Here is a 72,089-nt window from a genome sequence, read left to right as displayed (position 1 = left end):
CCTTTATCAAGCTCACGTCAATGTGGGCAAAGTGCAGTAACTTTATATTTCTGTAGGTATTTTTCTATTTGAACTTCAGATATACAGGCATAAGGAACACGTGCATGGACACAGTACATAGTTACACAGCACATAACCTTTTAAAGACTTGGCAGAGGGGGCATTTTCTAACACGCTTGGGACATTGGATAGTTACCAATGGTTGCCAATTCTGACCTGTTTCTCATCCAGGCAGTAAAGCTATAAACCTCTTGGTAACTGGAAATTTTTTATTAACTTGGTAACAATTTTAAATACAGTAATTGAAGAAAGTACAAAGTGTACTTATATTGGCAAACAACATGCAAAATCGCATTTCCATTACAGTTTCCACATTTAAGTCAATATCCTCAGTACTTCTGTGATTTTCAGGTGTACTCTTGGTTTTAACTGCATTCCAGTGATGTTGTGCACCAATAGAATGTCACAAGCATAAAAACATATTTAAACCTTTTAGAATTTGTCATCTAAAGTGATCTAACATAGAAACTTTTTTTGTCTTTGTGAAATATATTTCTGTTACTGTTTACTCTCCCAACACTACCATAAGGCAGAGTAAAGATTTTGCCCCATATAATGGGCAATGTTTAGAACATTATCACCACATCTGTCATAGTGACTGGGACAGAGATAGGAGGAAATGGAAAGGGGAAATGTGGAACAAATGTTCCACCATCAGATTGGATGGAATAAAATCAGTACCAGTGGTTCCAGCAGGAGCTACTGGAAGTTCTCGCTTGTACTTTATGTTACTTGTTCATAACCTCAAAAAATATGATTTTCTTCTAAGAATAACCATGTTCTTCAATTTCTTAAATGTATAATGCCAGATTTAGAGATAAAGATAGTAAATATTTTCCTCTTTAAAATACTGATTTATTTTATTCTCATATGCTGCAATCTCAAATTGGGTTTTTTTCTCAGTCTCAATCAATCTCAAAAAAAATCTCAAAATACTCAGCCTTGCCTACACATTAATATAATCTTTTTTTTGGGTACTCCATTTGTTCAAAAGTTATTACATATTTAATATAACAATAAAGACTCAAATAAAAATGTAACCCCCCCCCATATTTCCAATAATTTGTACTAGCAGTAATGCATTGATTACAGATTACCATTAAACTAGCATTAACAGAAGATGCACTGATATGAGGTATAGAATTCTGTGAAATTAGGAGGAAGGGCTTTACAAAAAAATACACAATTTTGGAGTACATTAAAATATGTACATTAATAGATTATCAAAACTAAACTTTAGAATGACAAATATGTAATGAATCTTTTAGCTTCCACAGAAGATCTTGACTGAAATATTTCTGATCTACTGCTAAATCTAGGTAATAAGTAAAAACTATGGATATTATTGCCATATAATCAGATGGAAAAGTTATTATCAATGTGTCAGCAAGGAACTAATATTAAAATGTAGATCCAAAAGAAAGTACTATTTTAGAGGAAAAGCTTGGAAAACTAATGGGATTTCTTACACTCACAGGAACACACTTATAACAGCACTCTAAAAAAGACCTGCAGTAAAGAGATTTGTATAAAGGACTTGTAATAATCCAATTTTGTGTTTCTGAAGTAAAATAACTTTGATTGAAATATCCATTGCTTTTAGGAAACATTTCAAAGGACTGAAGTGCAATATTAATATTACACATCCTTCCAAGCAAGAAGCATATTTGTTTAAATTTTCCTGCCCAAAATTTCTAACTTTGCAGAAGCTATAAAGGATGAAAGGAAAAAACAAGCAATAGATAAGCAAAATATGCAAGTTTCCTAAAATTTTCTTAGGGTGATTTTGGACATTCGTAGGCCTACAATAACGGAACACAGCAGAGCCAGAAGGCATTTCCCAACTACACGGAGCCAATAAAGGCAGCAGGTAGAATAAAGGGATAAAATTCATTGACCAGTCTGGCTCTCAGTATGCAATCAGTCTATATCATAGAATATCTATACATCTATATCATGGAATAGTTTGGTTCAGAAGGAATCTTTAAGAACTGTGCAGCCCAGCCCCCATGGGACATCTTTAACGAGATAACGTTGCTCAGAAGCCCATCCAACCTGACCTTGAATGTTTCCATGGATGGGGCAATATGATTTTAGGTGGTGTATTTCAGAGACTAGGACAATTATGGAAGAAGAGGATAGTTCCGTAATTTGGACCATCTGTTGTTTTCTGCATAGGATACCACTTTGGAGATCCTCCACTTTTTTGACTACTTTGGATATTCATGGCATTCACACTACCACTTGAGAATAGTTCTCTAGTCATAAGTCCTAAGGGCCACTTTAACTACCAGGGAGAAATTTTCAGATGTTCTTTCAGATTCCTTCAAACAACAGTGTGGCAATTAATAAAGTCACCATACTCAAATTCTGAAGGAAACTCTCCTGCATTATCCTTCTCCATTTAGAAGTTACCTAAGGATGTCAATAGCCTATATGAGCATGACAGCTTGATAGAACAATCATTAATTCTCTTAATTGCAACCTCTGTTCCTAAAACAAGGCAATGAAAAAAGAATTATTTCAATTTACATGAAAACTCAAGATTTTGAATTATTTTACTGTCACTTGGGAAAAAAAACAATGAAAGGCTGGCACAAATGTAAAATTTTGCAAATTACCAAATTTTGTATTGTAAAATAATTATCAGATTTACTTTTGGAGTTACGCTATACTATTTATTATGGATGAAGGATGCAATTCAGGGAAATGAAACTCTCTTAAATTGCTTGAATTCTATTTTAAAGCAAAATCTGAAAGTATCTTTTTGAGTTATGTGGGCATGCGGAGGGACCATGTGATAGAAACGTTTCACCATGTGACAGAAAGGTTTCAGCAGCGCACAAAGTAATTTCTAGTAAAATATTAGTGAAAGAATATGATAAAAGAAATAGGGCCAGAACATTTCCACAACAACAACAACCAAAAAGGAAATAATACTGCATACTTTGAAATTGTACAAGAAACCACAGTCATTTCCTAACAAAACATATTTTGAAGTCTAGAGAGGAAAGATTACCAAGCTCTTTCCTTGCCTAAAATTTACTCTTCAGTCATGCAAGACACTGAGCAGTTTTTTTCTTATCTATAAAAACACTTAAGCTGGAGCTTAACCTAAAGCATGTGAGAAATACTACAGAAATCAATAAGAAATAACGGTTTAAGTGCTTGAAGTAAGCAACTATTAATGTGAATTGCTAAATACAGCCATGGCACTCAGTTTTTTGAAGAAAAAATATTTCTATGTTATAACTGAAAAAGTCTTTCTAAAGCAGTATTGTGAAGTTATAAAAATAATGGCTACAGATCAAAATAAATGAATACTTGTTTGTTGGTTGTCAGAGGGCTTTGCTCTCCGTTGGAAGTGCTGTCTGGTGGGCCCATGGACAGATTCTGAATCCTGTCATTAAAGAGAACTTGTATGAGTCCTGAGACCCTGAAATGTGCCCATGAAGTCATTAACCTTTCATCATGTCTGTAACAGGAACGATGAGTCAGGTTTACTTTTGAAATTAGTAAAGACAATAAAAGTCTAATAGCTGAGTTCAAAGATTCAGAAGCGTTATTTCTCCTGATCTTAATTTACAGCAGCTTCTGAAAATGAGATCTGAAAGGTAGCTTCTCATTTCCTCACTCATGCTATGATCATCCTGGAGCTTGATGGTTGTTTACAATGCATTTACCCATCTACATACCATATAGGAAAAATTATGTAATATAGTGGTAATAATTAGCTTTGACTGCAGGCAAACTCCTGACTAAAGGGCTGTATTCATGGTAATAAATAAATGAGGGGAGCCGTGACCTTTTTATAACTTACTGGGGAAATTTTAGCTTTCACAAACAGTTATAGCTATTAAGGAAATATTCTCCTACACTCACTTTTTTCTTCTTATTGTGGGAGCTAGTGCTACTATTTAATTTCATACAGAGCAGCATATTGCTAGGCACATCAAAGAGGACAACACATATTCAGATGAGTATGATTAGTGCCATTATCTTAACGACCTGCTTGCAAGATTCATAGAGTTAAAATCAAAGGAATAATAGAAAAGTCAGCAATTGCGTGTTTGGGGTTGGTTTAATTTTTTCATGAATAAATGGGATTTTTGCTTGAAAACACTGAGAAATTAATGAATATATCTGTAGGTAAATATTTATTTTACTTTGAGATTATAAAATTGGAACTTCCTAAAAATCAAATTATTCTATTTGCTGCATCTGGGCCATTCTTAATAAGAATTCCTACAGTTCATTTAAACTTAAAGGCCAAATACAGTAATATTATGGACTTCTTTTTTTAAACAAAAAGTTTACTTAGGTAGATAAAAACATGTGACTTGCCATCCTGGGTCAGAATAAGGTCCCCCTGTTATAGTATATGAATTGGAAACACTTAGTACTCCAGAGGGAGTTTTAAAAATCCTGCAGCAAGCTCATAAAAGTAATCTGCCTCATACCCTAAATCTCTTCCTAATTAATAACAGAATCAAGACTGCTTTTATCTCAAAGTGTAAAGTTTAACACTCATTATATCACATGCTAATTAGCTAATTAGGCTGGCACTGGACTGGACTGCTCTACTTAAAAAGTTTGATTCCTTTCTTAATTTTTCTGAATTCTTGATCTTTGTAACATCTAGTGGCAATGGGTTTCACAGTATTCATATGGTGAAAAAATATTTAATTTTAACCCTATTGAATGATCTCTTATGTATTAGAATAGAGGCAATGAATTTACATTATACCTCCTCTACACTTTTGATATTTTATTCACTGCTTTTATGTGTTTCAGTCTTACAAATCCATCTGTCAACATCTTTGCTACAGGAAATTCTAGGTCTGAAACTGCAACATCTTTTTCTGTGGCATTAGTTGTTATGAATGGATATGAGAGCTTGAATATTTAGCAGTATAGTCCTTGTACATATGTCTCTTCATTCTGTTTTTATAGTATTAAGAACCCTTTGTAATTAATTTCCACAGTGAGAGTCAAGGGTTTCTTACACAAGGAAACTTCCAACTGCTGTTGCTTTCAGTCCAAGAAACAAGAATATGGAAAAGCTATATAACAGAAGCAGAAAGAAAAATAAAGCTACCAGAGCATTTAACTGTGGACTGCATTTATGCAGATAATCAAAACTGATGTGGAAATTCCAAGGCTGAAGATAACTCATACCCTGTTTCACGCACTACTTAGTGGCTCACATAAACAGGCATCTTCAACTGCAATAATGTTGTCAGTTCAGAAACAATTAATAATATTGGCATCCTTTTTCTTGGTCACAACCTGACAGATTAAGGTGGATATAAACCAGAAATGTTCACAATGAGGTTAAAGGATGTTCACAGCTGTGATGAATCCTTGGTCTGCCATTGCTGACTCAAAGGCTGCTTTCTTTCTAGAGAATATCAGCTTCCAGGGCAATAAACCCAGGCTTTCCTGAGTTCAATATTCTTTAATGATTTTTTTCAAATAATGATTTGAAATTTAAAATAAAAATGGAATGTATTGAATTAATACCATAATTACAACATGCTATTTACTGTGGGGAGGAGTATTAGGAAAAAAATGAAAGCTGAACCCTTTGGATCACTTCAGATGAGAATATATATAGTTGAATAAATGCATTATTATACATGTGATTTCATGCAAAAAGAATATAATTTTTTTTAAAAATCCACTGTAGAAAAAAGTGACATTTTCTCTAAACATTTCAACTCAAAGAATGTTTTATAGATTTTACATATGAGCCAAAACTGGAAAGCTCTTGCCAAAAGCTTTCTGGTCTCTTTACTGGCACTGTAATTGCAGTTCCAAGCCTAGAATTCAGAGTGGCTACATGTCACTGAATTTTTGATGTGCTGATTTCAGACTGGCCCTATTTTGAGAAGGATGTCTTTTGTGCAACTTTAGAGATAAAACATATGCAGATAAGCCCTTTTGGAAGATGTATTCAGTGGCGGAGTGATCAGTCAACATTCATTTTGTGGCTGGTTACGGTACTAATTTCTGCATTAAGACCAAATTCTTGTTTAAATTCAGTGTTTCAGGCAGCATTCATACACTGACTCACTGAATGTTAAATGAAAGACTAATCTGAAAGCAAATGATAAATCTTCATAAATTCACTCTTATTCTGCATTCTCATCCTACATTTCCTACCAAATCCTTCTTGGGGTTTAATGGCTTTCTGTTTGTTTAGAAACATTTCTATACAGAATGTTGCAATTTCCTGTTGAATGGAGAAGGTCTTTAGATCTTCATTTTTGGTGATACTGGTAGCTACCATTCCCACCATGTATCACTAAGTGAGAATATTGTTGGGGTCTCCTCCCCCTGCCATGTAGCCCTGGGAGAGGGGCCCTGGGGGGGAGGCACTGGGTTTCCCTGCCCCTGGTCAGCCTCGTTCCCCATTGGTTGTTTTGTGTTCCCCTGCGTGGGCAAGGACCCTCGGTCCCGGACTGTAAGAGTTCCTCAGCAGATCCTGGCCATGGGGCTGGAGAAATAAACATCACTCTGAAACATCTACCAAGAATCTGTCCATATATATTTCTTTTCCATGGGCCTCATTGTTTGATGCATTGTGTTACAGAATCCCCGCTGTAACAGAATATGACTTTGGATTGAGAATGTCAGGGAAAAATAAAATAACTTTCAGTTTATATCCTAACATACACTACCAGTTCATAATTCCAGCTATTTTGGTGGAGTAAAATCATCTTTCTTTTACTTCCTGAGGCTGAATATCCCCAAAACAACTACTTAAACCTCTCTCTGAAAGATGATGTGCACAGCCCTATTTATGAATCATGTTTATTATCTCTGCTAATGGGTTTGAGGGTGCCTTGGATTCTCTTACATCATTGCTTTAAATCCCGTCCATTCTCTTTTTAGACTCAGCAGTGATAAACAGCTAGAGGCAATAATTGGATATTCAGTCCTTTCATATGCCCTTCCTAACCTTCACATTCCATGGACATTCTGCATGCACTGCAAGTTGCAGCCAAGTGGATGCAGTCAAACTAGCAGGCAGGAGACATGTAACTTCTGAGCACCACCCTGACAAACAAGGGCTGTTCCTTCTCTCAGCGGAGAGAAGCCTCATGCAGTCTCTTCTATTTACTGTTCTTTGTTCCGTTAAAGGTCATTTCTTTTTACACATGATTTGTTATTCCCGTCTGCATCGAGTGTGTTTCCTTTAGAAATGACCTATTTATAATCATAATAATGCATTCCACTTACATATTATTGTCCAATAATGGGATGCTTTGGGGTTTAACAGCACTGCTTCTTTCAATTCCCGTCCAACAACTATTGAGGTATGTCATTATATTAAACTATAACATATACTCCTCTTTAATACCCTGTTGTTTGACCAGCTTTCGATAAACTGTATGCATTACCTGATTGCTTATATATTCAAGGATAATCTCATGAAGTCTATGCTGTCTCACAGTGGAGTGCACTATCTGCCAGGAAATATAAACCATGGAAAATTATTGACTTGATAACATCCTGATTCCCAGACGTTGTGATTTTAAATATTTAGATTTACTTCTAAACAGCAACAATGCAGCTTGAAAAGAATCCTGGGAATTTCAGCAACTGATAAGGTGTCAGGGAAATTGGTCTTCAATTTTTTTTCTGAAGAGGTGGGAAAGTGTTATGGATCCAAAAATCTCTCTGTACATGCTAGTCTGGTATCTAAAATACTGACTATTATATGAGGTATTTCAGTAAAATAGAATATTGTGGTGGTTTCTTTTTCTTTTTCCTTCCTAAACCACTTTTTTTAATTTTAATATTTTCAGACAGGGGTAGAAATGAAGCCATTGCTCTTGGTGGGGAAAGGAGGGAAAGAGAAGCTATTTAGAGGACACTGAAGGGGTACTGAGAGATGCTAAGGCTTCTAGGACTTTTTTTCCGAACACATGATGATTTAAACACAAGAGAGTACCAAGATCGGTCACTTGGAATGAGCTGTCATTCTGTTTGTACCATCAGTTCTGAACAAGCATGTAAAAAACCCCAAAGGTAAATATTTCCCCCTTTTCATCTATTTTTTAAGAGGAATCAACATATTATACAAGATTTTTATTTGTGTCTTATTGAGCTAACTGTATTGTAAATTTCCGAAACGGTGTACAAATTAAAAAGAAATTTGTTTGTTCATCATCTTATTGGCATATTTTCTCACTAGATTTATTTCTATCATTAATGAAATGGTTTTACCTACTGGAGACTTTTTTTATATCCGGTTGTGTATTTACAAGTGGCTGAAAAAACCCAAACAAACACTCAAATAAACAAAAATAAAAGCGCTTTTGAGACAGAAAGATTTTAGGAAGAGCCCACAGGAAGAAAAGAACCATTAAGAGATAGTTTACAAAAGCACCATTTGGAATCTAACAAGGATACTTGAGCAAAAAAATAGATACAGAATGTTTTTAAATAGTGAAGGACATGGACCCTTCAAACACATTTTGAGGAGACACTGAAGTGTTGTCTGTCCATGCTTCACATAGTATAACAAGCGGATTATGTACTACTAATTTCAGAATACTCTATTCTTCTGCCCCTTAAGGGTGAATAGGCTACTAAAGCAGAAAGGACTTTAGTTTATAAAGTGTCAAGTATTTCCCTGTTCTTGAACATAAAATCCACAAACAAGATCTTTGAGGCAAGCATAAAGCTCTCCCATTCGTGCATCTTGTACAGCTTGTTGGTTCATGATATTTTCTGAAAATTACCCGTTTTAAATGTGCTTATAAACACTTTTACACTATGGTGGTTTTCTTCAGAGTTGGGGTATCCTCTGCTTTACGAAATACACAGTTATGAGTGTTGGCTTGCTATCTTCTCAATTCCCAACATCTAAAACCTTCACAGTCTCAACCATTACTTCCTTTTCATAAAAAATATAATCTACTCCATGTGCATGTTCTCTTGCACATATTTCAAAGACCAGTCTCTTTTACTAGGATATAGAACCAGTGTTTTGCAAAATCTGCTTCCCATTTTTATTTCCTTTACATGTATGGATGAAGAGGCCCTATATGGCCTTTTACTTCTCTTCTATGGCCCAGAAAAATGAGAACTGTTTATATTCTTGCTTCTTGATCTCCTCACAGTGAGGCTGTAGAAAGACCAGGACCTAGAACCACACTCCTCTACTCCCCAGAAGTTTTCACGAATGAAGAATGAGCACAGATCTGTCATCTTTATATTCAGCCTGTTTTCCTCTTCCTGCCTCCTCTGGAATATGTTGTCAAATCATTTGTTTCCATTTTGGGACCTGGAAAAAGACTTTCCTTGTTGGAGCTGCAATCCAAACCTTCAGCTTTCTGAATTTCTGAGGAACACGTTACCTTAACACTTGCCTTTCTCCAGGTTGTATCCTGGCTCTTGGACTATTCAGCATCCTTCTCTCCTTTACATTCATGTGCTTGTGAGGTGCAAACTTTGTAGTCAGAAGTCTCCACTTTCAATCTCTGCTTTTCTCTCTCTGTGACTACCCACCCTTGTTACAGCGGGGATACTGCAACACGCGTGTCAAACAACGAGGCCTGTGGAAAAGAAATATCTATGGACCGATTCTTGATAGATGTTTCAGAGATGTTTATTTCTCCAGCTGCATGGCCGGGGCTCTGCCGAGGAACTGAGGCAATCACGGGACCCGAGGGTCCTTGCCCGCGCAGGGGAACACAAAACAACCAATGGGGAACGAGGCTGACCAGGGGCAGGGAAACCCCGTGTCTCCCCCCAGGGCCCCTCTCCCAGGGCTACATGGCGGGGGGGAAGGGACCCTGACATTTCACCCGTTTATTTTTAACAAAAAGAGATTTAAAACTTAACATTGAAAACTGGATAAACATGAGATAACAAGGACAGTTTCAAAACAAAACAAGACACCCTCCTGAGTCTTTAAATGTCCAAACAGATTCTCTGGAACATCTTAAGGCTGACAGAAGGGAGACGGGACTCTCCGGGCATGCTTTGTGGGGAAACTGAGGCAGGAGAGGGTTTCTTCTATTTGTACTTGTTGGAACTCTAAACAACAATAGTTAATTTCTTCCCTACCCCTCTTCATCCCCCACTTGGCATTGGAAAGGGATTTTTGGGGAAACAATTGGCAAAGGCATGGTTTTGTGAGGGAAACCATGGGGTGTAAAACGGATTGGGAATACACTGGGGGTAATAGGATATAGGGTAAAAGGGAAAGGTGGGATTAGGAAAGGGAGACTGTAGGGGGGGGCTTATAATGGAGATATTGTCTAAAATGACTACGATTTTTAGCATATATACTGCCTTTTACAGAAACACCATCAGGCCCAGTGACCTCTGCTGCTTGTAACCCTTTTCTACCTTGCACAATTTTGAACTCCACCACCTCTCCATCTCCCAAGCTTGGGATGCATTTTTCAGGGTTATTCTTTTTGATAGCAGTTCTATGAATGAATATATCTTCCCGGTTGTCACACCTTGTTATAAAACCATAATTTTGTTTAACATTATACCATTTTACTATTCCTGAAACCTTAGCTATGGTGATTTTTTCCTTTTTCTGAATGGCTGCTGTTTTCTGTCTCACTGTTTTTGCTTTCTCTTTCGTTTTCACTTGCTTCTGTGTTGGAACTGCCAGGGCTGCTGGGGCCATCGGGGCTGCTCGTGCCTGCGCGCTCTTCCCGGGGTCGCATTCGGGGCCGCGCGGGCCGTGCTGGGCCACGCCGCTCAGCTCCCTGCACGCCGCCGCCTCTGCTCTCAGCTGCGCTGCCGCTGCCTGGGGCCGCACCCACATCTTGGCTGGGCCCCCGAGTGGCAGCCCCCCCGTGCCCTGCTCCAGTGTGTGTTTTGGCTAGGCACGGCTCTGCTCCACCGCCGCCAGCCGCTGCCCATGCGCCGCCCCTCTAAGTCGGGTGTTCACGGGGCTCGCTCCACCATGCGCTGAGCGGGGCCAGGAGGGCACCGCCAGTTTGCGCTGCTCCTGCTGTGCCTCGCTCTGCTGCCAACACTGCAGCTCGCGCCTCTCCACCCGCGTGCAGGAACTGCCTCGCTGCTGCTTACAGAGCACTCAGTCCATGTGCCTGGGTCGCACGGTCCCTAAAGCAGTTTTAACTTCACAAGGACACAGCTGACATTGCTCAACAGTCTCAGTAATTAAATAATATTCACGATAATATTCTTCCATTGGCATATATTTTGACTCAAAAATTAACGGTGTCCAAACAGTCTTCCAAAAGTCTTTGGTAAGAGTCACATCCCAAGAAACATAGAAAAAGTTCTTAAACAACCATGCCAGGAAGTGTTTCAGTTCCTTTTGAGCTTGAATTAAGCTAAAATTTACGAATCGTTGTTCAAGAAACTTTTCAAGTTTAAGATAAATGTCCATATGCAGCTTGGAGAGCCAAGAGTCTTTCCATGGTTCCTCCATAATTTAGAGAGAATATCCAAACCAAGGCTAGAAGAGAGAGATTTAGAGTGGTTTTTACTCATAAATTTTCTGTCCTTAGGGATCGGTGTCTTGCCAGCATTTCTCTACTATTTGTTACAGTGTGGATACTGCAACACGTGTATCAAACAATGAGGCCCATGGAAAAGAAATATCTATGGACGGATTCTTGGTAGATGTTTCAGAGATGTTTATTTCTCCAGCCGCATGGCCGGGGCTCTGCCGAGGAACTGCGGCAATCACGGGATCCGAGGGTCCTTGCCCGCGCAGGGGAACACAAAACAACCAACGGGGAACGAGGCTGACCAGGGGCAGGGAAACGCCGTGTCTCCCCCCAGGGCCCCTCTCCCAGGGCTACATGGCAGGCGGAGGGCCCCAACACACCCTATTTAGAGAAGGCAAACTTTTAGAATTTTAAAACCTATGACTGAAGCCTATTTTGAAAATAAAAGTAAAGTAAATAAAGTACATATCTTTCTCCAGAATGAGCTAACATGGTATTTATATAGAATCAGCAATGGAACACCTGGTGCTTTTCAGAAGATATTTCTCACATTGCCAAAAGAAGAAGGAAGGAAGTTCATTCCCAAAGGGAATTGATGCTTAGTGGTGTCGGGAAGAAAAGAAAGTGTTTGAAAACATTAATGGCATTATTATTTTAATTTTTGTGAATTGAGGTTTCTGAACACTAGTGACCTATCAATGTGGCTATGTCTCTTACAATGAGTTAAAAGTAAACCTCTAGAAGCATCGCACCAGAAGTTAGAAGTCACCTAGTGCATGCTTCAGAGGTAATTACAGTCCATGATATATTTATAGATTTTTATGGGACATTTGGATAAAAATTATGAGCAAAAGGCAATGAAGGATGAAAGAAATATTTTGCTATCACTAAGACGTCATTAGCACGTATGAGGAAGCAAGACACATTGTCCCACATGCTCCTCCTAAATACCAAGGAGCTCATAGAACCACTCTGCTTCCCTCTACACTTGTGATAAAATGTTTTGCATTTTCAAAGTCAAAAACAAAGAAGAAATATCTTTATAAAATCACTGAAGTGCCCTAAGGAAGATTTATTTGGTCAATGTGGCTTTGTTGAGACAGACATGACAGCACACACTTGTTGTAATCCAAAGTCGTAGAAGTTTTTATTTTCTCTACTGCTATTCTTATACCACTTCACAGTTGCTGTGGCCTATTAAGATTGGCTGCTTAGCAAACAATGACAAGGCTGTCTAACAAACAATGACCATTCAGACTATAAAACAATCAGCTATACAAGCAAAGGTATAGTTGCTCCATATTATCCAAAAGTTCTTCCTTGTACACTCTCAATGTCCCATTAACAAGAACATCCACTCCTTGTGTCCAGAACATCTTCTCTCATTGATTATCTTCTTGGCCTTCTCTGTGGGTTTCACTGAAGCTACAAAATTTCCACTGTAAAATTCTCACGGGTAAATTCTGACCGATTTCTGGTCTGTTTCTGTGAGGCCCCCAGACCAGCCGTCAGCCTCATCAGGTCTCCATAAGCCTTGAGTAACATGAAGAGAAATCAATGAAAAGTATATATAATGCAAAACCAAACTAAAAATGCTGCTACTTCCTACAAATCTCTCTACAACTATTATTCTGCTTTGGCTTAGGAAATATACAGATAAGTTATCTGATTTTCTCCCAGAACACATTGATATCTCTTAAAGCTGTCTTCTCAAAGATGCAAAAAAACTTTCCAGCCAGTCACTCTCCAAAAACTCTTACTAAAAGCTATGAATACAGTTGCACTATTAGTCAGCCTTGTCTTCCAGAAAAGAAGCGAATGCCAAACAAGTCCACTTACTTACATACTTGAAGGGAAAAGGGGCGAAGAAGAAGTAAAAATATGCTTTCCTTAACTAAGGAGAAAAGACCTGAGATCTAATTGGTCACAAGTTTCTGGATGTATTTATATGCCTAATAATGAACTTCAGTCAATAATGTTTGGCTCTAGAATGAAGGACAGAAAAAATTTCAGCCAATAAGGATTTCTTTGTGACAAAAAATTCGTATTTGAGATAAAAGAGTCATACATACTTCTTTCATTTTATTGGTGTTTGTCTTGTTTTCATTTTCTTTATCCTCTGGCTTACCTTGTCTGCAAAATGTCAGCAACTTCAAAAAATTTAATTAAGGATAGCTGCACTTCCCAAGAAACTGACGTACCAGCCTAGGATATATATAAGACTTGGAACCCTTTACCCTGTGCTTCCTAGACAGTGGGAATTTTAGGAAGCTAATTTTTTACTCCTTTCCTCACTACCTTCAAGGTTTATTGATATTTCAAGCTCTTAGAAATAAAAGTAGCATTCTACTCATTGTTCTACTTAATAGCTGAAAAAGAAGTTCCCATACTGGCAGTCAGTCCAGAGGACATTTCTTTTGCTCCCTGAGGCAAGGAGCTCCTGCTTATTCCATTGACAATGTAGGAAGGAATTTCTTGTAGAACAATTTGGAAGACCCATTTGTTTTGCAAGGAAAAACAACTCGATGGTCTCAAAGGTCTTTTCCAACCTAGCTTATTCTGTGATTATTCTGTGAAAACCTTGCTACTTCTATCCCTTCTAAAAGTTTTTAAGCATACTACATGTAGAATGACATAGTCATTGCACTGTGCAGGTACAAGATACAGTTCTACATGTTAGGTACGATTTGACACAAACAATGATGAGGACTTCATGCTCAACCTTCCCCACAGGTGTTAGCCAAATTACTTCCAGTTATGTAAGTACACTCAAAGTTGATGGGAATACTTCAAAAAATCAAGAAAGTGAGGAAAGGTACTTGAACTGCCAAAAAAATTTGTAAGACTACACAAATAAACCAGAGCTGTAAACCTACGTCTTTTGTTGGCTTTTAGCACATTCATTATTTAACAGGACTTTGAAACGAATGCTTCTATTGCTGTCGAAACAATTAAATAGTTTTGAAACTTTTTCAGCTTCCTTATACAATCAAGGCTTCTCAGCTGCCTGTCTGAGGCCCATTAGCTATTTTAGGAGCCTAATTCACTTAGAGTATTCTATGTATTAGCAGAATGATGCATATTTCATTTGTAATTAATTCTGAGCTGGCAAAATAGTAAGAAAAAGTCTCTCATAAAAAAAGTAAGAATTGCAAGATCTTAAAGAAGGACATAAGGATGCTTTGCAAGATTTTTAACTTCTAAGCTAAAAATGCAGTTATGATTTTGTCCTATTTTTACACTCAAATGACACTGAAAGATTTGTATTAATAAAAAGTGAGAGATTACACTGACAGACATAATATCTCAGAGCAGTTATTTAAGAATTAACCATTTATTAAACAATACATTCCCTTTCAATGCTACATACGTACATAATTAATTTATACAGTGATTTACCTGAAAAGAATAATCTTTGAAGATAAGTATTTTTTAATTGATGGTACTTTTAAAGGGATGCAATGTTTTAAAATAAATTACATTAAATGCTTTTGTGTTTACTCTGCATTAAACCCTATTTTATGTATTGTCATCTTCCCAGCATGGTCTCATCATGGTTGAAGAGGGCTGCTAATGCTATTTATATTATGCTGCACTGTCCTCTAATTGACCTTGTTTGTGCAATGGAATGGCTGCTTTTCTCAAGCTGCCAGCTCTTTATTGCTGCATTTTGACCATGCACTAGTGGCTCTTTGTGCTGCTTTTGAGTTCAAGAATCAATACTGCATTCCCCACAGCCAATAAAGGAAGCTGACAGCATGAATTAACTGAGTGTAGCCAGTTGCATGGAGGGCCATTGTCTTTAAGGAAAATCCGGACGACTACAAGCCTCCATTGCTTAGTGGAGATTTTAATGCAAAGCGCGAAGTTGCTGTAATTTAATTTTGGCCTGCTGCTCTGACACACTCCCCTTTGCTACTGCTTCATGGAGTCCAAGCTATTAATGGCTGCAGACCAAAACACATAGGGAGACAAAGGCATATAGTCACAGTCACACAGTAGCAGCAGTTATTTCTGATTTAACAGCAATATTTCATTTGCATTTAGTGGAATTGACAGAACCTCTTTTTTTTCCTTCTCAGACTTTTCCCTGTTGAATTCATACATGTAAAATAAGGCAAATGAAAGCAAAATATCCCAACAACAGAACCACAAAGTGGTGGCATGTCTTGAACTGATGCCTAAAAGAAGTTTGCACATGGGGCAAAACTGCAAATGTATGCAATGTCCAGGGCTCTCTCCCCTCTAGTCTTACTGCATCATCTAGTAAGGGATGCTGCTCAGCTACAATTGCTGCAGTAGAGTGTTGCAAAGATGTAGCCACAAAAAAGGCATGTTAAGTAAATGTAAAGTTAACAGTAGGACTTCTGCTGCTAAGAGCATAAATGAAATCACTTTTTATTTAAAAAAGAGTAATGGCTTTTATTCAAGATGCTTTGATATTGAAAACTGTACTTCCTTATGACAGATAGTATTGTCGATTCAAATGGATTCAAGCTCAGTTATTCAAAAGGACAATGTGTTATATACAAACCATTTAACTCAAGCTTTTAACTTGTTTTCTCTGTTGACAGTAGTATGAGAGATTGTCTGAGAGGTAATCTTTCTAAAGCAATGCCTGAAAAGTTTTATCCACTTAACGACTTCTATAAAAAATCCAAAGCTTTTGATTCCTACTGCCTGTTTACCTGCCATATAAATGTTTCAGGAATTTACCTGAGATAAAAAGTCGAAGCTAAGCTTAATTCAAAGACTATTTCTACTAGACCATGGGTCATGGAAAAAAACCACAATGCCTTTATCTCTTTTGCCATTGGCCATCTTGGCCATCAAAGAATTAATCACCTATTCTTCTTCTATAGTCAATGTGCAGTAGGAAGCATTTCAGAAGGATGAATCACCCCACCCCAAAGTAGCAGTTTGAGACAGCTTATGGACCATGATTAGGAGATTTTTTTTTTTCTACTCTGACAATAATGGGAAGCTGGGCAATTAGCTAAGTTAACTTTTAGAATGGCAAAATGCAGTGAGTTAAACCCCAGACTAGCTTTTTTAAATTATACCATGTGATAAAAGGAATGGAGCAAATAATAGTCAAGAGGTTGACTAGGTATTTCTTTATAGTTACTGACATTGCTGCAAAAGTATATGAACAGAACTACACACAAATAATGTAGGAGTGCATAAGAGGTGTTGGGGCTTAAAAAAAGGCATATTTCCTGTCAAAATGCAAAACCCCAGGGGACTTATTCCATTAGCAAAGCCAAAATATGGGAACTTATCCCTGAAAAGAAGAAAGTTATTCTCTTCATCCTGGAGATGGGAGCTAAGAGTTAATCTTATGATTTAGTAGATATATGTGAATGCTCAGAGTAATTTTCCCTGAACCCTCATATTTAAGGGTCTTTTACTAACTTAACTCTTCCATGACCTTCATGTCTTGCAGTCATGTGCCACGTAACTTACCTTTCAAGAGATCCTTCTTGATAGACCACATTTTGCACATATTCACAGACTAAGGCATAAATAATCGTAAAATTTTTCCTAATGTGGAAAGTTTAAAAATTACCAATTGTGGACTCAATTTTTCCACAGTATAAACATCTTATATAACCTATTACAAAGAAGAAAAACTAAAACAAAACCTAACCAAAAAAAAAAAAAAAAAAAAAGGTAAAAGTAATTTGGAGTGACCCCCAAGTGATCTTTATCCCTTGTACTGCAAAATGATGAAATTGAAAATCAATAGATCTATGAGAGAAAGGAACGATAGATATAAGGATTAGTTAAGCACCTCTAAGGGAAAGTACCAAGGTGGCAATAAATATAATCTAGGCAGACTAGCTGACTCATGGGGAGGAACTCAATTCTGCATGTAACGTGGGCTTGACCCTGCTCCAGCCAGCAATAATTAAAATGATCTGACTCACACCAGAAGGAGCAGATCTGGACCCTGAATGAGTTTTTAAGTACTTCAGTTGCTCACTGAGGAAGCTTGTTGAACTAATAGCCAAGTTCAGCACTAAGGTACCCAAATACATCTCCCCTGGGCTAAAAACAGAACTACTTGTGTGTATTATTGGAAGGCAGAACGTGGCACCAGCTGTTGAAAAATATCATCAGTCACAAATGATCAAAAGTTAGCTCTCTTCACAGAAGATTATTTTTCCAGGCTAACTTATTAATAAACTTGAAAATATATTTTAGACCTTGTAAAAATGTTGACAGCTAGGAAGTTTGGAATCGTTAGCAAGACCCAGTTTCCAGGTAGAAAACAAGGGCAGAGCACACCTAGCTTTCCTTTGAAAATAATATATTATTAGGATTAAAACCAGCAAATGATATGAAACTAAGGTAAACGGAATTTGCATTCTTCAGTTCAAAAGAAGTGTTGCTTTGATACGACTGTGGTATATTTACAGCACATACGCGTGCTCCTGGGAATAAATTTAAATTTATAAAATTACAAATTTTATTAAAATTGTACTTCTCTATTCTTTTTGGTTTACTGTGTGCTTTTTCTCACAGTCAGGTATTCAGTAGTGAAGCTATTTCAAATGCACTTTATATATAAAAATACTGTTGAGATTTCGAAGGGAAAAATGAACATGGAATTTAGCAAAACAGCAGTTTTATAAATGCCAGTAGTCATCACTAAATTCTGTACCTTTGTAACAGGACACAGTCATTTCTCTTTTGGCCACTAATGAGAATTAAATCAATGATTGTGTTTGCATGCATCACAGAATATACAGTAACTCAAGCGATGTTCATTTTTAAATCACAAGCAAATTAAAACCTATGTTTTGCAGATGTGTTTATTTGTTACTTCTTGAAACCTTTGAAGCTAATATTAGCTAATGAGGCTAAAAAGGTATTGCTTCTGCTATTATTTTAACCTTTTTACCCATCTTATAAATATTGATTTTGCTTGACTATGCTAGATACAGTGCAAATAGGCAGAAACAGGTCCCACCTCACATGCTGTGCCATTTCAGTGAGTATAAATAATACTTAATAGAAAGCTGGAAAATAATATTGGTACATAATTACTACACCATCACAAAATTTTTAAATTGCCAAGAGTGCCAAGAGTCCTTGTCTATCCCTCAAAACAACATAATTTGTCTAGTTTTGGAGAGTCAATGCAGCTCAGTTTTGTGAAACCTGAAGGGAGTGTGGTGAGCTGGTGGTACACCTGAAGGGGGCCCTTCCCTCAGTAAGAGACTGTCTAGAAAAAATATTTTAGAATTTTTTGATTAAGCTTTTAGGTGTCTATCTTCAGAGCCTAGCAACTGAACTTTGTTATCTGAGTTAGTTCTGATAACTGCATTCATATTTTAATTATTATATAAAAAAATAAATACTACTACTACTACTAATGGAAATGCTGAAATCTCCTCCCAAGCAAAAGCTAAGGCCTTATCCCTATCAATAAGTAGATAAAAGTGATTTCTTATTTAATGAATTCTCTGTCAAGATAGTGATGCCTTAGGATGGGAAGAACATGTTATGCGTATCAAATGGTCTATTTTCTTAAAATAATTTATAGGCTGTATAAAAAGGTTACTCACTTCACTTGCTACCAAAATGGATATGCAAGGTAGCCATATGGTGTGAGTAATACTTTTAGAACAGTTTTTAGGAAGGGAAAAGAAGAATATCTTATCACATAAAAGCCATGGCGAATTTAGGAAGAGAGAATATGATCAACTCATTTAGAATTTGGAGAGCATATTAGGGTTAACACCTCTAATGATAACTGCCACTTGAGCTTTCATAATCAAATGCTTCAATTTTAGGTCTCATCTGAAAGGCAGATCACATAGAGAATAGTCTGAAACTCTTTAATTGCCTTGTATAACAATACACATTTTTAAGTAAGTGAATGCATTACAGCTTTGACTTTTGTTCTGATCATTTTTGTGTTACAAATAGAAGCACACCCATCGTTCTTCTCATCGGTTAGAAATTTTAATGTTAGTGCATAGGATATTCATTCTGCATAATTCCTTTTACTCATAATAGGAAATGTCTGGTTATGCCTTTATACACTGAGAAGAGAACTGAAGGCATTGTCCTTGAAAAGACTGCCTTTGCTTTGGGTAAAAACTGTGTCAGTGTGAACTGGCATTTGTGTCCTTTGCAAACTACAAAGCAGAATGCATTTGAAAAAAATGTATCTCAATGACCAGTGTCCACTTCTGACATTTTATGCTAATAAGCTGTCTTGCACACAGATCTTATTTCTACCTTGGTGAGTTGCCACAAATGTATTAATATCAGGAAAGTTACTCCAGATGTACATCTGCAAAACTGAATTTGGCTCTATGTGGGGACATATAGCTGGTATTATGTAACCTCTCATCAGAGGTTTTGGAGCCTGTACAGAAGCAATGTTTAGAATCAAATGAAGAAGTAGGCAAGCAAAGGCTGTCCTTTTAAGGGAGCAGAAAGTCTTGCAAGTTGACATTAATAGAAAAGCTCAAATACCAGTGCTGTTTTTTGACTTGTGCGGTGGAGAGCCAGTCACCTTTTTCTGGCTGTTTCCCATGTGCTAAATGAAAATACTGGCACCTACTTCCTGAGATGGTGTGAGATTTAATTAATGGTGTTCTAAAACACCACATGAATCTTGCTGCTGGAATTTGTCCACTGCATATGTTTAATATTTTGAATCAGGTACAAGTATGCTGATATCCATATTTCCAATATTAAAGGAAACATATTGTTACAGAGAAGGTAGCAAGAAGTAACAGTTTTGGGTGTGTGTCACAGACTCTCATTGATTTATAGAGGCATCATGTGCCTTTCCATGGACTTACAATCTCTTTTTCCTTACACTGCTTGCATCCATTTAAATAATGATGGGGAGCATATGGCTTTACTTTTAAACACTGGCACAAATTTCAGTCAAGCAGCCCATAGGTCATAAGTCACAGACAGTATCCAGTTCTAGAAGAATGATGACATCAGCAAACCAGGGGCTCTTTTTGGAGGAGCAGAGGAGGGCACAGGGGCATCATGGCCCTGGCAGGGTCCTACGAGGAGGAACTTTTCCAAAGGCAATGCACAAGAACATGTTTGAGGGAGCATGCAATATTCAAAGTATTGGGAGACTTCAAGGGTGTTTCTGGGGACAGAAAATGTATAAGATCTTTTTATCTTGTAAGCCAGAAAAATAAAGGCTGTTGGGGATTTCTACCCCACATAGCTCCATTCAGATCAAGCTACAGCTTTGGAGAGATGGAAAGGTAGAGCTAAAGGTAGAGCTAAACTGGTGTCTGCACTTGGCCAACCAGCCTGAAGAGAGACACACACTGCAAGACTGTAAAGTTTTACTTGTGCTAATCAAAGTATATAAACAATAATGAAATAATACATCAGAAACAGTGTTACAAACCATTCAAGCTCATAAAATACAATATGGGCTTTACTTCTAAATGCTAATAAAAACTTAATTTTTTCAACAAATTTTCCATTGTAAAAATGAAACCAATGCTTCTATTAAACTATTAGCTTTCCAGGCAACAGAAAAGATCTGTAACCCAAAAAGCAGATATTAACCATGTGTAGTGGCTTTTTGCCTTGTCTGGTCTTCCAGAAATTATTTTTTACATTTTAAAGAAGCCTATTTCCCTTAATGATAGTGATTTTGGTTTGCATTAGATCATGTAGTATTGATTTTAATTTTTTCCTTATGACTGTGAGCCAAATTCTGTAATCTTGCCTTTTTATTAAACACTTGTGGACATCCCTCTTGAACTAAAACATCATGTGGTCATTTGGTTTCTGAGGTTTTTAGTAATGCATTTTAAGCACAGAATATGTTTGACTGGGGAATTCTTTTGTGCCACCATTTTTTTACTGCCTTTTGAAAGCAGAAAAAAACTCCTTATCAATATTTTATTGAATATAAGGATCCGTGTGGGTTTTGTCTGCGAATATGCAAGGCAATGAACCAGAGTTGTCTGAGACAGACCAGTGTCAATGCTGTCAAAACCAATGCAGCACCTCCAAATACGGGCAGTGAAATGTAGAGCAGAAAGCTCACTCAAACACTTTTTTCTTGAAGAGTGTGCAGTTTTCAGGCTTGCCTTAACCCTGTGCTGTCTGCCACGAGTACCTGGGAAAAAATGAAGGATATTTTCAAAAGCAGCGCAGGCCTTTTTAAGAACATTTTGAAACAAGTTTCCATGATCTGCCAAAGTTGCAGAACAATACTAAAAGCTACTGTATGGAAACAGCCCAGTGAAATATACTGACCAAATGTTTTCTGCACTGTTACTTGGGAAAAAAAAAAAAAAAAAAAAGTCAAATTTTCAGTTTGTTTAAGGCAAAGGTAGAAAAAAATCAGATGATGTTAAATATTGATTTAGAACCTTCATGCTTATCGTTCAAATCTGAAAATGCGAACCTTCCCTTCTTTAATGAGAGTTTAAATTAGTAATTCAGGCTGTAATTCTGACTCTATGTGTTCACATTATTGCGTTATATCCAACAACAAAGAACAGATAGGCTATTTAGTATTACAGCTGGTGGTGGCTGACCCAGGGTGGCTGCCTTTTCAGGGAGTCCTGCTGGGCGATTGCGAAATCTCTTGTCTCAGCAGAGATCCCTCCAGGGCAAGGGCTGGGCATATCCCACAATTTACTGTGCAAATACAATGCATAACAACTCTCTGTCTTGAAAAAGTGATTACTTACAGCTTCAGTCCTTATTCATGTGCTTAGTTTTACAGACTTGAATAGTTGCACTGGTAAAAGAAATACCTACCTCCATCTTTGACAGTTAAAGGCCCAATTATATGTATAGTAACAGGGTGAGTGCTTAAGCAATAAGGGTAGGAGTTAAGAAGAGAGCAGGGCTCCAAAAGGAAGATGTTGCAGCCACAGTAGGTGCATATCAATTGTCTTATAAAATCCTAAACCCATCAAACACATGAGATGAAGTGTCTTAAGAAATCAATACATGCCTATTGCTGCACAGTCTGTGATTTTACATGTTGTACCTGAATACCTGGTTGCACATCTGGATCAGAAAGAAGCAAATGCAGTTTAAAAAGGAAATCATATACCAGGGAGGATTGAAATTATCTTTGACAGAAGAAAAATATGTAACAGTGATGCAGAACTGTAATTCATGCAACATGACCTAATTATTTTAAAGGAAATGCTAGCAGCATTTTAAAAGCCTGTGGATACACAATTGTTAAAATTTAATGCTGGTGTTTGCATGTATCAGAATTTATGGAAATTCATGTGAAATTTTCACTTCTGTTTCATTCAGGTCTACTCTGAAACAAGACTGTGACCTCAGTAGGGTTATTCAACTTAATAAAAATTTTAAATAAAATAAATAAGTAATGCAAAGTCATAGCTCATTTGCAGGACATCAATCATATATTTGTAACTTGTGTATTAAATAAATACAAGGAAGGAAAAAGAACTTGAGGCCCAGCAGAATTTTTATAGATAACATTTTTTATTTGTTTTATTCATTTCTTATATAAACACAGCACATTTTCTCAGTCTAACCGAGAAATAGTCTGGCATCCATCCACAGGCGCAATACAATTCAGTAAGATACACTTTTCAGGGTCCTTTTTAATCTAACAATGAATGAGTAGAAAATGTCCAGCATATCTCTTTTACTAAGGTGTTCTCTCTCTGAGATGCAGTGCTTCCTGAGGCACCTCTTTGCAGAGATGTGCTTCATGGTTTGGCAGGATTCAACTCATCTGATAAAAATGAGAAACTGGTGTGAAGTGTCAGTTCACCAGGCACTCTCTGACTTCTTTCTGCATGCTCTGCACAGACCTGCAGGCCCTCCCTGGTCTCCATAGGTGAAGAATTTTACTGGCTGCAGTGAAAGAGGCGCCACATTGGAAGTATCACCCTATCTGCCTTTCATCTACCTGTAAAGTCCTCTTTGTGACTGTAGGAGGAAGGAAACTTGGTTGCTAAAGTTGTCACTGAGATATGGACAATGACTCATGAACCAAATCTTGCTTTCATGGAAAAGGCCTCTACAGACACCTGGATAATTCAGAAGCTGCTCAGGCTGGCATAGTAGTGGGATTAGACACTGCCTTTCCCCTTGAACTTTAATGATGCCTACCCAGCAAACAGCTAGGAAAAGAGGTTGTCAGGGAGAGAAGGCAAGCCCAGGACAGCACAGTATGCAATGCTCCTATTGCCTGAATATTGAGATGGGATAAGAGGAGATGAGATTGGAGGAGAGCTGATTGTCATTTCACCTACTTCTGTCACATTTTGGGAGCTCTCTGTGGAACTGTTGACTGGATTTTATGCTCTGAGGTAGTTTGCTTCCATCACCTATTACCTCGCAGCCATCTGAGATGACCATGTCTAGCACTGCATGATAAAGGACACTGTGATGCCCATTGCCTCCACTGAAGACACTCGAATGACCATGCTCTCCTCACAACCTGATGACAGAATGCCCTTGCAGGATAGAAATGAATGTGACTCCTTGTGCCATGGCGTCCCTCAAGTCAGTGACGAACCTTTGCTCTGCAAAGAGAGAGAGCAGACAGACAATTAGGTAGTAAACATTATTGTGAATTTCTCCTGACCCAGAATAATCCAAACGCTTCAGCGGAAGGAGATCTCTTCCCAAAATTGCAACACTAATGATATGAGCTAAATATTGAAACATATATGTACAGCTTGTCCCTCTGCATACCCAACCGATGCCATTTTGGGGTTTGCCTTTTTTCTGATTTATTCCCTGTATTCTTTACACATATATTTGTAGCCTATTGTATTAGTGGCTGGTTTTCCCAGTAATTTTCCATGCCTTTTCCCTAAGCAGAAAGACAAAACAAATTCCAGGGCCCCTATCCTATCTTGATTTTCCCTGGCTATCAAGGTTGAGAAGAACTCTTTGAGACACATTTTCATAAACAAAGTACAGCTAGTATCAAGAGGGGGGCTCCAGAGAAGGGGCTTGACCTGGGGGGGAATTGCATTACCACTTGGCCTCCAAATTGGTGCTTTTTGTATTGTTAAAGTATGAGAATTTGCCAAATTTATAAAACTGTATTCACCCCTGTGGGGGTGGGCTTTTGTGGACATTCTTCCATAACGGCCCCTGGAGCTCCAATAAAGATCCACTTTTATATTACCTCCTATTTTAATATTATCTAGAAAGTGCATATTGTTTCATTTCTAGGTTGAAAAACACATCACAGCCCTCCTTTGGTGCAATAAACAGTGAATGTCATCCAAAAAGCAATGCCATGCAAGACAATGCCACAAGGTTGTATCTCCTCAGAGGTGGGAAACTACTTTCAAAGCTTCGAAGACAAGCTTTGTCCCCCCTCTTTAGTGGAAGACCTGAATTTGGCCAATTAATGATAAATAAAATGGAAGAAATAAAATGAGGACCCTTTAGCTTAGACGTCACAATGGCATCCTTTGCTGAACTCACCTAGTAGGTGGCATTACTGCTGAAATGTACTGACCTGTCTACTTCTGTTCAGTATCTGTGACAACACCTTTCCATTATTCACCCCTAGGGCTGTATTTAACTAATGGAAAGAGTTTTAGTGCTCCTGACACTGAGAGACAGATACCTATGGCTATAGTCAGTCTTGGCGTAGCAACTGTCTATGAATTCTGTCTCCAGCATACAGGTCGGTTAGCATCAGCTTACAGATTTCTGAGCTTTAATTTCTTTATTGAGGCCAAATGACCTCAGTTGGAGCTGCAGCTATTCAACACTTCTCAAATCAGGCAATTTTATTTAAAAGCCTAGAGAAAGGAGTCAGTATCTGGGTTTTAGGCAGTGAAGCTTTTGTCCATTGAGAATGAAACTGGTGGCAGTAATTTAGCCAGGCATTTTGGTCTTGGCTCCACAGGCTTCTGCTAATCATCCTTAGGTCTGACCTGTACCATGCCACAGTCAACTCAGTCTTTGGACTTTCCTGACTTAACATTGCCAGATTAAAGCTAATTTCCACTGATTGTGTGATAAACATGTTTTTCAAAGGGAACCAGATTCAATCCGTGGTGCACCAAGACAGTGCCTGCCATTTGCTGAATGCAATGTGCCATGCTGACAGTGGCAAGGGTAAGCACACAGGTAAGCACCACAGGGTGTTGTATCAGTGTCTTTGTTGCTTTGCCAATGAATCAGTTAATGAGAGGAAGTATGTGGCCCATATTTCCCAAAGCATAGTCTGTCTGGTGTTTGCAGCTCTGGAAGAATTGTCAAGTTTAGCAATTAAGTCATGATTAATCCTGCAGGCAAATATATGCAAATCAGAATTATAGAATCATTTAGTTTGGAAAAGATGTTCAAGATCATCAAGTGCAACTGCTAACTTAATGCTGCCAAGTCCACCACTAAACCATGTCCCTAAGTGCCACATCTACATGTGTTTTAAATACCTCCAGGGATTTAAGCACTGTCACTTTCCTGGGAAGCCTGTTGCAATTTGTGGCAACTCTTTCAGTGAAGAAAAGTTTCTCATATCCAACCTATCCCTCCCTGGTGCAACCATTTCCTCTTGTTATTTCTTCCTACTCAGGAGAAGAGGCCTACCCCCACCTGGCCACAACCTCCCATCAGGTAGTTGTAGAAGATAAGTTCTCCCTGAGCCTTCTTTTCTCGAGGCTAAACAATCACAACTCCCTCAGCTGCTCCTTGTGAGATTTGTGCTCCAATTCCTTCGCCAGCTCTGTTGCCCTTCTCTGGACATGCTCCAGCACCCCCAATATCTTTCTCTGTAGTGAGGGGCCCAAAACTGAACACAGGATTTGAGGTGCAGCCTCAGCACTGCCAAGTACAGGGAGACAATCCCTGCCCTGGTCCTGCTGGCCACTCTATCCTTGATCCAAGTCAGAATGCCCTTGGCCGTCTTGGTCCCCTGGGTACACACTGACTCACCAGTCAGCCAGCACCCCCAGGGCCTTTTCCACTAGGAGCTTTCCAGTCACTCTTGTCCAAACTTGTAGTTCTGCCTGGGGTCGTTGTGATCCAAGTTCAGGGCCTGGCACTTGTTTGCTTGCTGAACCTCATACAATTGGCCTTGGCCCATCACTCCAGCCTGTCCAGATGCCTCTGCAGAGCCTTCCTGCCCTCCAGCACATCAACACTCCTGCCCACCTTGGTGTCATCTGCAAACTGATTGAGGATGCACTCAATCCCATTGTCCCAATCATTGATAAAGATATTAAATAGAACTGGGCCCAAGACTGATCCCTGGGGAACACTTGTCTGCCAGCTGAATGTAGGTACATGTAATCACTCTCTGGGCCCAGACATCCAGCCACTCTTTACCCAGGGAAATTTGCATCCTTCCAAGCCATGAGCAGCCAGTTTCTCCTGCAGAACTCTGAAAATCTGTGTGAGGGGAAACCAGAATGCAAACCACAAGCTCCAAACTGTTGGCCTTCTTTCTCACTTCACTCCCAGTGTTTTCCTGATTTTTATTTTTCTAGTAGAACTGTATTGCAGATACGACTCTGTCTTCTTATTATTGCTCCTAGGATATGAAAACAACATAGGTAAATCATTTTTGTAAGTTTTAACTGACCTAAAGATTCATTCATTCTTGTGGAAATTATTGCATACACTTAATGTGCGCACACACCTCAACTAGTTTAAAAATATTTCCAAATAAAATCTGGAGACAAAGTACTTTCCTCTTTAAACATTTAGAAACAGGTTAATTTTTCTTCCCAATTATAGCAACTACACAAAGGAGCAATAAGTCTCAGAAGATTTGTCACAAATCCTCCAAGTCTGTGACACCACTTCCAAAGAAATCCATTGGTTCCCTTCAAAGCAGTAGTCTGCAGCTGCCTGATAAAAGGCCACAACCCAGTACAAGGTAATTATTAGGCAGACATTATTATTATTTTCCTAATTAGTCAAAAATCATTGGATTTCCTGTGGCTTCTTCCTGCTGAGCAATCATTTGATCTTGCTTATGTTGACAAACATACAAGTCACCAATTGTGCCTCATTTATCATTTGACAAGGACAATGTTTTCTTCTTCTTGTGGGAAGAAGAGAAGACTAAGAACAAGAAAACAGCCAAGAAGATTCAGAATATAACTGTCCTTTCTTTTCGCTTCAACTGATCTGGTGACAAACCCCACCAAATGAATAGGATCTGCAGTGAACTATAATGCTCTTCAGGTCTTGGAGGGAAGTGTTAGTGCAGAATTCTACAATGAGCCTCACGTAACACAGACTGAAAATATTCCTGCTACAACTGAAATGTAGAGAACTCTGTGTTCCCAAGAAGGGACCCCACAGCATTCCCCCTGCAATGCTGTCTAACTGTCAAAATGTGGCAAAATTTAGCAGAGAGTTCTCAGGGCCAAAAAAAAAAACCTATTTTGTGAAATGTAAAGAGTGAGATAAATTTGTACAATTCAAATCCCCAAATTTAGTTTGAAAGGCATTTCAAAACTCAGCTCCCTACATAGTGAGTATTTTTTTAAACTAAGTACAGAAAAATCTGGCATAAGGATGTGTATATGTTGAAGTTTATTTATAGTTATTGCTAGTGATGGGTATGAAATTTTTTTTAGTCTACATATTTCTCTTTCAGTAAGCTTGTCTTTAAGCTGCTCAGACATTGTTAAAAAAAAACACCACTGCAAAGTAGACTGTTATACCAGTTCCTGAATATAAAACCAAGCAGTGTATTGTTTCTAAGGGAGTTATAGCATGTTTCTCAAAATTTCTTCTTGGTTGTTGCATACTGCAGCTCTTTTACTTGGCAGTTTAGCATATCACAGCATTTTTTGGTTTTTAATTCATTTTATGAATTAGTATTACCATCCCCCCAGGGAGGAAATAAATAATGGAATGCTGATATGGAGAGAAAAGGATCACAGTAAGCATGTAGGAATAAAAAAGGCATTTTAAAAAGTGTAAAATAATTAATTTTCTATATTGATAATTTGGACAGACAGACAAGTATCTCCCTCAGTTTCTATATATGACTTAATAATAGGTAAGGCAAGCTGCTGAACTTATGATATTAACATCTGTGTCATCAAGAAAGCTTATATGTCAGCCTTTAATGTCTTTGTATTGAGGGGTTTTCATTACCTAAGAAAAATAAGTAAAAACAAGAACAGGCAGGGATGTGTATGAAAAATAATGCATTCTACCACTTTTATAGAAAAGGACAAATATTTCATTATTAAGGCTTGTGCAAAAAATACCAGATTGAAGTGCATCTTCACTATTTGCTTAAGCATATATTTTTTTCTAGGGAGATAACAGTGATTGCTTGACTCTTATTTACAGGCAGTTTAAATTGCCTCTCAAAAATACAGCTTATAGGCTGAACAATCTCAGCTACTTTGTGAAATTACAGATGTGTTCTTTTTATTGAGGCTTACATATCCTGCAGCAACAGCCCTACCATCTCTTTGCAGCTTGCTGTACTGTTGCTCAGAATTTAGAAACAGACACGCCAGTTTTAATTTTAAAGAGACTGTATTTTTCCTCTGCTTTAATAAATCAATCTTGTACTGCAATGTTGGCACTCCTTTAAATGGGTCAGGACAAAGCGTGTCCTTAGTTCACCTCATGCAGCCCGATTGCTGATCACCAATAATTTGATTAGCTGCACCACAAGAAATTATTTGGTTCAATAGATGTAAACACGACCAACCACATCCAAAACATCAAAGTCAAGAGGACTGTTCCTGCTCCCCATATTCCCTGGAGTCAGAGCAGCCTGTCAGGGGACTTTGCCCCCAGCTCAGGACACCCTGTCCCCTCTGCCTTCAGTAGACGATTTGTCACATGAAAGGATCTGGGGCTGAAATTTTAAAAGAGCTATGACTACAGTCTGACTTTAAACACAAATACAAAAGTCATTGCCAATATTTAGGGCACTGACTAAGCAAACTCTGGAGGAATTATAGCCCACTGAGCCCAGCAAACAACCTGCACTGCTAGGATTTCCTCTGACTGAGATAGTGAGCGCTTTTAAAGAATTTGGCATTTGCAAGGACATTCCTAATAGTGCTCAGCCATTCAATTCAGGGATGTAAGGGTTTTTTTCTCCAAAAATGTATTTAATTAAAGAATGTTTTAAACAAAAAAGTGAGGAGGGCTTGTTCAGTATCTTTGATGTTTTCTTTTCTCAGGCAAAGCCTGGCTTGCAGAAATGATGACATTTAATATCCCAGCTTCTCCACTGAACATGTGTGATAAAGCAGAGCTCAACTGAACATGCAGACATTACACAGGAATATTTATAGGCGGACTGGCTTGGTTTTCTCTGTCCATCCTTCACACCTTCTGCACATTTGCTTCCTGTACAGTGGGCTGCATTGACAAGGCTTGATAAAGCACTTAAGGTCCCTCCTGCTACAGCTGCTCACAGAAACTTAATTTCAGCACTGCATAGGGAGTCTATATGTTCACTTAATTTTTAAATTTGCTCAGGGAAATATTTGGGTTGGAATGGTTTCCTACGCTCACCCAAGGCAAAGAAAGAGTATTGCAGGATGGAGCTGAACACCAATAGATAAACAGTGAATGACAGATGTCAAGTGCTCACCATGACATCACAGAACAAAAAAATCCAGAACTACTTTAGTTTAATAAATATATGCAAAAAGTTAGTTTAAGGAAATGGCAGTTTGCTTACAAAGAACTTTGCTATCTGATTTTTGGAATAAATTATTAATTTCAGATTACTGTCCTACATGAGAGCAGAGATAGAGATTTTTTGTTTGTTAAAAGGGGAAAAAAAGTGTCAAAGAAAAAAACATATAAATAATGATAAAATATAAATAACTTTTCTGACTCAAACAAAACTAAAAGTATATAGGCTGTGCCTTACCACAGGATTATTCATTTTTATTTTATTCTTGGTAATGCCACAATTTCATTGTTACAAAGATAAAGCGATGACAAAATGATTATATGTAAGGAGTAAGGTTTAGGATAATTTACATGAACGTCCTTCTGGTTTTGATTTTTATATGTTTTCTTTGCTATGAAATTCCACATTTCTCACTTTTGTTTATGTTTTAGAACCTTAGCCACTCTTTAAAGATTTCCTATCATTTCATGCACAGAGACTTTGACAGGGGTAGTTCAGAATGTGAAGAACAGTGGAACACCAAGTTCCTAAAACAACAGAATTATGCATCTTAAATATGATTGAGTTTAAGAATGCCAGAAGGACAGGAAAGCTCTGTTTTCATCTTGCCTGACAAAGAATAAAATTAATAGCTTAGATGAATGCAGCACAGCCACAAAGGACAATCATAGTAAATCTATAATAGGCTAAATAAAGGGGTCACAGTGGTTTAAGGGAAATGAGAAATAACTTGAATTTTTTTTTTTTAATCTATAATGATCTTTTTTCTTAAAAAGATGTATGTTTACTCTTGTATTACTTTATCTGATATTACTATAGCTGTTACACCGTCCTTCCTAACATTGCAATGACACATATTACAGGTATGTCATTGCAAACAAAAGAAAATTATTTTATCTATTTATCCTCATTTTCAAGAACAGTTTACATAGAAATAGAGGAATTAAAGGAATGGCAGATGGTCATACCAAAGAACATGGTATTTAACATAGGTGGATCTTTATTCTCCACATACTTTTGTTTCCCACCCATGATGAAGGCACAGGATATCTGGAGATCTCAGAGCTTTGAGTGCCACATTTGCTTCCTGAAGCAGGACAGAATTGTTGTCAGGGCCCTTGGCAGCTAGTCAACCCCCTGCAACAAGAGTTCAGTGTCAAAACTGCAGCTATGAAAACTCCCAAAAATCTCTGCCTTGCACCCCAAGGCAGTTTTGTTCAGCCTAATTTCCCACACATATCCCTGACCTGCAACATGGGGGCACATCTGTGGGTGCCTCAGCTTGCGAGCACCTTCCTCATCCCCAGGTCTGTGCCTGCACGTCACGGGCATGTCTGACCCTGATTATCCTCACTGGGCCTGATCCATACCCCCACCCACAGACCAACCACCCTGTCCCAGCCTCAGCCCATCCCCAGGGAGATGCCTGGGACTGGGTTTCCTTGATGTCTTCCAGCTGACCTGCTTCTGCTTGGAATGATATGGGATGGGTTGTCAGGGCTTGCCAGGGAGCCCCCACTTCTCCCCAGGGAGAACCACAGTGCCCAGAATGCCCTGGCACACTTGCATTGTAGTAAATTTGGGGGGCATGATTCATTTTGAGGGTTTCTAGGGAGGTGATTCTCCCCCTCTACTCTGCTTTGGTGACAGCCCACCTGGAGAGCTGCATCCAGCTCTGGGGAGAACCTCCAACATAAGAAGGATGTTTGAATGAGTCTAGAGGAAGGCCCTAAAGATGACCAGATGTCTGGGGCACTTCACCTATGAGGGAGGGCTCAGAGAGCTGGGGTCTCAGCCTGGAGAAGAGAAGGCTCTGGGGAGACCTTATAGCAGCCTTCCAGGACCAAAAGAGGCTGTAAGCAAGCTGGGGAGAGACTGTTTACAAGACATGTAGTGATAGGGCAAAGGGCAAAGACTTTAAACTGAAAGAGGATGGATTTGGGTTATGTATTATGAAGAAATTCTTCCTTATGAGGGTGGTGAGACATTGGAAGAGGTTTCCCAGAGAAGTTGTGGATGTCCCATCCCTGTTAGTGTTCAAGGCCAGGTTGGATGGGGCTTTGAGAAACCTGGTCTAGTAGAAAGTGTCCCTGCCCATGGTAGCGGTTCAGAGCTAGATAAACTTTAAGGTTACTTCCAATACAAACCGTTCTATGATTCTGCAAAATGTCAGCTGAAGACACAGCCAGGATGTGCATGTAATGGTAACCCCTTGTAGTGGTTTGGTCCAAGATACTCATTACTGTTTATCTTCTGTGAGATAAGAATTAGGAGAAATGCAAAGCAGGCACCAAACTTGAAAGAATATAAAGAAGTTTATTAACAGACTTAAAAGAAGAAAAAAAAAATACCACACCTTCAGAACTCTTCTCCTCCCCCCACCTTCCTCCCTTCTCCCACTGACAATGTAAAAAGACAACCCTTAAGATGTTCAGTCTGTTTATCACTTCCATAATAACCTAGTTCAGTCCATTTAGGAAGAGGAGTCTCTCTTGCTCATGCTATGAAAACATTATCACAATGAGACAGCCGCCCACTTCCAAATAACTTTGTTCAGTCCATTTAGGAAGAGGAGTCTCTCTGCTCGCATGTGAGTCCCTTCCCCCGACTTGCAGCTTTTCCCAGAACTGCTTTTGAGGGTCCACTCTTGAAGGTTTTTGGGGTACAATTTTAAGGTTGAGCTGTTCAGAAACAAAAGTTCTCTTCACCCATCTCTGGGAGCATTTCATCTCTAAGAACAGAGGCCCTTCTCCTTCCCTGGGAGCAAAGGGTCCTTCTCATCTTCATCTTTAGGACTATCTCTGGGAGCATCTCTAGGAACTGAGGTTTTCTCCTTTCTCATTTGGAGCAAAAGTGCTCATCGCTTCCATCTCTCCCTGTCCAAACTTCTCATGAAATTACAGCTGCGTCAGCATCTGCCTATCTCAGTGCAGGTGCTTTTGCTAAGAAGCACGAGTTGAACTCTCCACCCCCCCATATCTTCATGACATTACAATGGGTACTCTGACATATCATAGCTTTCCAACAGAATTTCAGCTTTAAGCATCTCCTATTTCTCTTCCCTCAGGTTTTCAGCTCTTCACAGCACTAAAAGGGTTAATCTCACCTCGGCCTTGCAGCTGGAATGTGGCTTATTGCAGTGGAGAGGGGGGGAGAGCCAAGCAGCTCGGGCTGCTAACAGCAGGGCTGTGGGGGGTGTTCCGCAGGTGGAACAGGGCCCATCAGCTCCCGGATGGCTGAGGCCTGGCTCAGCCTGGCCCGAGCAGGGCCTGGCCGGGCCCGCTGGCCCCTGCACGGGGCCTGCAGCCACCTGTCCCAGCGCCGGAAACGAGAGAGAGAGAGAGTCTGCCTTGGCGTTTACTATTCTTAAATGTGGATCACAGAGGCAGTCACAACTTTAAGTGGCTCAAAGAATTGTCCATATTCAAACTGGCCAGCTGATAGGTTCTGTCAGGTCACAGAGGAAGCTGTAAGCGCTCCTTTGCAGGAACATCACTTCTGAGACTATGCTTGCTAACCCATGACACCCCTACACTGCCAGAGCTGTTGGACCAGCAGGGTCTGCAAGTGCCTACAGCATGAAATGTAGTTTTCACTGAGTTGCATGTGGGACTGCCCCTCTGCTCAGAGAGAGACTAACTATCCTCTCTTTCTATCCTGAAGACAGCCAACACAGATGAGGCCTTTCGGGAGCCTGCCTCCCTTTCCCAGGTTCTCACAGTGCCGTACTCTGCCTGCTCACTTCTGCCATCAAACCATGAATGGGAGAGGCAGAACAGATCCTGAACCCAGGCAGGAAGGGCAGGTAGCCACCAGACTCCTTCCTTCCCCCAGCAGCACCTGAGCCACCTGAGCCAGGTCAGGGACCAAGCACACGCCAGTGCAATGCAGCTGAGGCAGCAGAGCAGTGTAAACCCCCATGAATGTGTTGTGCCTGTGCAATCACGCATTAGAAGAACACCTGCAGCAAGGCAGAGTATCAGAATACTGGTGCTGACTGCCTACTTTTAGTCTCTTTTTAAGTAAGACACCATGCTCATACTATGCAGTGTATTTAGACATGAAAAAAAGTGATTGGCAGACACAAGAGTTTACTACCTTGTAGAAAAAACATGAGTTGGACGAAATACAAGCCATCTCTTTTCTGTAGTGTTTTCTCTGTTGATTTTTCACCAGAAGTCCAGGATTACTTTAACAGACATGTGAGATATTGCCCATTACCCACCGTCTGGAAAGGACCAAAGCTTTCAACAACTGGCACAAAAGTGTATTCAGACACAATAGACACAAATGTACATTTATTTATGTCTTTCATAGAAGACAGTTATTATTTAAACAGCAGATAAGTCACTAAAAAATTTATTTTCTTGTTTGTTTTTGTTGTCTCAAAGGGGAAGTCAATGGTACACGTGCCCTTTAAACTGTGCAGCTGAACTTTATCCAGTTCTTAAGATGACTGTGCTTCAGCGAAGCAGCAAAGTGCCAGATAAACCTCCAGAGCAAGTGAGCTGCCATCACTGGCCCAGCTCGTCACTGCAGTCACTTCATATCAGATAAAGGAATGGGGTTGAGGCATATAGCTGAAATTATTGTAATTGGGATTTTTCCTGGCATACCCTCTTTAATAATTCAAAAACAAAAATTTGAAATTTATCCTGTATCTGTGTTAACAATAGTATCCATCCAATTAAGACATTTTCTAGATTTCATAAGTAGCTGCAGCTGCCTCAGTTTTGATATGAAGTAACTTCACCAAAACTGGATCAGTTATTAACAGCAAGGTCATGTCTTGCCAGTGTGAGGAGAACAGTGGGTTCCTCAAAAACTTGGATTTACCCTGGGAGAAGACAAGGTAATAAGACAAATATGGCTTAGTTCGGTGGGATTGTGCGCAGAGAGGTGAGCAAAGAATCTATGGCAATTTGAATAGTGCCAGGAAAAAAGATCAGCAGATCTATGAAGTCTGGAAGATCTACAGTGCCCTGAAGAAGCCATCATCCAAATTGCTAGCAAGTAAAAGGTCAGAGTGAAGAAAATCACTGGAAGAAAAAAAAATAAATGTCTTGGTTCCATACTTGCATCTGGATTGACTTTTAGATGTATCTTTTTAGTAGACAAAAGGGAACAAGAACAAATCAGGCTCTATATCATATAGATTCTCAACACAAAACAATATACAAAATATATGGATAATATGAAAATGAAAGCAAGTCCATCTTGCTCTTGATAATTTTCTAGTCATTCACCAATGTCAATGAAGTGTCATCTGGGACCCAGGTAAATTATGCCCTTGGGATTTTGTTCGTATTTGTTCTTGTTTTGCATTTGTCTGCATGACTATATAGTCATGCAGTTTCATAAACTTTCTAAAATCTATCTTAAAACAATTTACATTTGTTGCCTGGGGTGTACTATTTGGAAGACCACTAGAATAATTTTTTTCCTTCCTAATCTAAATTTATTAATGATAAATGAGTGTTCAGTCTGATCTTTGAATCATGCTTTTCAACCAGAAATTGGTCTTTTTGGAAACACTGAGATAAGACTATAAATTACTCTTGTTAAAGAGAAAATCTGCACTGGAAAGCTATGAGTCTATTGCTAAAAGCAGACAGACAGGCTTTCCAAATATACCAAGAGAATTGCACAACTGTTTTCCACAGAGAAGCTGTGGGATTTGAGTACATTTTTATGCTCTGAAAACTCTGAAAATGTTTTGCATCCCTCTAAGGATGTACCTTCTCTTCACCACCTCCTGGAGGAGTCTCATATACATAGAGAGGTGGAGAAGTAAGGAAAAATCCACAAAAGTTTTCACAAGGGAAAATGCTTTGGGAAAGAGGCGCAATTACCTGTCACCATCTCCTGGTTCTGTTACTGAATTCTGAAAGAACTTCCATACTCTTTGCTCTTTCTATGTCATGTAAATAGGTCACAAGCCTCTTGTATCTGACTTTGGCGAAAGCCACAGAGGGAGGTCAAGTCATCTGAGCTCTGAGGTTTGGCCCTAACTCATTAACTTGAAGGAAGTCATCTGGCAGTCTGTTGGGCTGCTCTGTGCTTAAAACTGGTCCTGAGTCCAACTCTTAATGGATCAGGATGTTTAATGCTGATCATTCTCTTTGTCTCCAGGTTCTCAGTGTATTAATTGCATATGACCACAAGACCACACAATAACAAAGTTTCTAAGATCATGCCAAAAGCACAGAAGGAGGCTGACATATCTGTGCAAGGTGATCCACACAGAGGTTGTGGCCAAACTGGGACCCCTTACTGCCAAGCTGGTTTGTGAGCTACTAGTGCCATCTCACTTGGCCATCCTACTGGGAATTTCCAAAGAGCTGACTTGCAAATGGATCTTTCTAAAGGGCATTCACCTATACCACACATCAACTCAGAGGCTGACCTGGCTCAAAGGACCTTTACTATGACACAGCCCCAAATACCCTATGACAATTGCCTTAAAATAAAAAACTGGGTCATTCCTGCAGTCATATTCATGTGAGCAATTGTTATGCACTGAGGTAAGTGTCATTACAGGAATGGACTATTTTCATGATCAAGTGTTTGAAACTCTCTCCCCAGGAGAGAAGGTGCATCCCTTCAACTTCTCTCTTCTTCTCACAGGGCCTCTGTTTGGTGTAACACATATATACTTGAACTATAAAGCCCACCTTTCATGTGGTCTGTTCAGTTTTCCAATTGACTTCAAAGAAAGGTCTTATTAAAGACACTGTGAGAGGTTTGAACTCTGTCAGGAATGCCCCCTGTGAGTTCAAACCACATAACTTTGCCCACTAGGCTCATTACAAAAAGCAAGTTGAACCTATGGCTTTCGGAATTCACCTGAGAAGCCAAGATTGGAACACAATAAAGAAGGGCAGTGTGGTTCTCTTGATATGCCCAGGTACAGCTCCGTTAACATCCTCAGGAGGTATTGTATCTATAGATAGAAGGAACAATTTTCAGATGCAATACCTAAAACTCAGGTGTCTGTATCTCTGCCAACTTTAAATACTACATTAAACATAGCTTTATGTGTCATGTGTTTAAATTTAGACACCCTAGTTTTAAAGATGAACTTATAAAGATGGCAATACATATCCAAGAGAAGACAAAAATGCTCAGTTAGAGTACTTTTGACTTCTTAGAAATACTTTTTAAATCATTATAAAAGGCCATGGAAATATTCTTCCTACTTGCATATGAATAAGACTATCTGGTAAAAATAACATTACCAGAATTTAAGGGGGTGATCTTTATTTTCTACTAATGCCAATTTAGTAAAGTGTCTTCTTGATTTACATAATATCATGAATAGCACTTCCTGAACTGTTCACGACAGAGAACAGGATAACCAGGAAAAGGCTCCAATTACAGTCATCACAAAATAAAGCAGTGTGCAGCCAAGAGTTTGATTCCTCACAGTTTTGCATGTTATGTCACTCTCACCTAGACAAAAAACCTGGAAACTGCTACCAAATCTGTACAGTGGCACTTTACACTTTTTCTACATGGTTGAAAGTACCTCATAATGTACCCAGCTAAATCACAGATAATTAGGCTCTGTTGTTTAATTCAGCACAACATAATGCTATTATATCACTTCAGCATAACTGGTCAACTGGCTCTGTGTCAGAGCAGAGACACTGCTTAAAAAATGCAAATGAGAAAGCAGTTCCATCATGTGGAGCCAATTCAGAGTATTTTGGTTATTATAAGCAGAGTAGATGGAAACGTTAAGAAGTGTGAGATTTTTATCAGGGAACAAGATCAAATCAAGCAAATCAGATACAGGTCTATCCCTTCCTCTGTGGGTGTGTGTCTGGAGAGGAGGGTTGAAAACTCCATTTTTGTTATTTCTGTCTCGTAAAAGGAAAGCATGAGCCAAGTACTGATCTCATCTGTATTCTCAAATCTTACTGACTCGCTCAAACTCTTCTGCAAAGTTTGCCAACAAAAAGCTGACAAAACTTTAAGACAAAACTTTAAGAAAATCAATGCCAAATAATTGCCCAAGCCATAAGAAAGAATAAACTTGCCAGTACATTATGTTCTACCAACATTGTGGTGAGTTGTAAACCTAAAATCCAGGGGAACGAAACAGCTCTTATTGTGCATAGTAGGCTTTATATAACAGCAGGCAGCACAAATCATTTTTCCACTGCAGTTCAATAGCTAGTCATTCCTTCTCTTCTATATTCAATTCTGCACCAGAGCCATGACTTAAATGCTATGCTGCTGTCAGTTAGTTGGCTGTCCTTTCCTGGGCTGCCAAAGGAGATGCTTACAAATGAAGCTATTGTCCCAGTAATCAGGCATCTCCTGGTGGGACAGTATATGATAAATTTTTAAGGACGTGGCTGCAGCATAAAACATGCTCTATTTTAGATCAGACATTGTCACACAATTCCTTTTCTTCACTATTAAGATTTAAGTATTGTTGGACAACTCAAAGGTGTCAGAATTATAGGAGACCCAAAGTGTACCTTGCGATGTAACACTGTAGGCTTATGGATAGTATCAACTATAAATTGCAAGGACACATATAACCTAGTTCCTGAAGCAAGTCTAAAAGGCATACTGAGTATTGACAGAATTTATTAATTTGACTGTACTTGCACTGAAAACATGGATTCCTTTTAATTCTGTTCCAAAGAAGTTTTTTTTTAATGCCTTACTCAAAGCTAAACATCTTCCCATATTTAAGAACAAGCAAAAAGCTATTTCTTGACATGTGTGTATGGTTTAACTGGTATTTCAGGTACAAGTCTAACACATGAGGTAATTGCAAATTTTTCAAATAAAAATGTTGAAAACCACAAGGGATAAAAGTAATTTGAAAGTCAATATTTCTTTCAAAGAATACTGGTTCCAAACTTGAAAACAAGGCCCAGATACCCAGTTTCTGTTTCCGTGGCAGCCACAGAATCTAGGTCTGGGTTCCACCAGTAACAACCCCTCCTCATAGTCCTAAAAGCAATTTTACCATAAGCCACTTTAGGAAAGAATGCTACTGACTGATTAAAAAAAAACCTCTATTGTCAAGATCTTTCAAACTGAGAAATAAGGGCTGATCAACCTATTCAAATAAAATGGATCGTGATACAGAAACACAGAGGATAGTCAGTGCCTTATATTCAGCCAGTGCTGGACAAAGCACATTATACCATGGATTATGCTGCACGAGTGCCATGGTATTGGCTCCTGCAAGTCAGTGGATACAACAATTTTCCTCCCTTTGGGCTAGAGATAAGGCATTCTACTAGTTCTATAGTACTAGAGGAATATTTTCCAAATTTCATTTTCCTGTAGAATGGTTTTCTGGATCATGAGGTACAACTTCTGAAACTTTCAAACCACACCTTCAAGCCCAAAGCATTTTCTTCTTAGGCCAGCCATTATTGCAGGTATACAGTAATGATGTGATTCTTGTCTCATTGGTTTATAAAGCTGTATTAAAACATTTTTGCTAGTTCTTTTGTTCTTTTAAAATGTTCTTATTTTTCTTCAGCATCTAACTTTATGCCTTGCAGATAGACTGGTCACTTCAGATGTTATGATGTGAGATTTATCAGGAAGAGGGTAATTCCTAAAACTGAATGCTGATGGTCCAAACTGCTGCTGAAGGGCACAGAGGGAAAGAAAAAATCTTTGTTGTATAGGATAAGAGTTGTCAGTACTCAACAGATAGCTAGCTCAAGCTTCCTGAAAGACTTAGTACAAGACTCTATGCAAGGAATAACCTAAAACTTACACTCATTAATATCCTTAAGTTCCCCAGGGCATATATACAAGAATAATCTTATATGGAGAAGCAGAAAACTGAGACCTTGAAAATTGTAACTTGAAACAGAAACATTAGGAATACCATCATGTTCTGTGACTCGAACCATGATGAGACATCTGGAAATTTTTAGAACTCCTAGTTCAATTCCTATTCAGCTTTCAGGTTGACTTTATGGCTCAGTAATTTCTGACTAATGTTTTCTTGTAGTCCTCTTGCCAACTGTATGGAAAGACAGTGATTCCATTCTCGACTATTTTCCTATTGCTTTATGATGCTGAAAAATATACTGATAATAATCTCTGTCTTTTCTATTGCCACACTGTCTGCCTGACAAAAAATTCTTAAAAATGTGTTCAGTTAAGATTTTAGAAGCAAAGATTTTCTCTGCATCAACAAGCAGAAAAATTATTTTGTGATTTTCGTCTACATATTTGCCACTCTGTTTAAATCAGTAGATACATCTTTGAATTCTCATGAGACTATCAAAGAGCTTAATAATGCAGTTACATGTGGGTTATGAAAGCCAAAATATTCTTTCAATAGGTGTTGAAATAAGTTTCATCAGTTCCTCCAGTTACTTCCCACAATTCTTAACCATGTTCTCTACAAATAACATATCCACAGACACACCACAAGTTTATAGAGATCCTGACTTATTGATGTGAATGGTCCAGGACAACAGTGTTGAAAGACATATGTCCATTTGGTTAAGCATGAAGTAAGACAAGAAGGCAAGTAATTTTTGAATAGACAACCTGTCTTTAGTAATGAGTCTTCAGCATCAAATAGGAGCGTATGAACACGCTTACTGACATTTTAGTTCAACATCTCAAATATGACAGACCAAAGACATAATTTATTAACAGTTGGCAGTCTGGCAGTGACTGGGGTCCAACTTTTACTGCAGTGTGCTCTGATTTTTTTCTCTGTTCTTTCCGATTATTTGGACTTTCAGAAGAGCTTTGTCATTTGCTAGTACACTACTCTACTTCCGGACTTAGTCCTGATTGCATATTAAACACACTACATACACAACTAAAAAATATTTTTAAACATTACTTTAACAGGAAAACAATAGGTAGAAATAAGCAATCTTAGGCAAAGCTTAATTCTTATGTCTTAGTTTTTATCTTACAAGGATTAGTGTTTCGGTCAGACATGTCATTGTGCCCATCTAGATCCAGTTTTGTACTTAAATTATTTTTGGGTAATGTTTCTCCATAAATGCTTCAAGATGTTCAATCTCGAGATTGTGGCAACCTACAGGTCTTTCAAAAATAACTGATATTGGAATGCTACAATTTCTTTTTTTTTCTCCTGAGATTAAAGTTTAAGCAAATATCTCAAACAGAACAGTAGGATTGTAAAGTCAAATGAGGATATAAATGACAATCCTGAATTAGATAAGGACTGAGACTATTTATGAACTCACTATCCTACCCAAGCAGAAAAGATCAGGTAAGCAATCTCTTATGGGTCTTCAGATCCTGGATAGGCTGCATCATGATATCTCAGTATCTCTTCATACATGCAGAATGACCAAAACAACTTCACAATTTTAGAAGCTTCTCTTCAGACTAAGAAAACACATCTTCTCCATTTTTGCCAGGAATCAAAGGGGAAAGAGTAAACGTAAAGCTCAAACTATGCAGCAAAAAGGACGGGGGAAAAAATCGTAACATTTCTTTCCTTCAGAAGCCACACTTTTTTTTACATTAGAGTGTATCTAAAATTTGGCTCCTAAATCCTGAATTTGCCTTGCCACAAATTTGCTGGCCAAAGAGTTCTCAGATATCCTGACAATGCCATGGCTTCTTATAGCTGAGCAGTAAAGAATAATAACGACAAGTGCAGATGAAATATACATGAGTGATAAATTCTGGATTTGCCACTCTGGAAGCATATTGCTTTTATGACTGAGATCCAGGTTACTTTAAGCCAGGCCATTTCAATTCAGTTTGCAGAAGAAAGACTATGAAAAAGACTGTTAACCTATTTTTCTATACTGATACAATTTTTCTGTACTGATAGATGAAACAGCTTTGAATCAACAAGTTTAGGACACTTTGATTTTATTTCTTTTCATTTTACAGGGAGGGAGTAAAGAACATCACCACTGGTTTGCAGTGAGCTGGATCAATACAAAACAGTAGGCCAGGTCCATTTAATGCTTGAGGTTCAAATATCTATGTTTGAAATGTCAAAGAGCACCATAAGAGTGAATGATACAGTGAACATATCTATTAAAATGCTTTGTTTTTATCAAATGGTGGCAAGACATCAGTGCTCTTCTCATTCTTTCACTATTAACACTTGATTTTTATCCTTTTTTACTGGGTGTACCTTGCAATTGTTTTTTAATGAGAGATCTTAATAAACATTCATGAAAACATCTCTCTGTAGTACACAGAAAGCAGGCTTAGTACACTATGAAGGTCCCCTCACAATTCTGTTAACCAAGAAATTTTCTTGGCTGGGGCAAAATAATGCTTGAGTAAAATTACCTCAAACATTTGTGTATTGGTCCAACCTGTGAACACTAAGACTAAGCTATCTACTGATGTACAAAGAAGCTAGGGGACACCTGGACTAGTAAGTCTTGTGCCCATTGGTCTTAATCATCAACTCTTCCTTTCAACTAAAAAAGTCATCAAAAATCTTCCTTAGTGACCTATTTTGTAGTGTAAAATATTGTTCCCTTCAAGGAAATGATTGCTTTCTTCCTCTAATTAATTTCCTAACTTCAGAAGCTTTAACAATTATCTGTTTTAATACAATATATTTTCCCCATCTTTCAGCAAAAATATGGTGTTCGCAAATACACTTGAATAGCAATTTATTGAATGTTACATCACTATGAATATACCAGCTTTAGAAAGCCATTACAGAGGGACTTCCTAGTGTGGTGACACAGCACAGTGTGAGTGATAGAAGTAAAAAGCTTCTGTTTTAGTGCTAAACAAAAATCAGACATCAGCTCAATGAAGCCACACTCTGCCTAACTCAGGAAATATCAAGAATGTCCAAGTCCCTGTGCTCAGCCATCCATTCAGTTTTCCATATGTACACAGTGTACTTACACTAACAATGGTTGTACACCCTCAGGAAATAAGCCCTCCAAAAATCTGAATATATCACAAGACTGCAGTCAGAACTGTCCTCTATGAGCTAAAAAGTAGATTTCTGTTGCTAGTGGAATGCAAGCTATGCATTAGAAATCTGCACTGCAGATAAAGGATCTGTAGTAAAAATGAAAGAAGAAATGTTGTCTTCATTAGTTCTAAATATCATTTATTTTAGAATGCAAACATACTCTATACTTTCACCTGATAGAAGCTTTTAAACGAAGATTTAAATCTGATAAGTACACAGTTGTAAATATACATACTAGTAAATATGGTTTTCAGTTAAGTTTTTTTACAATCATTGTCTTTTTAATGACATAGCATATGTAAAAGTGTTGGATTTTAAATTTATTCTCAAGTTTCACACTAATATTGCAAAGGAACCCTAAATATAGTGGAAACATCTACTTCTAACTCAACAGAGGAATTCAATGATACATATATGAGTGTATAAAGAAATATATATGTATGTGAATATACACACACACAAACATTTTGGAAATTCCTCTCATATGCAAAGATTTTTTGAAGTATTTCTCTATGACACATGGTCTCTTGACAAGCCAGTGTGCACTTCCACACTTTCACAGTACAAATACACTGCCTTAAAGTACAGAGGTTGTACAAATAGCAGAGAGGTGGAAAAGATCTCAGCCATCCAGTGCATCTTCCAGATGATACAAGGTTATTGCCTCCATCATGTTTTTTCTTGTTTGTCTAAGTCTAGCTAAGTATCCTTCCACCACATGCTACAGATTATTACACTTCCTAATGGACATCACTCAACTTTTAACTTTACAGCCAAAAGTTTCCTATTCTTTAAGTCATCCTCATCTCTCACTTTATTCTTTTGTGCTAGTCGATCTCCAGTAACAGAGATGATGTATCCTTCTTTCTTTTCTTTCTATTTTTTTTTCCTCATCCCTGCACCGGTTTCCCTTTCTCTATGGCATCATTTTTGGCTTTCTTCTATTCCCTTTCAAGTCTTTCACAGTCTGTGCCCTGGCCACCCTGTCATTTTTCATTCAATGAAAGTGGATACACTTTCTGCCAATCAACACTTGATGTGGTCTTCAGCACCAAATTAATAATTTTTCGAAGATTTTCATGCTTTCTCTCTTCACGGATTGTCCATCTTTTTAGCTCACTTGGAATGTGCTCCACACAAACAGAAAATTCTCATCATTTCCCTCCTTTAAGCACTCTTTTATTGCCATACATAAAAAGTAGCAGGGAGAAGGGCTGTGCTGACTGATACAATTGCCTAGTGTGCCACTACTGTCTTTGATTATCTTCAAGCCCCATGTTCCTCTCCCTCACACCACTTTTTGACAATCTATGGCCCCTGTTGCCTCTTAGCCATTAAAGATTTTGGATCAAGGTCAAAATTTTTGTTGTTTTCCTCTCTAGTTTCCTGGGCAGCAATCAAGGCTGCTAGACACCATGTCAATATAAAATAGAAATACTAATTATTAATATTCATTGACCTCTTCTGTTTGGACATTTACGAGTACAAGTCATGCTTACTATGCACTATATACAAGCCAAAATGTCTTATCCCCATTATACGAATAGGATAATTCTAGTCAAATTATAATCTTCATACCTAATCTAGTGAGGTAGAACCTTGTTCGTTTTCCTTTACTTTTGTTGCCCTTATTTCCATTCCTCTAGACCCTTTGAGGCGATTTGCAAAATTCTTGTGGTTCTGTATTAACAACATTCAGTCTTCTAACCTGAACATCCCCTAGTTTATCTAGAGAAAACCCAGGAGAAAAAATATTAGAAATTATCAGCAGTTTGTAGCAACAAGAAATACTTTTTCCTCCCAGCCTGAAAGGAAATCTAATGAGAGGCATTAATAGCAGTAACACTGCTTCCCTCAGAGAATCTGGAAGTGACCAGTGTCAGATGTAAGTGAATATTTTTTTATTAGGTCAGGGAAAATTTCATGAAAGGAACTGTAGCTGGGCTAGCAATGTAGGTGTTGCCTGGACTTCCCACAACTACTACGATTCGTATTTCATCACATCAGTTGACACTACTCAACTTTGAGGCTGATGGATTAAATAATTATCTTTCATTCAGGTTAAATATAAATGAACTAAGATAGCTGAACAAGAGTGAGTCACTGTCCAAGGTTATTGCACATGCAGGGAATTTCATTTGAGGAGGATGCAGTAACATGGGACTCAGATTTCAGTAAGGTTATATGGTTATTTGAAATAGAAGGAAACTGGAGAGATGTACAACCATTCAAAAAAGTTTGTGTAAAATCAGCAAGAGATGTTACCCATGTAATGGCCTTGATTGAAAAGGCTTTAGAAAAAGCCCTGGGAGAGAGTGTTTTGGGGCACTTTGGGAAGAGCAAGTCTTGAATCATAGGGAAATTATCTCCAATTGTTGTTTCTCCCATGTTTAAAAATCCAAAGCTTCACACACAGTAACATGTGGCACAGAGATAACATAAGCAGAATAACTGAGTTGGCATGAAGCTCCATCTATGCAATGTAACTCCCTTGAGATTAACAGGATCCCATTAAAAAATAACTAACTTCTTTTCTTATTTCCTTTTTTGTTTTTTTTATCCTTTTAATGAAAGACACTGCACATCACACTCAGTGTTGGCCAGCCCCTAAGGATGTTGTGAGTGACAATACTATGTCATATTACATGCTTTTACAGTGCCTAACACAATGTGGCCCTCAACCCTGAAGGAGGCTTCTAGATACTACCTAAGGACAAATAAATTATAGAAAATACATGTAAATTAACAGTCATTTAATAGTAGTTGAGACACATTGTTATGATTTCTCCATCTTAAAAACCTTCACGAAAAAAGTATTTTGAACCATTTTCAGGGTTTTTTTCTTCCTTTCCTTATAAACAATATCAAAGAGACACACCAGAAGATGCTGCTTAAGCTATCATGTCATATTTCCTATGACGCCAAGGGAATGCTTTCTTTTCCGGCCCTTCCACAGCTGCAGGCAGGGTGGCTTGCAGGGTTTAGCAGGAAGAGAAAAAAGCTCTTTGAATATTGCTGTCCTTTTTTAAATTTTACACTGCATATTGCTTCACGCTCACTTGTCTAAGGATGCAATATGCAGAGCCGCTATATCATAGTTTCAATATGACACATTGTGAACCTTCTGGCTTCCAGTCCAGGAGCCAAATGGCATTGTGTATTCCCTCCATTTGGCCTCATTTTCATCTTCCCCCTTTGCACCCAGGCTGACAAGAGGAGCATATGAAGCTTTTTCTCACTGCTGCATCTTGACCTTGACCTTACAGCTTTAGAAAAGGGTACTTGCATGTGCCGGGCTGCCATTGTCCACAGCCGAGTCCCACTTTCTTTTGACATTAAGCAAGTAAAAGGCCACGTGACAGAGTCCCTTTGCAGCCCCAACATCTCTGTCCTGCTTTCTCCTTTGCAAATGTTTTTGTACTGACTATTTTTTTCCTCAGGTCAGGCTTACAGCATCTTTTGCTTCTTTTTTCTCTCTGTTGTTCCTATCCCCCTCTCCTTTTCCTACACACATACACGCGCGCGCGCACACGCACGCAGACACACACGCACAGACGCGCACACACACAGAGGAAAATCTATATGTGTCAGACATTCAGCAAGGGAAAGACAAAGGCACTGAGTTAATTACCCATCATTTACTGCTGCTGAGAAGAACAGATGGTAGCAGGCGATATGTAAATGGCAAGGGGCAGTGAATTATTCGATTTTTTTAGATTAATCGTCGATGACAAAGGAAGTGATTACAAGCTGTGACATTTATACAAATGTATAAAGTACATAATGCTAGAAAAAAAAGGGCTTAATATTATTATGAGGATGTCAGGCATGTGAACACCATTGTCATAATATAAAGCAACACATTTTGTGAGATCCAAGGATCTGCTTTTCTTTGATTTGCAAACTTTAGTAAGTCCTAGCCTCTGGAAATACATATTTCCCAAAATGAATCCATGCCTGACAATCATGAAAAAAAAAAGGTTTGGGTGATTTTGCATATTTCCCACAATGCATAACTCTGCCTAGTCTCAACAGTAGAGCTTATGAGGGATGAAGCTGATGTTGAATCAGTGTAGACTGTAAAATAGAAAAAGGTGCTAATAAAACACATAGACAGGAAATGGAAAATGAAAGGTGATTTTTAAGCTGACAGGCCCTCTGCGAGGACAGGAGGGCAAACAGTGAGGTGGAAGTGAAGACAGAAGAGGGTACTGTTTGTTAACTGCATGCCTGAAAAATAATTGTTTTAGAGACTTTGAAGGTCAGAATGACATAATGTCCGGGCCAGGCCTCGCTGTTTTTACACAAATACCCAACCTGCTCATCCTCAAGGTAGTCTTCTGTATTTTCTGCTGTATAAATAATTAATTGGTACATGAGGAAAACAGATGCTTTCTTTTGCAGATCACAGAGACCTCTCCATCATCAAAATGCCTTCAATCACCTAATTATTAAATCTATACGGTGCTAATAATACAGATGGGAGGTGAAGCTAGTGAGCTGCAATTTTTTTTTCCCAGTGAAGCATCCCAATCTACTGCATTCCTTGTTTCACATCTTGCAGTGAACAACATCAGCAAGGCAAATAGAGGGGAGAGTTTGGTGGCGAGCTTATTTATCCTCCTCAGAAATACTTTCCAATCAAGCAAGGCAAAACATCACCAAAATTACTGTGAAACACTCCACTGTTGTGCATGCTTAGTTGATTATAGAGGGGTGAGGGAGGGACAGAATAACAGTATATTAGTCATCAGTACTGCGTAGTACATTTAAATCTAGCAATCCATTTCATACGAATATTTTTTCAGGACTAAAGTGCTGGCTCTACCAATCTGCCCCAAAGAAAGAGAAGAATAAAATGCTGTAGCACACCAGTATTTCCAGTGTGGTATTATTAAAAGCCAGATACTCAAGATAAGCACCAACAGCTAAGCTATTGGCTTCTAAGCTGTTTTTCTTTTTCTTCCTTTTAGATAATGTTACCTCCATGAGATGCAGTTAATGCAATAATGTAGTTTCCACTATGTTCATTAGTGCATATGCACGGTTGGTTAGTACATTTGTCTTTCTCTAAGCAAACATAGCATGGACCCCAGAATAAAAACACATATGTATTTATTGAAACAATTGAGCTATATTCATTTCTCCTGACTGGAAACACTAAACTGAAAGTATCCCAAATCAGTTCACATTGTACATATCATGTTATCTACTTATTTCCTTGGGATGGGGGGATTATGAGTTAAAGTTGTAACCTGGAGGTGGGGAAAGGCAGTCATTTCTCTCTTACAAGGCTAGAAAGCAGAACAAGATTCTCCCTTCCTGAAAATTAACGAGAAGGAAAACATCCTTCCAATTGAGGAACAGTGAATGGGACATGATGTTGTGAAAATATCTAGGTAAGTGTCAACAGCAGTATTTCTTAACCCTCCCTAGATAAGATGAAATGGTTCCAGTGAGAAAACCCTCACTCCCTCCTCCTCCTCCACCTCTTTTTTTTTTTTTTTTTTAAACAAAGGATGGATGATTTATGATGTGGGCATGAGCATATACAGCTTTCTTGTACCTATAGATTCATATTTATGAGATTTTTTAAAAAGCATCATAGGTAGACCATACATTACGGCAGACTTTCCATTATTAAAGTGTTAATGCATTCCAAAGGACAAAAAGCAACATCAAGAGGGAAACATATGTTTTTATTTGGAGAAAATGGCTGAATCTGAATGTGCACCATATCTAGACATCTATTTATACACATTCCTGCAACACAAGAAATTCATGAGGGAAGAGAAAATAAAATATCCATGCATTTCTACAGCTTTCCACTGCTTTGGAGATATTTATTTATGAAAACCACAGGTAGTCATTATTTATAGTCTTGATCTTTTTGTTCTTTCATTTTTTTTTTTTACTAAAACAAAGATGAAATTGGAATTGATTTTTTGAGAGACATTTATACTGAAAGCAGGATCATTTAATATTTTTGCAAGCTGAAGTCTGTATTCATTACTAGGAAAAAAATGTAAGACCAGCAAGCTAAAGTATTTTCATTTGTGGCCCATATTTATTTTATAGGAAGCTTGTCACTGCACCATTGCATAAAAATGGAATTTAAACTATGCTTGCCCAATAAAATGAACTTCAAGGCACTACATTCATACACATTGAAATTATACACTAGATATATATTTTTCTTATGTATGTATGTAAACACACATTTGTGTAGAGAGGGTTTTTTGCTTGGTTAGCTGTAGAGTTCGTGTTTAGGCAAGCGCACCTAACAATCACAGACTCCCATTAAGAAGATATGCATATATAATATTTATATGCAGATGTGTATGCTTGCCATCATGCTTCTACAAGCCTGTTTGTTAGTGCTGTTTTCATTTTTTCATTCCAGTGCTGTCCACATTAAAATAGCAGTGAATTTCATCTGCTGTGCGTTATAGAACATATACACTGCAGTCTATCTAACCTGTGAAAGCAGGATATGCTGTGAGACCAGCATCTCTTCAGTCACTGGGAAACAGAGAACTGTAATTAAAAAGTGGAATGGGAAGGCCTATTGTGGCAATGAAGAGGTGAGTCAGGGCACCAAGACCTTGTTTAGTGAGAGAGGTCAGGCACTGGATAGCAGTTAAACACCCCAGAAAGACTCTAGGTTATTTTTCGCTTTATTGTATGGCCTCCTACAGCTGAACCAGTAATATGTTCAATCTTAAGTGGGATATAATACAAAGCCCTAACTAGCTAGGAAAGCAAATATTTTCCCTTAAGTCACTTTCATGTTTATTAACACAGATTTTCATTTTTTCTTTAACATGCACATCTATCTTTTTGTGTTATGCTTAAAATAGACATTGTAAGAGCAAATATGACTAAAAAATATTTGGCAAAGGAGTTGAAGCCATATAATTTTATTTTTGGTAGGCTTTAAACATTGCAGGTCATTTAAAATTATAACATTGGTAATACTGCCCTAGTCCTAAAATACCTCACAGCGCTCTGGACTATGCCTTTCCGAAAGCAGATAAGCAAGTCAGCCAGCATCAGTATTGCAAAATACCAAACCAAACCAACAACAAAACAGATAGAGTAACACTTAAACGATGTCCCTTTAGGCATTTCTTTCAATGCACTTCAGCTGACTCCACTTCTATACAGGTTATAGGATTTACTATAGCAACCTTACCCCCCTCTCCAAAAAAAAGTCTAGCTCCCCCTTCTTTGTGACTTAAATCAAACCAATAGAGCCCTCTATTGGTAAAACCCCAGATAGCTACCGAAGTTTCTTTGCAGTAGGGAGCCCATGCCATCATGTTCCAGCTGAAGTCAATGGCAGATGCTTTTAGACTTAGACAGCATTAGCAAAAGACTCTGAGAGAAAAAGTCTGTGTTATTCCCCACGTACGAAATTTCATTTTTCTTCTTATTGCAGCTGCCCTATGTAAGTGGTAATTTTGAAATTTGAGCACAACATCACCACATAAACCTGGAACACACCTACAAGCACTTTGTTCTCCTTAAAAACATTTCATTTTCTGGAAAGGATGCAGATATATTACACTGGACCTGATTCAATATTTCCACTTTGACAAGTACAGGATTCTGAGTCGACTCTCAGAAGGTTTTTGGGACGTCTTCTTCTGTACAGTCCTACAAATTAATTAAGGCCTTAGGTACATTATAATTAAGGGACCTAAAGCCAAATCACCCCAGCAACCAAAAAATGTATTACTTTTTTCATTAATAGACAAAAGAGTGTATCAGGAACTGAAGTTATTTCTGCAAAGAAGTGCAAGAAGCTAAAATCAGGCAGTCTTTACAGAGGAGGACTGCTAGGGACTCCAGAGGGATTTTTCTCAGTTCAGACAGCCAATGTTGAAAACAAACATTGATAAGTCCTTATGATTTGGCCCATAATTTTTATCTCACAGTCCAGATATCACAGTTCAGTTCATGACAAAACTACTGCTTGTAGTCACACATATCCAAGTACTTGAGGAGGTATTGGCTTCATGGACCCCTTCTTGGGGCAGGCTGGAGGGAGGAAGAGATTTTGAAGGAAGATGACTGTAATATATGACTGAGGTTTTGCTGAGGTAACTGTCCATATCTTGGCTTCAACGTAGTGGGATTTCATGACCCCCTTACCTCTATATGGATTTACATAGAATTATTAAGATTAGCGCTTTGTGAGTATGAAATGGTTGCATTTGCTGCTTAATCATTAAGGCAGGCACTGGCCTATGCAAAGTTGAAAATTATCATTTCTGTTTCGCGTATTAAGAACCAAAGCAAAAAAGCTGATTGAGGTTGCCACCAAAGTGGTCTGTGAGTCCACAACATGGCTACACCTCTCCTCCAGTTTTTGGAAATGGGACCTGGTAGGAGAACAGGTTTTCCACCCAGAGCTCGAATGGAAGGAGGTTGGTGCACACCAAGGTCTAACACAGATATGAAGATAAGGCATGACCATATCCAGCACACAAGCTAAAAATCTTGGAGCCTTTTTGGGTCTCAAAACTCAGATGTAGTCTGAGGTCAAGGTCACAAGGGAAGGCTGTAGCGGATGCAGCTCCTGCAAACAGACAACAAAGTCTGGTGCTTCCAGCTGTTTGGCAGCCCACATGGCCTCTGGCTCCTTCTGCCAGTCCCACATGGTCTAGCCATGTTCTCACTGAGTCCAGAATCTTTCTGAAAGCCAACATCAGTTTTTTCAGCTGTCCATGAAGTGGATCTGATACATGGAGGTCTGTCCTATACCTGCGCTAGGGCTGCACAGGAAATATTAAACCAGCAGCAAACTCATCCATCTTCATGTCACTTATGCATCTCTGGGAACCTTTGCTCTACCCTTGAGGTCAAACCATGTTCTCTCACTTGTTTTCTCCATGTCGGTTGCTTTTTATCTGCTTTCTGTGGGTTAGAAGGGAAAAAAAGTAAAAATATTTTATGACCATTTCTAAATGTACAAATTATGTAAAAACATCTAATTGTTTAAAAGGTGCAGAGCTTCTTTTATCTTTTTTACTTTTTTTTTTTGTGTATGAATTCTATTGAGCATCAAGAATTAAAATAAGCTGTGGATGCTCGATATACTAAAATGTGCACAAATAATGCTTCCTTTCAAATTAAGTTTGGGTTGTTGCATTTGCAATGTCTTCCAACCACCTTTCTGTGTGACACAAAGATTAACTAGTTCTGGAAAATCATAGGGTCCACCAGAAAAGGTGACACTGTCAAAACATGAGAAGTTCTTCACTGGACACTTTCTGCCCTTCTTTCTTAATAATTTATGAACATTCTTATATATTCTGTGTAACAGGCATCTCTGTATAACTGTGTGACTCAGCAGGAATTATTTAAATCCTATTTTGGAAAGACAAAGCCCTGCTATTCTTCTGTCTAAGTACTTGAATATCTCTGTAAGAATTACATGAGAAAGTACGAGGGGAAAGGTAGAAGAGGAAAAATGTCCTTGTGAACTGTAAGCTAACCTGCTATAACAAATCAGTGTACTACTTTGCTTATCAGGCCTTGCAAGCACTGTCTCAGTCTAAGCAAGTTTCTTTGCATTTTCATGGGCATGGGATCTCCTCTACTCTGCTTGGCAGCACAAGGGATGTGACCAAAAAGGGAAAGAGAACAGGAGCTGAACCGATATGTCTCATTGAATTTTTCCTCTCTGATGTTATGTATTGATTTTCCTTTCTACATTTGCCAGACAACATAATGGCCTTTAAAACGTCTAAGGTCTTGGAGAAGTGATTTTAATTTTTTTTAAATTCACAAACACCTATTTTTTAACTAGGCAAAGAAGCCTAATTTTTTATGAAGAAGTAATGACTTTCTAAAAATTATGTCACTCCACGATTAAACAGAAGAAAATGCCACTGTGTTAAAAACAGCTTGCCTCACACCCCGAAGCTCTTGATGCTATAAATAGAGGAGGCTGGCAGCCTCCAGCTCGCCATCTTCCACTGCACTGACATGCTGTAGTGCTAGCGAGGGATGTGATTGCTGCCTTCACCTGAGGAGAGAGTATTCTGGTGTCTTGTCAGTGTCTGCTGAGAAAGCGCTTCCAATTGTCTGATTTCCACCCTGTTAGGAAAATTACAGCTGTCCTTGTTAAATCTCCTCCCTTCTTTTTTGCCCAGAGTGGCACAGGTAACAAATTTGAATGGATACATTGAGGGTGTGACCACTAAAGAAATGCAATAACAATGACATTAAAGGGAATATAATTTCATATCCAGTCTGACAGGGAAAAAATAACAGGAATAAAAGTAAATTAATGTAAACACTGCATGTAATCTCAGATTTGTAATGCACAAGAAAAATAATTTTAGAAAATAATTATGAGATACAACCTTACAGAGGAAGATACCAAAATTATTCTGAAATTGTTTGACTGTGTATATAACTGATGACCTTATTTTTAACCTGTGGAAAAGAAAGGCAACCAGAAGCACACATTGCAAGGTTGCACTCGTCCCAGGATAAAATGAAAGAAAGGTGTTGCCTCTCCTTGCAAAGTGTTGTGGAACAAATAAAGGTTAAATCAAGTCACCTGGATGTGATGTGATCAGATCTCACCTCTCTCTGAGTAAAGGGATGCTCACACGCTTCAGCAGACGTGACCCTTGTGCTCAGACATTGCCAGCAGGGTTCTGAGAACTGGACAAGGATGGGGACTGGCTGGCAAGATGCATCACTAACCACTCCCAGACATGTGCAGAAAGGTCCTCACAGGACAGCCTGCCCAATCCTCCTTCTGAGGAAGCCCTGACCCCTGCCATCACTCCATTTGCTCCCAAGAGGTTACAGTGCTGCTCCGCTGCCCTTCTCTTCTGCACACAACCCTCTGGAATGGGCATGCTGGTAACTTTTCTTCTCCCGAACAGGGGTATAACCAGCCTCAGAAGGATTAGATACATTAGTGTCAACAAAATCCAGGAAGAGTCAGAGCTTCAGTGAACAATTTACTGCAGTGACAAAGCACTGGGCAGAGGCAGCAACTGAGCAGCAGATTTCTTATTTGTGGCACCACAGCAGCAGCAGTTCAGCTCAGCCCCTCTGCACCTCCCTACAGTGTTCCCTGTCAGGGTCATGCTGTAGAATATGGCTGCTTCCAAGAGAGGAAAGGAGCAGGCAGGAAACCACAACCGAAGTCCCCACGGATCCCAGGCAGTTTATAATTGCCTGTTGGTAGGTAGGTTCTTCCACGGTGTGCATGTTGCTTAAAGGTCAGTGCACATTGTCCTTAGAATTTCAGGGCACATTTGTGCTCTACTGCATGATTTTTATTTCTCTTAGAAACTGGCACAGAGAAAGTAGAGCTGACTTTAGGCTCTAGATGCAGTGTCTGCACCAGGAATGATGACTATTTTTTCTCTCAGGACAGGTAATTTTCATTTCCAGTCTCCCCAAACTTTGGGGAATCTTCTGGTCAGCCTAGGTGAGAAGATACCAAGCTGGAAATTTTTCTGTGCAGCTTTTACTGGTTTAGATTGAAATCAACATTGTTTTAACATGCTCATGAGGTTAATATACTGCACTGAGAAGCTGAGAAGGAAAAAGAAGGGCAGAAGAAGACCAATTCACCTGCCAGCTTAATAGTCTGTTTGGATAAGGCTAAAAGCAAGCTGCGGTTTTGACTGCAAGCAGCGATGCCCTCAGAGTCAGAGATGTTATTACATACTTGTGATCAATATATGTTGCAAAGCAATGTCATTTTTTTTCTGCTTTAGTCTCTGAAAGGTGCATGTCTCCAAAACACTAAAATAAGTCACAATATAGATAATTACAGGTTCTAAATTATTTACCTATCATGGCTACAGTATGAATGTCATGAAGCCTAAAATTCAAATTATCAACAAGTAAAACATTCAGAAAAAGGACAAATGAAATGTGATCACAACAGATAGCCCTGAATGAGAGCCTACAGCAAATACAAACTGAGGTTACCTTGAAGCTTGGAAAGTGTAGCAGTCTGTATTCCCTATTTAAAAAAAAATACTCCATAGGATTTTATGGGTCACAAAATATTTTGACAAGTGGCTCTAAACACTCTCACCTTCTAATTGTCCATGGAAACTATTCATATTTAACCATTAATACACCCAGAGTTGAGAATAATTGCACTGATCAAAAGAAGTTTGACATTTATATCAACATTTTTACTTTGAATAATCTTTTGTCCACTGAAAAGGAAACCTAGCAGAGACAGCAATGGTTTCTTGGTATCATCATTGATGATCTCATTTTAACCACCTTTTTCTTTATTTCCACAAACCTGTCCTTTTTTCCTGCTTCCAGCTCTTCCTCAGAAAACACCACATATTCCAGCATTCTGCAGTTTTTCCACTTCTTCATGAGGAGCACAAACCATTTATCCCCATTAGCCATTTGTGCAGTTCCCATCAGCAAGGTTCAGACAGACTGAAGGGCTCCAAGTCCCATTGCCAATTCATTAAGTTATCCAGTGCCAACATCTTTCTGTCTCTAACTTTGCTACTCTCTTTGGTACTAGTCCCTAATTTCATGGCCACGTACGCGGCCAGATATGGAAGAAATGTGAAATAGTAAAAAAGGAGATCCACACAATATAAAGAATGTCTATAAAGGTATAATGTTTCAAACTGCTTAGACTATTTTTGGTACATAAATTGTGTTCTTTTTCTTAAGACAGCATTGTGATAAATTAAAGCTATTACTATGTGACTAGTTACATCACGTTCTTATAAAATTCAATTGTCACTTGCAAAGTGATATTTATCCTCTTTTGCTTTATGCTGTCAAGGAGACTTAAGTAAAGGCTGCAGTGCTTTAAGTTCCAGCTTTTAGTTTGGGAAAATACCAGCAAAAAGACAAATAGAGTTCAGTAAGACTGCAGATAAAACTGTCTGGAGCACCCAGGTGAGCTGTGCCGCTCCATCTGCACTCTGCTCTCTGTGCCAGGCTGCTTGGCAGGGGAAAGGAACGGACAGGACCCTGCTGTCCAAGCATTGCAGAAGACATGAATCTTGTCAATTTTGGACTGAATTCCCTGCCAGTTATGAAGCAAGCAGCCAGCAAACTGCAGCACAGCACACAGCAATGTGCACACCAGCGCTTCTGTGCCTCACTGCCCTCCCCTGGATGGCGCTTGTTAAGGCATTTCCGTGGGCTCTCCGTCTCCAGGTACTGCAGAGACCATCACCAACAGCACCAATTCACAAGGCTTACTGTATTTACACCAGCTGAAACACAAGCCTATGTTTACATACAACATATCTTAGAACAGCTTTAATTTGCGATTCAGAATGAAATCTCTTTCTCTGGACAAGCTTATAGGAGCTATAACCTGGTTTCGCAAGGTTCAGGTTCTTTGGATTTCTGTTACTTTAAGGTGCTGAACTCTAGCATTGTCAATTGTATTCTCAAGGGTTTGAATCACTTCCAAGAGATTTTATCACTGTGTATTTCACATTAGATAGGACTGCAGTCATATTCAAAGCATACTGTGGTGGTGAACAGGAATTAAACAAACTAAAATACATATTTGTTTCTAACAAGAATATTTTTGCTGGATTAAATGCATATTTGGCAGCTAGTAAAGACATGTTATTTGCTTTTCTCTTAAAATTCTTCCTTTAAGCATCCTGATTCCCTAAATTGTCTCACTCACTTTTCTCCTCTAATTTTCTTATATTCCGTCTTCAGTTTTGTTCTATTCTTCATCTTATCCACAGCAATTTCTTCCAGTCAAAGTATGAATCAATAACTAGAGCCCTTCAAAATGACACAGAAATATATTTAAAGGGGGGAAAAATATCTTACTAAAGATAAAATACCTTACTGAGATTTTTACTGTCATTTACAGATTATATTCATTCGGTTTCATCAACTTGCAATCAATGACCCATGGGCATGAAAGTTTACATGTAAGTTTATCTTAATGTGGAGAAAACCAGAGAGCTGAACTGTTACACTTTTACAGCCTCTAAAGAAGCCTGATTAGAACAGTCACAAACAATATGGATTCTCTGGGGTTCTCCCTAAGGGGCTGTGAAAAGCTTAGTTTTGCTCACGCATCTGACCAGATTTTGCATCTCTCCTCTCAGATAAATTTAGCCAGGCTCTGATGATCTCCAGAGCTGCTATTGAAATGGTCAGGGACTAGTTTATCCAGGCTTCAGTAATCCTACAGCTGGCTCAGAAAGGTGCTCCCTGGAAGCTCAGCAGCAGCAACAGCTGACAACACCTCACCCTTATGCCTTGTCCTTATCCCTGGCTCCAAACAGGACACTGTGACTTCTTCATTAAAGAAACAGTGTCTTCAAGGTAATTTATGAGAGCAGCTTAGGGTACCTGAGTTCCCATGTTTGAGGAGTTTGTCAGCCTCTTGTTTGTAGGCTAAGCTACTGTAGGCACTGGTAGATGGCCATGAGTGTACAGTTAGCCCATCCCAGGTGTAAAGTGATGCAACTTAATTGAACTTTCAATTTAAAGTTAATTGAAAGAGGTTAATGCTAAACCATATTATCTCACAACTGGAATGGGCCAAGCTCAGCAGATGGGCAACAGCTTAGTAAACCCTCTTAATTTCATTTTGTTCTCAAGTATATCTGGCCCGATGAATATCATGACATCACACAGCAGCTATCTTCTACCAGACCAAGGAAATCCCTGTGATAGTAAAATTTTTAGTGGGGAAAGTTGGACCATTAATGGTTTACATACCTGCAGTTTGTTCCTCCAGGAGTCCAGAATACAGGTACAACCATATGAAAAAGGGTACAATTCCAACTTCTGAAAACAAAGCCTTCCCACGTATCTCAAAATAGTCACTTAAAACAGTGCCAGAAACTGATAAGGAGAGCAGACCTCAGACACCACTCCCAGCCCTGTTAAAAGAAAAAAAAAATTAGTTTGAGGCTTTGAGCACTTTTTTTTCCTGGGAGAATAAATGACGACTCAATGAAGAAACATGAGCATTTCTGGGAAAGATCCATTTGTTACCTTTTGGTCAGAGTCTGAAGCTATTTTATTATGATGCTGCAATGCGAGTAATCATTTAATTCCTGGGCTTTTGTCCTGTACTCACAAGGAACATCAAAGCAAGCCTAATGCCATTTGAAAGATCATAATCTAAACTAGAAGATTTAAAATTATGCCCAAGTCAACCTCATATGCCAAGAAGATAGGGAGAAAGTGTGATTTAATCAGCTGCCAGATTTTTAAAACATTTGTTCAACATTTCTTTTCTCCTAATCAAATTTACCAGTAGCAGGGGAATTAAAATAAAAACTGTCTGTACAGATATATATCTCACTTATCCATATTTTCCAGAAAAAGGATACTGATAGCAGAGATTTTGTGAAAACTCAAAAGAATATTAAGAGCATTAAAATACCCAAACCAAAACAAAACAACCCTACCATCATTATGCAGGTACTGAGGTACCAACGTCACTGTGTGAGCCAAATGGTTTTGTTGGCACATAGCCATATCAGAGCTCCTCCCAGAGGAGAGGGCATCCTGACTTAGGAAGCAGTTCAGGGAAAGTCAGCCTTGTTTATGCTGCTTCTGCCTTCCTTTGAGAGAAACTGTGGTGCATCATTAGGACCATCAGCAGGGGAGGAGCTGTGTGCCTTCTTCCTACCAACAGTAGACAGATGTGTCTCTTTTGTTCAGTCACTTTCCTCAGTCTGTCATTTTTCCCAGGGACCATGACCATTTGCAGTAGCCTGACACGAAGGTCACACAAGGAAATAGAGCTGTGCATTTGAATTTTGTTTTTAATTGGGTCTCATTAGGAACTGCAGAAGGCTTTTTTTTTTTTTTTTTTTTTTTTTTTTTTTTTTTTTTTTTTTTTTTTTTTTTTTTTTTGCCTGTTAAGTTCTGGTGAATGAAATCATCCCAGTTGAAGCTACATACACAAAACTTGGGTTTGATACTCAAGAACAGGCACTGGGGAAGCCTTCAGCTCTATGGTGCTGTTGGAAAAGTCATGTGCAAGCTGGGCAGCACTACTTCTAACTCCTAGCTGCCTTTTCAGTCAGGAAGAAACACAAAGACTCCTCACTGCATTCTTAAAATCCGTAGACTCACTGTATGATAATGCAGAGAGGGGGCAAGATTGACAAGCATGTTTTCAGACAGGAAGCAATGCAGGGTTCAAAGAGCCTACAATATTTTTTAATTAATAAGGGATCAGTAGGAGCCAATTAAATCATGGCCATTCCCAATAGAGAAGATTGCTTTGCTCTTTTTCCTGTGCTGCTGCATGGTAGAGTCTTAAATTTGCCAGTTCCTCTGAAAAAAAAGTGCTCTGCGCCTTTACAAATTACTTTGCTTTTCACCATCATAATTAAATGACAGTTAAGAAGCAGAGGAAACATTTTATTTTTCAAAGTTTAAGCTTTAACTCTCTGGGAAAAGTTTTCATCATCGGGCTTTATAAGGGTGCCGGGAGTTAACACTTCAAAACATATTTTGCTCACTAGCCATAAATGTATAGTCTAGCTTATTGACACTCAAAAACTTGATGCCTTTCTCATGTCATATTCAGAAGACAGGCAGTTTAGGAAAAAAATAATCTGTGCAGTTCCAGGTTATGTAGTCTGCTCCAGCATATCAATACCCCTGAAACAGTAAGCTATAATATATTCTATCAGTCAAATCAGTCCCCCACCTTTCCCAGGCAGAGGCAAACCTTACCTGAATTCCTAAAAAGGAGAACTTTCCCTCCTGCTTCCTTCAAATAAACAAATTCAGCCAATTCATTTTAATTGCCTTGGAGTGACCAGCTGTGAATCTCAATGCTGAAGTTAGACTGTTCTTCATTTCTGGAGTTACATTTTGGTGCCACTCTAATTCTGTGCCAGAAGGGCTGTTACTGACACTGCTTCCAACCCCATCTTTCAGCCTGGGAGCTTAGGAGGTACACTTCTTTCCTCTACACTTTATTTTTGCCACTCCTGCATCGTTTCTGCATTCTTATCATTTTCTCCCGTTCTCTGGAGAAAGCAGTGCTTTAGCACTCCAGTTCATACCAATACATAATAGAAGAAAAATCACACTGCTCTCCCAGGCTTTTGTTGACATACTTCTGGGTTCACCACTCCTCCTGGTCAGCCAAAAAATTTGTGTGTTGCCAGGCTTGTGTTCTTACTTTTAATTCAGGGAGCTTTCATTTGTAAACATGGGTTTCACATGAGTCCTGTCTATTTCTCAGCATTTTGTAAAGTCATTAACTCCTCTGCATCAGCAAAGTGACTGCTGAGACAAAAAAAATTACAATCGTAATCTGCAATGTGCATTAGAAAGGGGTTTACAAAAAAGAGGAGAGTTTTAGATTCCATGCTCATTTTGCCTTGTTTTGCCTCAGAAACTGCCATCTGACAAAATCAGCAGAGATGGCTGTTGACTCCATTACGTATCTGCTAGTTTCAGAGATACTTGCTGAGAATGTCCCTGGCTTTAATTGCCATCTTGATTTACATAATTTTGCTCCTTTACCACCTTTACATATACTAATTAGCAGGCTTGGCCTACACTTTTGTATTTCCCTGGTTTACCTAAGAAGGTGGACGTACTACATGGGAACAATTATTTTTTCTGGTGCCCCATTCCCTTAGGGCACAGGGCATCATCATGTGTGTGGGCATGGTAGAAAGCTGACTCATATGCTGCAGCCTTTCTATTCCTCATTTGTCTTCCCTCAGGAAGCCCTAGTAACTTCACATGATTTCTTATCTTCTATTCTTAGGCTCCTTTCTGTGAGGAAAACCATCAGTATCGAGAAGCAGGTATCTCCTGAATTACCTAATAACCACAATTGTCCCATTTCTTTGCTGTTTCAGTGACAGAAAGGTGGTAGAGAGGAAAGGGAACTATGCCAACTTGAGTAATATTCACAGCAAATGTCTTTTAAAAAAAGTACTAAAGTCTGCTGACTGCGGAATTTTTTTTTAAAGCCTGCTGTCAGGTTGGCAGTGGAAAAAGTCCTTCTCACTCTCTCAGATGCACACTCACAGCCCCAAAGGATGAGGTGACTAAGCTGTATGTGCTTTACCACTTTAGGCCTCTGCTTTTGGAGCTTATCTTTACCAGAATCATTTATAGATGGAAAATTAGTCACTTTATTGCAAAAAGAAATTAGTATTGATGAGATTTGAAAAGGATGACAGAGTGAAAGTCTAAACCTCCTGAAAGACCCCTGGACATTCTTGAGGTAGATTTTCTACCTTGTTTTCTTTACATTTCTTAAGTGCTTAGCATTTCACGTGTGAGATTTCCATGTCTTTTGATTGGGAAACACTAGGCAAATTTTTTTTTTTTACTTTTACTTGTCTTTCTTGGTCTGGAACAGACTTGATTATATGAACTCTGCAACAAGCTGGCCTGGCTGCTGAAGTGTGGACCACTTTGATGGTAGTGTCAACAACTTGGTGGAGGGTTTTAATAATTGTAATACAAAATCACATAAAGCAACCAGTGCAATTTCCCACCGTTAGTTTTGTACTCTGCTTTTTGAATCTACTTCTTAGGAAAATAAAAAAGCTCTTTGTGATAGGGATTATCTCGATTATATGGCTTAGTAGTGAAGTAGTTAACCATGTTGATTTCTACAGTGCTATATTTAAGTTTCAGAGTTAACATCCCTCTGAAACAAATAGAGCTGATTATTCTTTTTAGAACAAATTTTTCTTGTTCTGCAGACTGAGGTATTGTCTACATTAAGAACATTTGCACCATTATAACTACTCTAATTTTAGTCACATCAATCCCACTCCTTGATGTAGACGAATTATATGTAACCACATCAGATCAAGCATTATTTTATGGCTGTGCAGTCTGCTCATATTAGGCATTTTCAACAAAGAACAATTGAGTTCCATTAGTGCAAGGTTCCCCAGATGGGGAAAGATGATATTAATCACTTTGCACTATCTTTACACACACACACAAAAAAAAAAAAAATGGAAGAAGAAGAAAAAAAATTAAAATATTTTCTAAAGAAAGGGAACTAATAATTTTAAGAAAACCAAAACCACATAAAACTCTGTACCTGTCTGAGGCAGCCCCAGCACAAGACTCTGAGGAGAGTAAGTTCCTTCTGCAAAGGGCTCTATGTTTAATAGATGTGGGTGCATGGTCAGAGGCTGAGGAGACCAACTTTCAGAACAGACTACTGATACATCTAAAAATGCAAACCACTGCCTTCCACATCACCAGCCTCATGCTAAAGAGGCTTATGTTCCCCTGAGAAGGAACAGATATTTTCTGTTTGCATACTACCTAACACAGGAGGGTCAGCTACCACAATATAAATATTTAATCCTAATAACTAGGGAGGCAATATCAAGGGGATATGTTAACATGATGCCTCTCCAAAGCTTGTAGTGAATAAGCAACCACTCCTTTTTAAGAGGTAGCAGAATAGGAGTCGGACTTTCAAGATACAGAATCAAAAGTTGACCAAAGCCTGAATTTCCATGCCCATTTATACTGTAGCTGAAGAGCCCATGTTTTTAGCATAAGGCATAACATGCAGCAATTTTGCCAATGTAAGGAGTCAGACAATGAAAGAGGGGCTGGCAGCGACAGAAATGGGGGTTTGCCTCTCTCTCCTTCCCCTTTCCCTCCCTGGAACACAACATATTTTTATCAGGAACAAAAATAAATAAATCCTCGGTTGTCTTGCTGTGCCCAATTAGTATTCCAACCATGAACTGTCCCATCAGGGAAAAATGCCTCCCTCACACACGTGTTCAGGATAGCACTGATGGATCTGAGGGCCTCTCCAAACACAGTGACCATCTGCTAGGCAAAACATAGGGGTCTGACAAGCAGGAGCCATTCAGCCCTGTTGTTGGGCCACATTATTACATATTTGACAAGGGTAATGAGAGGCTGTCATTAACCTTACATGACAGTCTCCACAATGACACACACTAAAGCAAGAACAAAGAGCAGAACTCAGTAAAAAGGCACCTACTTCTCATTTAACCCCGAAATTGTCAGACACCATTATTGCTAATGGAGGCTGGTGGTCCTGGGGTTAATTTCCATCTCTGTGCTCTGCTTGTTCTCTTTTTGAAATGTACTCCTCATATGGTTAAGGAAGCAGTTTTATCAAGGCTATTGGGAAGGCAATGCATTATTTATCATAACACACTGAGATGTAAGAACAGAGAGGGTCTCCTGGAGGAATGAACAAACACATATTTCATGAACTGTTCTGATGGTCTGAAAAAAAAACCATTTCTGAGTTCAGTCTCTGATATTTAAGGTTATCATTGCCTAAGTGTGATATTTCTCTCATCTGCATTTCCTGCCAGGTTTCTGTCAAGCTTGAAATCACAAGACTGCTTTTCCTGGTGACCTTGTCACAGTCACCTGGCTTTATAATCACAGGGAAATCCCATAGAGAAAGTTAATCGGTCGCCTGACTTTTAGTCGAACAACAGATGTAGGGTGAAACAGCATTTACAATTTCAGGAAATAAAAGGTCATCTGAATATAAAATCTCTGTCTCAGGTGCGATGATATGAATTACAGTCCTCCAGCAAGTTATGAAGATCTCGTAATAGAACTGCTTACCACCTCAGCAAGCCAAGGAATAAATCTATTTCCACGGTGACCTGTGAGCTTCACCTAGGACAGGGGGCTCTGGGAATGAATGCAAGCACTTGTTCGGATGCTTTGCCATATTAAGGACAAATTATAGAAGTGAAAGTGAAGATTATGTCTCACTGCAGGAGACTCAGAGCTGGTACAGCTGGGCGTTAGCTCACAGGAGTCACAAGGTTTGGGAACAGCTCGAGCCAATGAGAAAATAGGACATCAGGTGGCGGGTAGCTGCAGTACGAGGATGCTCAGAGCCATCGGGGGGAGGGGATGCCATCTCTGTGGAGAAGCTCTCTATAAATAGCATACAAAAAGCAAATCACTTTCTTTCCACACAAAGAAGTAAATGCAGCAGCACGAAGCTATCCTTCCAGAGGCACTGGCTGGGAAGCTGAGAAAGAAGCTGCATGAACAAAAGATTAATACTTTTGTAGAAAAAGTGGAAGGTAAAAACTGTCATTAGGAGACAAACTATCCAAGAAGTGAGTCCAAGCAAGACTTTATTTTATTAGAAAAAGTAAAATATGTTGTACAAGCACATTTCAGATTGTTGATTGCTTTTCCAAATTTATTGTGGCGTTCCTTTACCGAGCTGGATGCCAATGTCATGTGCTACCTTTTCTGCTCTCTCACTGGAGAATGTCCTCTTCCCAAGCCACCCACAGAGGATTCTGATGTAAAATTAAATAAGCCTTGTTACCATTGAATCAAACTTCTTTTGTTATGTAGCTATCTGGAATTCATTTTCCATTAGCAGCTGCATGATCAAGCAGTTGTTTTTATAACTATTCTCAAAGAGCTACTGAAAGGAACACAGAACACACACGAAACTGTGTTCTGCTTTGAAATTGTAAAAATGCCAGCCAAGCATTTTTCTTCTTTTACCCAGCCTGGTATACAGCTACAGCAACTGGCATTCAAGGAGCAGTGGAAATACTCAGTCCCACTTGTCCCATCTCTTTATCATGGGATACGTCTAACCAGGTAGTGCTCCTCCCCAAGAGACCTACTTTCTCAGCTAGCACAGGACTCCATTCATTAATTTCCTCAGTAAATGTGCATGTCAAACCACTAAGGATGACTGAAGCATTTGTGCTGCAGTACCATCAATATATGGATTGTGCACTGTTCTCTGTCTTTCCATCTCTCTCCTTCCCTGCCTCCAGCCCTTACCTACCTCCATCCATTCCCTCTCATTATTTTCTTAATCCCTAGCCTAAAAAATTCTTGGCTTTAGCTCAAGACAGAGTAATATGGAAGTCTACCTTCATCATCTGAGTTTTAATAGACTGGTATGATCTCTAATAATAATTGTAAAACAGTATGTTTTAGAATCCACTGATGGCAGCCTTATCAAGTGTGACTGCTCATCTCTAGCACATACAATGAGAATGAAGCCAAATTACACCTGAGCAGAATTTGTTAGGCTAAGGCTGGTGAAGACACTCACTTCTTCTTAGTTCAAACTCTGGTCATATGCCTATGAACAATGGGACATGGCAATGGTTTGAAAGACAGTAATTTCTTGCTAGCTTTTCTGAATATTTTATGTGCTAACCTTATGGTAGGCAAAAATGATTTACAAATGTAGAAATATCATTGCTCCTAAGGAAATCTTCAAATGGAGTATATGCATAATATTCTAGTGACTTTTATTTCTGTGGAGAATTTGAGGAGTCTGTGTTATCAAGATCCCTCAGGACAACAAAAAAAGATTTGATATGTCTTTCCTTAAAGGGAATTTTAAAAGGGTTCTTTAAGTCTAATTAGCAAATCTACTTGGGAATTCTCAGAAATAATATTCTGTACTCATAAATGAAAAATACAGTACAATTTTCAAACAAAACAAGGTTGATTTCCTGTTTCAAGCACAAAATTCAGATTTTACGAAAGACCAGATTTGATGGCTCCCAGTTAACATACAGTGAGTTCCCTCAACACGTCCAACATTTAACCTTTCATGAAAAGGTCCCCACATTTACCTATAAGAACTATTTCCTTATGAATGCAATTACTTTATGGGGTACTCTCCTTGTGAGGCTATATAAAACTATTACATTTTCATTTAATATGATAGCTGGCAATTAAATGTTCATACTATTAATTGCCAGCACTGCTCTTCTTTTTTTTTTTTTTTTTGAAGCTGAGACTGGTTGCTTTTTCACTCCAATATTTTGTCAGTTACCCTATTTTGTATAACTTTTCAAAAGATACATATACTGGATAATGTTCTTTCTGTGTTATGATATTAAAGAAAGAGAGATCATCATTATATAAATGGTAAAACTGCACTGCTCTGCAGTCACTTAACATTTTCTAAAATCTACAATCAACTTGCTACAAAGTCAGGGAAATTATCATAGAATCATTGAACAGTTTGGGTTAGAAGGGATCTTAAAGATCTGCCACAGGCAGAGACTCCTCACACTAGACCAGGTTGCTCAATAATGTCCAATACTGAACTGCAACTGGAAAACAAATGAGGAATACTAATAGAATGTAACTCTGTTGTATTTTGTATATTGTGTAGTTCACCACATATGAAATAGATGTGAATGAAGATTTACATTATAACCCTTTCTTGCAGTTTTCGAAGAAAAATAAAAGGCAAAAAGGAGGGAAAAGAAGAAACAATTATCTATGTGAACAGAAATATCTGCTATCCCAGAAAACAAGGAATTTGCAATGTTTGGAATATGGAACCATATAAAAGGGTTCATATTTTTATCAGGAGAGAGCTCATTCTACATCCATGGCATATCCTGGCGAGTTGTGCAAGTATGATGTTCTGCCTTTAAATTAGCTGCAAACACTATCACATGAATCAGACTAAACTACATTTAATCAGATGCCTGATGAATTATGAATGGGTCTACCAAGCAATTGGACCATTAAGCATTAGATGAGACATAACTGCCACAGATGCTTCACCTAGGGTAAACTCAAGTATTTGTACTCCAACTTTCTAAAAGCTGACAGACTTAACAACCAAAATTTGTTGATGGCTCAAGAGGCTCCAGGACTGGGAACTTGCTTGCATAAAGTTAAGAGAGGAATTGCAGAGTTGCAATTTGTAAAAAGAAAAAAAACAAAGCCATATATGAAGAAATACACACTTTTTATCACCTCTGACAAAAATAACTTGACCACAGTCTGAGTAACAGAGTTGCAATGAAATAAATGAAGAAGGTAGTGAGCTAGAAGTTGCCTCTCTGAGGAAATGGCAGACAGCTTGGACTTACACTGTATTTCCATATAAAATCATGAAAATTACAATCCATTCTGAGCCAGGAATTCTAAGAAAAGACAATAAAACAGCACTGGGATCCTGCCAGGCACTATTAAAAGATTAGCAAAATAACTGTCACCAAAATCATGATTTTCGCTTTCAAAACAGTAGGCAGCATTGCGGATTTTCAAGGTCAGAGGTAAAATGACTGATTGACAATGAAAAATTCTGACCTTCACTGTGGTGAACAATGACTGCAATGAGAAAAAAATGGTCTCACCATCCTGGTGTCAGGGCACAGTTTCATGAAATGGTAGTGCAAGCAGTCCAGAGTTTAGGCTGTGTTCCTGTTATTCCTGTCCTGATTCATGAAGGACTATTAGCTTTTTTATAGCAAGTAGCTATTGGCAGTGTTCCTGATGCACCCAGTTTCTCAGTCTATGTTGCTGGAGGGAACACAGCCATGCACAAGACCTAAGTACCCCAAGTGAGGCAAGTCACCATGGCAGACCCATTTGCTTATTATGGTCCTCATATATAAGGTTCAGATTTAAATACAAAATAACCAGACGCTGTAGGAGTGCCTGAATTCAAGGATGTGAAGAGGGAAAAGTAGGAAGGAGCCCCAGCAATTAGGTGGGTAGAAGCAATTGACTAGAAAGGAGCTGTGTCTTACAATTCATGAATTCTATGTGCTAGTGATGGATATTTGCCCTGGAGGATGAACTTAACTGGAGGCTTCTTTTATGTATCATATCAGTGCAACTGTCCTGGTTCCCTCAAGCTATACTGAAAGCCCTAGAGGAAACATCACATCGCCCCTTCACTCTTCCTGTGTCTCATCACATGTCCCCTTGATAGCCCACGATGATTGGTTTCCTTCCCACACAGAGGTCTACAACAGTATGCTCCCTTTCCAAACACTTGTTGTGTTTGCAACAGTGCTCCTCATTTTCTCTCAGCATAGTCATGTGTGTTCTGCCTCTTCTCATCCTCAGGACAACTCCCTCCAGCTGTACCTTTTCACCAAGCATCAAGGTGGAGGAAGATTTTTGTGCCAGCAGCATCTCAGACAGCAGGAGTTTCTGACAATCCTTGGCTTACTGCTGTGCTGAAGTCAAGGGTAACAAATTGCTTGTCTTGAGGAGCTATTGCTCTAGCCCAGTAGCAGTCCACAAGGACACTGATGCTCCCTGCTCCCTGCTCTTTGTGTTGGGAACTCTGTGTGATGCAGGAATACCTGCAGCAGTGCAAGCCTGCATGGAATTCTCCTGCTCTGGGAAGAAAATCAACAACCTGATTGTCAGAGACTGAAATATTATAGTTTATGACTTAAACATTTTCATTAAGGACTTTTTTACAAAAGCTGCAGAGAAGGCTACTGGACCCTGACTGAGGCCTTACACCACTTGCTGATGAAGATAAGATAAACAACTCAGGGCTGGGGATATTCACAAAACACAAGCTTAACACCTCCAAGGTGGAGACCACAGCCCCAGGGCTATCAGCTGCCAGGCTCACACAGACCCCCTGCACCAAAGGGTGGGGGGAGGAGAGGCTTTGGCTGTCTTGGAAAAGCCACTGGTCAGAGGTGCAGTGACTGCCCATCCTCCACTGTGCAGAGGAGCCCAGCTGAGGGCTCCTCACCAGGGTGGGGGAAGCTTATCCACAGGGTGATGCAACAGACCCTCAGCGTTGCAGGGGACAGTGTCAAGCTGGTCCCTGCAAGGGGACACACGTGGGCGTTCCCACCTGGCCCAAAGTGTGTATTAATCCACGGGATTCTGCACTCTCTGCCGTGTGGCGCCGTGTGGCAGCGCGGCCACGGCGGCGATGGGGGACCCTCACCACCAGCAGAGCAGATGGAGGGGAGCAACGAGACATCGTTGGGACCCTCGGATGGGTGATCTGCTTCCACCTAACCCCTGTCACCTCTCCCTGTGCCCCCAACCCCCATGCACACTTCTTTTTCATTTCTTTATTTCTTTCTTTTCTCTTCCCTTCTCTTTGTCTCTTTTACTATTAAATAAAATACATCAATTTTTGGCACCAACATCTAATCTCATTTGGTTTGAATGTCACTTTTGGGAATATTTTGAACCTTCTAAGTTCTTTCAGGTTTATGCACAGGGACTTGTCTTTCTTTGCTTTTCTGGGTTTAAACTGGATCGTAACACTGATCTACTGAGTTCTGTGGACATTTCATAGGAAACATGCCTGCTGGAATCAAGGTTTTAGGACATTGTGATTTATTAGTAAATCAAAACTGGTGGTCTCTATTACAACTAAAGTATACAGCTGGAAACTATCACAAAGAGAAAAACACTCAAGAATCAAATAAGGCCCAATAAAATGCTCTATGAATATATGTGCTGTACATACAGGAAACAAATGTGTTCAAACCATCATGGCTCAGAAGATGCCTGTAACCTCCTCCACCAGGGTACCAGGGAACTAGATAGCTTACTTGTGCCCTGATTTTTTTCCTTTCTAAGAACATTAAAATGCTACAAGGAGTCATTCAGTTGACAATAAATGATGGGACTTCCAAAGGTGGGTAAGCATCATTTTCTGCTCATGCTCATGTTTCCGAAGCAGGTCACTGTCCTCTCCACATGGACAACTCTGCAGTCCTTTAGGGAGTCACAGGCTGTGCTGGGATGAGTTTATTTTGTCATGAAATTAAGAGAAATACAAAACACACCCTGCCCTTTCTAGTAATCAAGACCAAATTATTGCAGTGGTCAAAGAGGAAGATACCTCTCTCCCACTTGTTTCAGTCACTAACATATCCTTTCATGTCAGGCAGGTATCTCATTTCTGTCCTGGACACCTACTCATACTGTACTTTCATAAGTACTGATACTTTATTGATGGTGTTTATGCATCTTCCTACTCTGGACCTTCTCCCAAGAGACTACCAGGGCCCATCTAATTAATGACACACCATAGCTGAACAAATTTGTGACTTTGTTAGTAAAGTATTATTTATGTCCTGAGGAAGACATGAATGGCTGTGTTGTATTTCCTGTCCAGTCAGAAAGAGCAAAGTAACTCTGTACCATCCCAAATCATCTGCACGAGCTGCTAAATATAGTCTCTCAAACCTGATGCCAATTTGCATGCTGAAATAGTGAGTTATCAGCAGTTCTATTGCTTTGAACAGGAGAGCCAGTGTGCTACCCCTACTCTGCCACTGTTTCATAAAAGACTGTCACAATCAAGCAAATGAAGCCTGACCTCTTTCCCAAGAGCCATCTGATACTGCAAAATAAATGCTGGGACCACAAAGGATCTTAAGAGTTTTCAGGAATTTCTTTTGTCTCAGACTTCTCAATTCAGTGCCATTCCTTCCCTCATCACCTTGACAGAGAAATCATTCAGAGGATGATTGCTCGAACTGTTACAAGAACAGAGGCACCAAAACCAGAATTTGGGTGAGTCTGAGTGCTAACACTAAATAATGGCTCTCCTGACAGGCTCTGCTCAGCTTCTCCTTCCCTCATGGGAGGCCTGTAGATTTGACTTCGACTATTTCAGATCTGCCTCTGTGCATGCTCCACAGCCTTCACAGCCTCCACAGACGAGGAAGGCTCAGTCCCAGAAGAGTCAGAAAGTTGGCCTACTGCTCCCCAGACCACCCTTCCCAGGGACTCAATCAGCACCAGCTTTCAGGGTCCAAATGTTTACCCACAGTTGGGTTCTGCATAGCAAAGAGTTACCTCTGGGTTCTTTTAAGAAGTGGTCCAAGAGGGTAACACGTGTCTGTTTAAAGAGCCATGGGGTTAGAAGTCTGACTTGCCACAGGCGAAAGCAGATTTCAACCTTGTCGGTCCAAGGGAGCAGGACACAGTTCTCAGAAGTTTTCCCAAACTTTGCAGCAGTGAAAGGCAGGAAAGCACTTACCAAAGTCATCTTGTTTAAGCTCTGCCTCCATTCAGCAGCAAATGCAAAATGTACTGCACCATGCTCTGGCAAGACAAACCCCCTAAGCTCTACACGTATATATGATTTTGCTTCAAACTGGCTTCTTGGATTGAAGGTAGAAACTTTTGTTCATGGGAAAAAACAATGGCAATATTTCTTTTTAGCAAGTAAACAAATTCTTAGCACACACAGGAAGGTCTGGTACCTTCATTCACCTTTTATAGTATGTTTGAATGTTCCTTTCTGCCAGTAAAGCACTGTAAAGAGAAGATGGTTGTAATCAGATCATTGGCTAAAACAACTGATCAATAGCAACTGCATATGCTGCAAAGAGCCTTTAATGGCTCTTAATCCCCATTAGGCTGATCTGGAGGAAGTTGAAGGGGAAACTGCATCACATTTCAACCATTTATAGCAGCATCCTGGTACTTGAGCAGCTTTCAGGGAATGGGAGCATTTGTTCGGAGGTGCTCTGGGACGGTCATCAATAGGGTAGGAAACTATTGCATCATTATTATCCAGGAAATGCTCTGGGGACTCTCCAGGGAATTGACTCCAAGGATTATAATTTTTTGACAAGAGCCGATGTGGGTCAACGAGCAAAGAAGTACCATGTGAAGGTTTTCTACCATCGGTAATAAAACATATTTTGGGATGTATTTGACACCAGTTACAAAATCAAAAAGGCTAGTTTTAGTAATGTAAGCCACCATACTGTCTTTAGGAACATCTTCCAAACCAACACTATTCATCTTCCTGATATGTTACCAGGCAGCCACATAAGGACAGAAGTTTCAATATATTCTTGGTTTGCTCCCTCACTAAACCAAATAAAGAGTCCCCACCACACTCTGCAATACACCCACAGATGGCTTGAGAACATTTTCTCATGTCTCCCATGTCATTGCTGAAACAATTCTACATATATGCCTTTTCAGCCTACACATTTTGTTTCGCAAAGAAAAAAGACCAACTCTAAGAATAAGGACCTAAAACATGTACCACCCATTCCATAGCTACTAGACATTATCACAGGATTCAACAGGAATTTGTAAAGAATTCAGTGTTTAGTTTACCTGGTGATATATCTTTTTCTTACTGACTCTGAGAAACATAAAGCCTTTGAAAATCAAATTAAGTTGCAAGCTACTTAACCTGAGTAGCATCCTGTGGACAACAGCCCTTGGAAATGATCAGTTTTGATTCCAGTTGCATTCATGGTAAGCGGGGAGAGCT

General features: G+C 39.0%; 1 long non-coding RNA gene across 2 annotated transcripts; it reads right to left on the bottom strand.

The window, feature by feature from the left end:
* Positions 1 to 23,039: 23,039 nt before the first annotated feature.
* LOC138105932 (uncharacterized) lies at positions 23,040 to 60,037 on the bottom strand. Of its 2 annotated transcripts, none has more exons than XR_011148809.1 (3): positions 59,783 to 60,037; positions 57,803 to 57,966; positions 23,040 to 24,052 (listed from the first exon to the last, which is right to left on the bottom strand). It is a non-coding gene; the product is annotated as an uncharacterized lncRNA (long non-coding RNA). The 2 variants fall into 2 exon arrangements; XR_011148808.1 differs by lacking the exon at positions 23,040 to 24,052 and adding an exon at positions 48,751 to 51,994.
* Between the last annotated feature and the right edge of the window lie 12,052 nt (positions 60,038 to 72,089).

Source organism: Aphelocoma coerulescens, chromosome 2, assembly GCF_041296385.1.
Source record: "Aphelocoma coerulescens isolate FSJ_1873_10779 chromosome 2, UR_Acoe_1.0, whole genome shotgun sequence".
NCBI lineage: Eukaryota > Metazoa > Chordata > Aves > Passeriformes > Corvidae > Aphelocoma > Aphelocoma coerulescens.
This window is presented reverse-complemented; position numbering and strand designations above follow the sequence as displayed.